At 35.4% G+C, this 71,785-nt stretch overlaps 6 protein-coding genes across 6 annotated transcripts in view; 2 read left to right on the top strand and 4 right to left on the bottom strand.

Annotated features, from left to right (window-relative positions):
* Window positions 1-17,261: 17,261 nt before the first annotated feature.
* LOC115969997 (probable polygalacturonase) lies at window positions 17,262-22,139 on the top strand. Its single transcript, XM_031089645.1, has 6 exons — window positions 17,262-17,372; window positions 17,690-18,022; window positions 19,647-19,767; window positions 20,167-20,341; window positions 20,523-20,593; window positions 21,125-22,139. Exons 1-6 carry the CDS (start codon window positions 17,286-17,288, stop codon window positions 21,832-21,834), a joined length of 1,497 nt encoding a protein of 498 aa, XP_030945505.1. The 5' UTR covers window positions 17,262-17,285; the 3' UTR covers window positions 21,835-22,139.
* Window positions 22,140-22,377: 238 nt separating this feature from the next.
* Window positions 22,378-27,173, bottom strand: LOC115969998 (mitogen-activated protein kinase homolog MMK2-like). Its single transcript, XM_031089646.1, has 6 exons — window positions 26,746-27,173; window positions 25,135-25,264; window positions 24,617-24,754; window positions 24,163-24,495; window positions 23,073-23,256; window positions 22,378-22,965 (listed from the first exon to the last, which is right to left on the bottom strand). Exons 1-6 carry the CDS (start codon window positions 26,925-26,927, stop codon window positions 22,793-22,795), a joined length of 1,140 nt encoding a protein of 379 aa, XP_030945506.1. The 5' UTR covers window positions 26,928-27,173; the 3' UTR covers window positions 22,378-22,792.
* A 6,727-nt stretch (window positions 27,174-33,900) lies between these two features.
* LOC115969975 (CAAX prenyl protease 1 homolog) lies at window positions 33,901-39,402 on the bottom strand. Its single transcript, XM_031089617.1, has 14 exons — window positions 39,372-39,402; window positions 38,927-39,074; window positions 38,728-38,812; window positions 38,340-38,435; window positions 36,871-36,936; window positions 36,654-36,752; window positions 36,452-36,565; window positions 36,182-36,292; window positions 35,570-35,629; window positions 35,024-35,116; window positions 34,784-34,897; window positions 34,481-34,552; window positions 34,280-34,345; window positions 33,901-34,101 (listed from the first exon to the last, which is right to left on the bottom strand). The coding sequence occupies exons 1-14, from the start codon at window positions 39,400-39,402 to the stop codon at window positions 33,985-33,987; spliced, it is 1,272 nt and encodes a 423-aa protein (XP_030945477.1). The 3' UTR covers window positions 33,901-33,984.
* A 2,749-nt stretch (window positions 39,403-42,151) lies between these two features.
* LOC115969821 (heat shock protein 83-like) lies at window positions 42,152-45,697 on the top strand. The gene is made up of 4 exons (XM_031089437.1): window positions 42,152-42,568; window positions 42,825-42,966; window positions 43,084-43,364; window positions 43,872-45,697. The coding sequence occupies exons 1-4, from the start codon at window positions 42,425-42,427 to the stop codon at window positions 45,420-45,422; spliced, it is 2,118 nt and encodes a 705-aa protein (XP_030945297.1). The 5' UTR covers window positions 42,152-42,424; the 3' UTR covers window positions 45,423-45,697.
* A 759-nt stretch (window positions 45,698-46,456) lies between these two features.
* LOC115971527 (40S ribosomal protein S10-2-like) lies at window positions 46,457-49,002 on the bottom strand. Its single transcript, XM_031091503.1, has 5 exons — window positions 48,892-49,002; window positions 48,558-48,606; window positions 48,194-48,470; window positions 47,710-47,839; window positions 46,457-46,775 (listed from the first exon to the last, which is right to left on the bottom strand). The coding sequence occupies exons 1-5, from the start codon at window positions 48,892-48,894 to the stop codon at window positions 46,698-46,700; spliced, it is 537 nt and encodes a 178-aa protein (XP_030947363.1). The 5' UTR covers window positions 48,895-49,002; the 3' UTR covers window positions 46,457-46,697.
* Window positions 49,003-71,289: 22,287 nt separating this feature from the next.
* Window positions 71,290-71,785, bottom strand: part of LOC115971526 (transcription factor MYB26) — a 2,344-nt gene continuing 1,848 nt past the window's right edge. The window contains exon 3 of the mRNA XM_031091502.1: window positions 71,290-71,785. This exon is cut by the window's right edge and continues 523 nt beyond it. Within this exon, the coding sequence (XP_030947362.1) occupies window positions 71,609-71,785 (177 nt within the window). The 3' untranslated portion in view covers window positions 71,290-71,608.

Below are 71,785 nucleotides of genomic sequence, written 5' to 3'. Positions count from 1 at the left end.
ACAAGTCGAGTGGTGCACTTTGTGGGTTTTTTTCATGGTTGTTTGTAAGCTTAAGAGCTTTTGAGTTTGTGGAAGATGGGATGTAGAAAATTTGTGGAGGTATGGTCGAACTTCAAAGTCCAGTTTTGTGAGTCCCAGTCGTGATGCCTTGATAGATTTTGTGACCATTGAAACCTTTCTGTGGTAGCCACTCTTGCTTTGTCGTTTCGTGTACTGAAACCTCATTCAGGCTACTGTTTAGGCTTGAGGCTTTGGTTTTTCTCTCATGGTCATAGCCCATTGTCCCTTGATTTGGGCTTTACCAATTTGATGTGGCCTAATAGGAAAAAATCATGTTGGAACACTTAGGCCTTGTTTGGATTTTTTTTTTTTTTTTTCTGATCACTCATCACTCCTCACTCAATTTCCGCCACTCATCACTCATCACTCATTACTCATTACCCATCACCCATCACTCTCATCACTCAATTTTTCACACCCGTTTGGCATCATTACCAAATTTCCATCACTCAATATTTTTTACACTATTTATGAGCCCCACACCTGTCACTTTGTCAGATTTTTTTTTCTAGTACCCAAACTCATCGAATCCAGTAAAAAAAAAAAACTAAACCCAGAAACCGAAACCAGTGAAAGAACAACTGCACCCAAAAAAAAAAAAAAAAACCCCAAAAACCGAACCCAGTGAAAAAAAAAGAACTGAACCCAGCGAAAGAACAAAAAAAAAAAAAACCCAGAAAAAACAAAAACAAAAACAAAAAAACACAACCAATGGAGACCGGTGAAATAAGAAGAAAAAAGAAAAGAAAAAAAGAACCCAACCAACGTGAAAGAAGAAGAAAAAAAAAAGAAAAAGAAAGAAAGAAGAAAGCCAACGGAGACAGTACTGAAAGAAGAAAGAAAAGTGGAGAAGAAAGGAAAAAAAATGGTCAAAAGTTGCGGCTGTGAGTCCCTTTATGTGTGTTTATTTACGGAAATGTCATTGAGTTAAGAGTTATGGAAACTGAAAACAACCAAAATGTGTTTTCAGTTTCCATAACTCATTTGCCAAATGAATATTGAGTTATGGGTCCCACCATTTTTGAGTTATGAGTTATGAAAACTGAGAATTGAATTACCAAAATTGGAAATCCAAACAAGCAGTTACTAACCCTTGTAATTGTTCGACTGGATTCTTGCGATACAGACAAATTGCTCCCACAAACCAAATCTTCAAATTACTCTCAACTAATTTGTGCGGCAAATAGACCAAATATGAAGATATCACTTACAAACCCAACTAAATTCATAAATAAATCTAATGACCCCATTTTATAATCGGGAAAAAAAAAATTCAATTTCTACTTTCTAGTATTAAGGCTAAAATTGTCATTTCACAAAACCAAAGAAATAAAAAAGGTCATTTCATGCCACTAAAAGAGAAATCGAGAGTTTGACCTAAAAGACAACCCAAATTTCTAAGGTCAAAATGGTCACTTCTCACACAAAATTGGGGTCTTGACTTGAAAAAAAAAAAAAAAAAAAATCCCACAAACACCAAAACTCCTAATGGTGTGTTTAGATGATATGATTTGGGCATTTGAATTTAGATTTTGGTGATTAAAATTCAAATAACTTGTTTGAGAAGTTTAAAAAAGATAAAGAATTTGGATTTGACAAATCTACCAGGGATTTAAAACCTTTAAAATATTTGGATTTGAAATAACTTCTAAAATTAAAGGATTTGAAATCAATGCATTTTAAATCTATTAATTTAAAATCCAAATTCAAATCCAAATCCAAATTTAAGTTCCCAAACACAACCTAAGAGACTTTGGCAGGCTTAAAATCATCACCAAGAAAACTCACTTCACTCTTGGAAGGAAGCCACCCCTACAACCCTTAGACTCCTACGGGCTAGGTTTGAACTAAATGAGAGTTAGACTTTCTCCTCAAGAGAACAAACTGGCTACTAAGAGAGGGAAGGACTCTCGCCTGGCTAACGGAGTTCACGAGGAATCAACTTCAAATAGTGAAGCAAGGCCTCAAACATCAAACTATATCTTATTGAATAATCTAACTGAAATTCTTTCCCAAGGATATTGAGGGGGATGTCTTATCATTTTCACATCTAATTACCATCTTTTCATCACTAGAAAGAAGCTTCCAACCATTTGATGATCCTCATGAATACATGAGTCCCAAAACCCTTCAAAATTGTCTTTCACTACATATTTTTTGAAACATAAAATTCAAGTCACTAAATTTCTTCTCTCTGACCAGAATCCACATCAACAAAATCACTCCTTGAAAATGACTTTTGACTGTCATCAAGCTGAGACATCAAAGTCCTAGTTCCTCTAGGCAATTTTTTTTTTTAATGAATAATCACCCCAATTTATTAGAATTTTTGGTTTTGATAAAAACTTGATCATATATGATTTTCTTTCTCCATGTATTTTAAAGCTATTTTATTATTTTATTTATGTCATCTATTTTATCTTTGAATTTTAATTGTGTTATTAAAATAATTTCTTTGGCTTACAATTTACAAATGTTTTTTAATTATTAGCCTATGCATTGCACCGGTATACTATTACTATAATATTGTGTCTGTATATATACTAATTATATATGAGATGGGTTCAAGTTATACCTGGTATAACTTGACAAAAGTTACACCATTTGTAGACCGTAGATTTGTAATTGATCTAATAGTTAAAAAAATAGCATTAAATGCTAATTGACTTACACCTCATTCACTTAATTAATAAGAATTTTGTTTCTCTCTCCTTATTTATTATTTAAAACCTTTTACATATACTCCTTTTTTTTTCCAATAACTTTACAAATATATTTGCAATACTTTTTTTTTTTTTTGGGTTGAGTTCGTACTACACATTTTCCTGGAATATCTTAAATATTCCTATTAGATCATTTTTAAGTAAACCTTAGCTTTGGAATTGTTGTGCTTTTTTTTGCAAACTTGGATGAAGAGTGGATATAATTGTTGCTGTTAGGACACAATGGGCTTATTCTTTCGCATAAAAGAAACTCCATGGTATTACCTTCACATGTTTGTAGTTGACAAGTTGTCTCCTCTAGTGTGCTGCTCATTGTTTCAGCCCAAATAAGTGGTTGTTTTGCCAAAAACACAGGTTCATTGGTGTTACTATTTTTCCCATGAGTATTGCAATCACCCAGTAATTTTTTTATTTCTCATTCTCTTTAATCAGGTAATTTTAGTTAGTCCGATCGAAATTATATTCTTCACTTTTATCCCACAAATTTTGTAAGATGAAAAGTCTGTCAATTGTGAACTTTAAACATAGGTCTCACTCATGAGAATAGAAACCCTGTTTTGGGTATAGTTGAAAGTAGATTCACTTGAACTTGCTGACAAAGTTTATGGTTCAAGTTTATAGGAATAGAAATTTAGCTTTGATACGAAAATTGTTGTGTGCTGGCCAAAAGAGAATTTATTTTGGTGGTAAAAAAGAGCACACGGGTTGGCTGTGTAGCCTATTTGCACTAGTGTCTTTTATACTCTCATAAATCTTCAAATACATCAACAGATGGTTCAAAATATTTCCATGAGTTCCTGAGTGCACGAACAGAAAATGGATGCGAGTGTCATATTTTACTTCTCGAACTAAATCCAGGTCAGAAGCCCAATTAATTTCAGTCATGGAAGCTCTCTTCAAACTTTTGCAAGACATTAGATGGAAAGCCTAGTTAAAGGCATCCAAATAGCTCGAGGAACCTAGCCACGTCCCATTTACAATTGCGAATGATAGACACATCTTCTGAAGGGACAAAAAATCTAACAGAAATTAGATTAGCACTAGTGGCATCGGGTAAATTACAAGCTTGGTCAGTCATTAGATTAAAAACTGTTGAGGGAAATACAGAGTACCTTGGTCTCGCAATGTCTATGTGAAGATTAAATTCTATCTCAGATCAAAAAATTACAAGCTTGGTCAGTCATTAAACAACACTTAGCCATTTATTTATTTTTAAGGAGACAGGATATATATTCACAATTGATAAGACTATAAGAGTATGACCAACTTAAAAGAAGGAAAAAAAATAAAAAATAAAAAAGAGTAGTATGAACTCAACCAAAAAAAAATGTGTTGCAAATATATTTGTAAAGTCATTGGCAACAAAAGGAATATATGTAAAAGGTTTTAAATAATAAATAAGGAGAGAGAAACAAAATTGCTATTAATTAAGTGAATGAGGTGTAAGTCAATTAGCATTTAATATTATTTTTTTAACCATTAGATCAATTACAAATCTATGGTCTATAAATGGTGTAACTCTTGTCAAGTTACACCAAGTGTAACTTGAACTCATCTCTCTCTCTCTCTATATATAGAGAGATGAGTTCAAGTTACACCTGGTGTAACTCTAAAGAGTTACACCTTTTTTAAACCATTGGATTTAAGTAGATCCAACGGTCAAAAAAAGACCCTCATTAATGCTAATATTCTTACAAGTATCTCATTAATTATCTATTATTTATTGCATTCAATACGTATCTCTAAACCCAACAAAAGAATACATCTGACTCTCTCTCTCTCTCTCTACGTTTGGTGTTCAAGCCTTTTTCTCTCTATTTGTCTCCATTTGCTGCTCCTCCTCCACCATTGTTCTAGGTTGCTGCCAGGAAAAAAAAAAAAAAAAAAAAAAAAATCGCATTAACGTGTTTTGAGTGCTCTGTTTCTATTGTGAGTGCTCTCTCTCTATGTTTGGTGTTCAAGCCTTTGTTTCTCCATTTGTCTCCATTTGCTGCCCCTCCACCATTGTTCCAAGTTGCCACCACCAAAAAAAAAAAAAAAAAACCACCAATCGCATTAACATGTTGTGAATGCTCTGTTTCTATTGTGAGTACAAACACATTAAAGCTCCACCATTGTTCCACCTCCACCATTGCTCCTCCACCATTGTGAGTACTCTGTTTCTATTTTTCCTTTCTTTTATGTTGTGAGTGCTCTGGTTTTTTTTTTTTTTTTTTTTTTTCTTTTCTGGAACACAGTAAATGGTTCACAAAGAATCATGTGACAATACAGATTTGTTAAAACCATTGTATGTGTAGTAAATTTAGAGAAACTTACACTGTGGCTTACATCGTTGGTAGTTCCCTAGTTACATCCCTAAGTTGTGAGTGCTCAAAAAAAAAAACTAACACTGTGACTTACACTGTTGAATAGTTGAAGAAATTGATAAACAAAAGACATCACTGAAACTAGACATGAACATATTAATTCTTTTTTTCTTTTGCGAGAAAGAGACATGAACTTATATAGGTGGCTAATGATGATACAATAATAGACAAACAACAATTTGCCAACCAATTAATGATTTTGATGATGCAACTGCTCTGGAATGTGAAGAGTTATATGATGCCCCAGACAATTCGAGACCATCAGAACAAGAGTTACCGCATGAAGATTTTGGTGATTGTGAGTTGAAATCCAAGCCATATGTCGGAATGCAATTTGACTCCCTTGATGATGTTGAAACTTTTTACAAAGAATTTGCCAAAAAAGAAGGTTTTTGAATCTGTATCTGTACGAGTAAAAAATCACCCAGAAGTGATGATGTAACAAGTCGTATTTATGTATGTTGTAGTGAAGGGCAGCGCAAAACAAAAAATGCATTAGACAATGGTTTGAGTAGAGATGATGAAAACAAGGCCCGTAGAAGTTGCTTAAGTCTTAGAACTGGATGTGAAGCAATGCTTAGGGTCATGAAGAATAAGAAATTGCAGAAATGGGTTGTGAAGGGATTTGACAACAACCACAATCATGGTATTATTAGTCCAAAGAGTGTGTCATACCTCCGATGCCACAAAAAAATGCCTACCGCTGCTAAGAGTCTAGTTGAAAATTTTGGTAAAGAAGGTCTTCCAACAGGAAAAGTTGCCATGATGTTCAATGTAGGTGACCAAACATTTACAAGTAGAGATTGTTGGAATCACTTGAGAGATGTTAGGGGAAAAAATTTAGATGTTGGAGATGCCTCAATTGTCCTTAATTATTGCCAAAACCAACAAGCTCAAAACTCCAATTTCTTTTATGCAATTCAATGTGATGATGTTGGCCATATAATTTTTTTTGGGTGGATGCGCGATCAAGAATGGCTTATCAATACTTTGGGGATGTAGTGACATTTGACACAACTTACAAAACAAACAAGTATGATATGCCATTTGCTCCTTTTATGGGGTTAAACCATCATTGTCAATCAATTTTATTTGTTGTGCATTGTTGCAAGATGAGACAGAACAAACTTTTGTGTGGCTATTTGAAACTTGGCTTCAAGCAATGTGGGGGAAGGAACCAAAATCTATTATTACAGATCAAGATTTAGCCATGGGTGCAGCTATTGCAAAGGTATTCCCAAGAACTAGTCATCCTCTTTGTCTTTGGCATATTAAGAAGAAATTTCCAGAGAAACTTTCCCATATATATCATAAGAATTCAATATTCAAACATGAGTTTAAGAGATGCATACGTGAGTCACCTAGTGTGGAAAAATTTGAGGAGGCTTGGAAGAGCCTAATATTGACTTATGGCTTGGAGAGAAATGAATGGCTTGAAGGATTATATAATATTCGAGAGTCATGGGTACTGGTTTACAATAGAAATACTTTCTTTGCAGGATGAACACTACCCAGAGAAGTGAAAGCATCAATGTGTTCTCTGACTCCTTTGTTAACTCAAGAACTACACTAAAGGATTTTGTGGTCAAATTTGCAAAGGCGGTGGACAGTCGTTATAAGAAAGAAAAGAAGGAAGACTTTGATTCAAGACATAAAACACCTTCTTTGGTAATTGGCTCAAAAATAGAGCATCAAGCTACTTCTATATACACGAGAACCATATTTAACAAGTTCCAAAAAGAATTGGTGAGTAGTAATCACTTTACAAAGGAAAAGGTTGAGAAAAATGGAACTTTTTATAGGTACAAAGTAACAAGTTCCTTTGATCCAGATGATGCATTTATTGTGAAGCTGAACATGGAATCAAATTTAAGGATGAGCATCATATGTCAAGAGCCTTACGAAGCATCCATGTTTGTCAATGTGTAAGTTAATTGTCTTACCTTGTTGAAAAATCTGAAGATATATATAAAATGATAATCTCAGACTTTTAGACCATACCCTTAAGAAAGCTTTTGGAATGGAAAATGAACTGCTTGAAGATAAGGAAGATGATGAAATGGATATGCATCACAAGAGTGGTGAATCAGCTGACATTGTTGAAGTAGAAGACTGCTCTGTCATTGTTCCTTTAAATATAAAATATCCACATGTATCACAAACCAAAGGTCGAAAGAAAAGTACCGAAAAACAAGGTCCTGGTGGGAGAACTAAAGGTGGGCTTGAAATATCCTTAGGTCGTGCAACGACAAAAAGACGATGTTGTCAACTTTGTGGGGGTTATGGTCATAATCGTCGTACTTGTAAACAATTTAATGGCGAAGGAAGTGATTACCAAGATGAAGAAAACATTACAGAGGTTGATGACAATGATATTGATGATTTAGCATAAAGTGAGTTCTTTCATTACATTTTTCAAGTCTTTTTTTTTTTTTAAGAATTTTTTATTGTAATAATATATATCTCATGTTTCAAATTTACTTATACCTTTTTTTGTTCTACTGTAGGTACATGTGGCTAAAGAGAATCACAAAATGATCATTCCATGGTGGAATTTATATATATATTGAGTCCAAGTAGCTGAAGGAACTATGTTTAAGGAGCTATGTTGTTAATCATGATGAAATAGTTTTATTTGGTTTTTTGTTTTGTTTTTTTAAGGACCTATGTTGGAATACTGTTTTTGCTTCAATTTAATGTCATTAACAGTGTGTTTTTAAGGACCTATGTTGGAATACTGTTATTTAAGGACATATGCCTCATTTTTTCGGATTTTCTACTGTTAACCTCTTGTTTTGAGGGGGTACTTGCAGCTTGGTGTTTGCCTTTTTAATAACAGTTTCTTAGAATTGATCTATCTTTATTTGTGGTTCTAAATAATAGGTAGTATAGTTGCTTTAAGTTACTGCATTAGTGGTTCTGCACTGTTTACAACACTCACTACACTTTATTGCACTTACTGCATTGCATTAGTATAGTTGTTTGTCTACTACATTGCATTGTTTGTTTACTGCACTGCATAAGTTACTGCATTAGTGGTTTTTTTTACTACACTTATTGCACTGTATTAGCATAGTTGTTTGTTTACTGCACTGCACTGTTTATTTACTGCACTGCATAAGTTACTGCATTAGTGGCTTTTTTTACTGCACTGCATTAGCATAGTTGTTTGTTTACTGCACTGCACTGTTTGTTTACTGCACTGCATAAGTTACTGCATAAGTTCTGCACTGTTTACTGCATTGTTTACAGCACTTACTGCTCTTTACTGCACTGCATTAGTATAGTTGTTTGTTTACTGCACTGCACTGTTTGTTTACTGCACTGCATAAGTTACTGCATTAGCATAGCTGTTTGTTTACTACACTGCACTGTTTGTACCTATATCAATGGCACTGTGACTGTCATTTAGTCTCCATCAATCCTGGGAATTCAATTGGGATGACTATAAAACCAAACCAAACCAATAAATTTGATGCATTTAACTATAAACAAGTGTGTTTATACAAAACTTAGACATATAATTACAGATAGTTCAAGAAGTGCTGTAAACCCATGTTTGAATGACTATAGACTAGTTCAAAAGTGAATTAATGTGGAACTAGTCTTTACAAACAATCAGATCATTACACGTGTATATAAATCACAACTAACAATTAAAAACTAATCCTAAACTACAGGTAGTATAGCTACTTTAAATTACTGCACTGTCTACTTTGTTTACTACACTTTTAACTGCACTGTCTGCACTGTCGCTTAGGTAGTCTTGGCTTGAACTCTTCCAATGCACTGTTATGGCATTTTGCCTCTCTACTTGAGTCTTTGTCTTGATATACTCCAATACTAGGAGTAGAAAGCCTTTCCATACAAGACCTTGCACAATTCGCACTTGTAAAAGAGGCAAAGGAACTCCATCATTTTCATAATACATATAAAAAAAAACTCCATGAAATACTGTCTAGAAAAGTATAAGGAATTCAATAGAAGCATTACACAAAATTGACTATTATCGTCATTGGAAGATTAGTTCCAGAACCATATATTTCTTTTATGCTAGAAAGAGTTGAGTTCTCCTCAACCCATTCAAGAACTATGCATCCAAGATTGTAGTGTGGGCAGGGCTCTTCATTTTACGTTGCTCCATTGCTGAATATGTATGGTTGAGCACAAACCAAAAATACACTATTGAATCCAATTCCTATAAAGTATAAAATAAGCTAATTAGAGCCACACCATCACATATCCTACCCAACCAATAGCTTAAAGGAAAAATAAAAAATCAGTTTTATCTAAATTCTAATAGGTTCATACTTCCAACAGCTTACTTGAGTATTATTAACTAGTAATCATCATTAAAATTGTGCATATAACCATAGTAAGGTTGGCATAGAAGTGATTTGAGTAGAAACGTAGTAAAATTGAAGCTAAGACATAAGAGAGGTTAACTGCTGCAAAATCAAATTCCAAGCAACATAAGAGAGGTTAACTAAGTGGCCCTCATGTCCAAGTAGCAATAATTGTGGATGGGCGAAAATACTACATCCATAAATATAAAGAACACTTCAAAATACAATAATAAACAGCCACCAATCACACATTTACCACCTCTTTAACATCAAAATAAGCCTAAAAAACAAACACAAAATCATCTAACCAAATGTTGTCCTCACCACATATATCTCAGATTCACTTTGCACATTGTAGTGCATGTATATGCAGGTGCCAAAATGATCATACCACAAATCTTGATCATATCTAAGCAAAAAATATAACTTCTAGCATGATCTAGAAACTAAAATGACTTACGAATCAAAGTTACATGTTTATGCCTTGTTCCTGATACTTAAGAATTTACATGATAACAATGGCATGTCCAAGAATGAGTCTTGATGATTAAAGTAAGCTTTTCTTAGGGAAATAGACAAGTTTCATGAAAAGACCATACCCAAATTTTTTAAAATGGAAAAAAAAATTCCATTGGGGCATTTTATCAAATAGTTGGAGTACAAAAGGAATGAGCTTGAATTCCTAATTACCCAGTACAAAAATCACTCAAGATACACCATTTTATCAAGGACTTAATTGTAATTATCAAATAGATCAACATGATTACCAAAAGGGAATCAAAGAAAAGCAAATAATTAAAAAATCAACACCTATGGCAGAACATTTTATTTTATAGGGCATGAAAATCCTAGAATTTCATCTGGCCAAAAAGAAAGGGAAATTGGACTCACCTCGTGCTGCGATGAGTATGTAGTGCCCAAGTCTCCATTGTTGCCGAGTGGGAAGTCGGAGATGATAACCCAACTTCGGCAGGAAAACGTCTTGTTTGGCATTGGGGGAAAATGACCCACAACCCATCGAAGACAATTGTGAATTTTCTCTCATCATTGTTCGGCTTGGTTTTTTTATCTTCTTTCTTCTTTTTCTGCCGGCAACCTGTGGAGGTGGAAGTGGAGGAGCAATGGAGGAGGAGATAGAGAAAGAGAAACGCAAGTTTAGAAAAGAGAGAGAGAGAGACTAACGGAGACAAACGGCTTAAACCAAACGTAGAGAGAGAGAGAGAGAGAGAGAGAGAGAGAGACGTGTTTTTTTTTTTCTTGGGGTTTAGAGATAGGTTTAAAGGAAATTAATGAGAGTAATTAATGAGATTTTATTAAAAATATTTGTAATAATGAGGGTATTTTTTTAACCGTTGGATCTATTTTAATCCAATAGTTTAAAAAATGTGTAACTCTTTAGAGTTACATCAGGTGTAACTTGAATCCATCTCATATATATATATATATATATATAGAGAGAGAGAGAGAGAGAGAGAGAGAGAGATGGGTTCAAGTGTAATTACAAAAGTTACACTCCTTATTAAATTCTTTCCATACCTTTTTTTTCCCCTTTTTCTTTCTATCTGTAGAGCATAATATCATTTCTTTTTCTTTCCAACCGTTAAAGAGCACTAAATAATTTTGGTGTGGCCGTGTGGGTAGAAACTTCAGTACAAATCTATTTGCAAGAAATTCAAATGATCTAATCATGGCTATCCCTGAACTCAGAACTTGATTTTATTATTATTATTATTATTATTTTATTTTTTGGAGAAATTGTTAGGAATTCAGATACTGAATAGTACTTGCTCCTTTAAAATTTTATTTTGTTCTTTTCATTAATTTGCTTTATCCAAACGAACATGCAGCTCTCAGTTAACAACTAACCAAGACGCTAAACAATAATAAACATGAACTCATAATAGCCACACCACTGTAAACAAGTAAACCTGTAACAACAAAACCACTTCTAAGTTCTAACGTTAACTTGTAGGAGAAAATAATAAAAAATGGACACCAACTTGTTGGAGAAAATAATAAAAAAATGGACCCTACTTGAAACTAACTTCTCCATAGCACTTTCTCACCAAAAAAAAAAAAAAATTCTCCATAGCATCAGGTAGCTGCACTGATTTTCAAATTGAGTAGAAACCTATGAGGAATTGTAAAGAAAAAGTTTCTCAAAAAAAAAAAAATTCAAAGAAAAAGGAAAGAATGAATTAATAAAGGGAGAAAGAGAGATAAGAAAAATATTTAATGAGGAGAGAGATAACGTGGAAACTATTAATTAGGTAAGTATTTAATGATATAATAGATAAATATGTCTTTTTTTTTTAACCGTTTAATCTTTGGGAAATTTATAGCTTAAAAAATGTGTAACTTTTGTGGAATTACACCATGTGTAACTTGAACCCACATATACACACAATTCAACCTCTATTAGATTTTACTCTTAAAAAATTGGCGAAATTACACTTTGCTCACTTGTGGTTTACTCGAAAAACACTCTGCTTACTTGTAATTTAAAAATTGACATTTTACCCACCTGAGGTAAACTCTATTTGTCTCTAATTATCCACCTCTATTAAAAACATGGGTAAATTTGTATTTTTGCTACCCTTTTATGTCTCTCTCCTCTCAAAACATAAAAAACTAAAAAATCAAAAAACTAGGTTTTGTAAAAATTAAACACATTCAACCAAAACAATCATTTCTGATTTCTGTATTCCATTTTTTATTTTTATTCTGTCTTTCTTTTATTCTGTCAGTGTTGTTTTGGAAGGTTTTTTTTTATTTTTTTTTATTTTTTTTTTTTTATGTTATATTAATAAGAAGTTGGCTTTGACAGCAAGAGATATTCGGTCATGGGAATATGTACCTCTCGGTCCTTTCTGGGAAAGAGCTTTGGTAAATTTTGGAATTTGACTACTTCAATTTTTCAAATTCTATTTCTCAAAGTTGAAGTCAGGATGCGTGCACTTCACTCACTGATAATTGCCCATACACTTTGCCTGCAAGTGATTCTTTTGAATAGAAGATATAGAAACTTGCAAGTGATTCTTTATCCTACACAAAACTGAAGGCTTTTTTTTTTTTTTTAGGACTACAGTATCCCCATGGATTGTAACACTAGATGCTCTTGAATCTTTTGCTTGTGATGCTTCCAAACAGGTAGCTTATCATCTTAGTCACACATAACATGACAGTTTTTACTTTTTAGGTTCATTATGTCGTTCCCAAATTTCTTGTCTGGAACTATTTCTGACGTGACAAGATGCTATACAATGTGTAGTTAAATTGCAGAACCCTCCTCCATTGCCATATCTTGCTGAAAGGATATCCAAGAACTATGACATTTCATTGGAGGTAGTATCTTAATGCTGTATATATGTACAGTTAAATTGTTTTTTATACTTTGTAAATTGCATCATTGAAAGATAGAATACAAGAATATAATAGAAAAGAGCAGAAAGAATAAAAGAAAGACAAAAAAAAAAAAAGGAATACAAAAATCAGAAATGATTGTTTTGGTTAAATGTTTTTACAAAACCTAACTTTTAGATCTTCATTTCTTTTGATTTTTTATTTTTTTATGTTTTGAAAGGAGAGACATAAAAGGGTAGTAAAAATACAAATTTACTCATATTTTTAATAGAGGTGGATAGTTGGAGACAAACAGAGCTTACCTCAGGTGGATAAAGTATCTATTTTTAAACTACAGGTAGATAAAATGTTTTTCAGGCAAATCACAGGTAGACAAAGTGTAGTTTCTCCTAAAAAATTTCATGGGTACAAACTTAGACAAATGCATAATATGACTTTGAGATTCAACTCCAAGGTTTTATGAGATCTATAAGGTTCTGAGTTCAAAACTCTTAACTAACATAATAGGGTTACCTAAGGGATAATTTATTGCAATTATTTGGTGTGTGTAGGAAGGAAAACTATAACATCTTTGAGATTCAAGATCTAAAGATAGGTCTAGAACTAGAAGTCTCGATATTATAGAAATTAAAATTTGGATGACTCCTTGTCATATGATACGAACCATTTACAAATTACCCTGAGGGAAATCTAAAAAAAGCTGCTATGGAGTGTACTTTAGAGACAATATTCGAGTCCAACAATTAAACGTCACTACGAAACAAAAAAGAGATATGATAATCATATAGTAGTCGGTTCACCTTATATTTTACTCGTGGTTCTTGTCTTCCGAGTTAATTTGTGCCAATTATTTGAAATTGGTCATTGGATAGACCTATTTTTATTTCTTATACTTATGTTTTTAAGTCTCTCTTTTTATGATGATTTTGAACCAGGCACGTGAACTCCAATCCAATGTGCTATTCAGCGACATAGACTAGTTGATGCGTGTAATATATGCGCGCATCTTGTGATAGAACTGTGTCTGGGCTTTCCCTTCACAACCAAGGTTTGCCCGTGAATGGTGTGAGTGTGAGATAAGAATTTATTCACGGGATGCCAATGGAGTGCAAGTTCTGACAACGTACCGTGACCACATGGAAACCCACCATTTTTGTTCCTACATCATTCCCTGTTGAATTTAGCTAGGGCCCATCATATGATATAATATGGAAGTAATTTTTTATTTCGTATTTTTTTTTTAATTTATAAATATAATAGTATTTTAATTTATAGGGTCTACTTTATAATAATTGTTCTTTATTATTAAGTCAAGAGATCAATTGACAAAAAAAAAAAAGGCTAAATTACAAATTATACCCTCTAAAATTTATGAGCGTTTGGATTTTACCCCCTAAAATTTGAGGGTATTTGGATTTTACATCCTAAAGTTTCAAAATTTTGATTTTACCTTCTAAAGTTCTATTCTATTTATATCAACAGCCCCTTTGTCTACATTCTCCTTTAAATATCACATAAACTTATCTTGCATGTTTAGTTTATCCAATAAAATGATGGCACGTCATTTTTATAACCTTAAAAAAAATTAAATTATTAAAAATTACATAGCATAATAAAAATGACGTGACATCATTTTATTAGATAAATTTAACACATGTGACAAGTGGATAAACTTATCACGAAGGAGTTGCTGATGCAAACAGAATAAAATTTTAGGAAGTAAAATCCAAATTTTGAAACTTCAGAAAATAAAATCTAAATTCTGAAACGTGAGGATGTAAAATCTAAATACCCTCAAACTTTAAGGGTAAAATCCAAATTTCGAAACTTTAAGGTGTAAAATTCAAATACCCTTAAACTTTAAAGGTATAGTTTATAATTTAATCAAAAGTATAAGTATTGGCATAGTGTGGAAGAGGGTAAAGGCCGGAATCAAGTTTTCAAGGAGAAATTTCATATACCTAGATTAATATACAGTAAATTAAACAATTAGGGACCTCAAAACAACTTGTTAATATTTTTCTGACAAGTCTGCTATTTGTATAAAGTTAGTGCAAAAACCTCGTACATTCATATTGGATTCCAAGTCATTCATCCGTATCAGCACTCAAGTGTATGCACCGGCCTTATTCATTAAAATAAATAAATAAATACGCACTGGCCTTTGTGTGTAAGTGGAATTTCCTTTTTCTTTTTCTTTTTTTTTTTTTGATAAAATGTAAGTGGAATTTCTGAAACTATACCGAACGATTTTTGTGATGGGGAACAGTAGAGAAAGAATGAAGAAAGCATGAAAAATTGTGGGGCCACTCCCAGTGGTAGGTGCCAAAAACAGGTATGAACCATGTGTTCTTCGCACATGAAATTTCGTGTGGCGTTTGAATTTTTAAAATTTTGCGCCTGCCTAAAAATGGAGTTAGGCATAGATAATGTTAGAAACACGAAAGATGGTTCAATTTTGTGTCACGTGCATGTGATAAGTTGTGAGTGATAGAAGCATATACTTTACATAAATTTATCACACTTTTATTACTTGTAATTCATTACGTAACGAATTGTAACACAAAATTATGATATTTTATGTGACCTTGGTATTTTTTATTATATAAAAGAGATTGGTTCAGAGAGCCGAAAGTACGGGATAGGGGTAATTGACACTAGTTGGGTAGTGGGGGATGCTTTCTATAGTGGGTCTATATTTCTATTTGCTGTTCCATATCTTCAAATTAGTTCATCATATCATATCCATAGCTCCTCGATTTGGGAAAATCATCATTAGTGCATCACTGCTACTCACTACTTACACTAATCAACTTGGATTAATTAAGAAGCAACGCAAAGTAAATTGAGATCAGGTGCAATAACTATAAATGACTAAGATTTAAATTTGAAAAAAAATAACTTTAAATCTCAACCATTAAACAAAAAAGTTCAAAAATTAAAAAAAAAAAAAATTTTGACAAGAGAGAGGAGTTAATTGCACCAAATCTTGGTGCAAAGAAGATTATCAATTTGGGAAAATCATCATTAGCGCGTCACTACTACTCACTACTCACACTAATCAACTCAGATTAATTAAGAAGCAACAAAGTAAATTGAGATTAGGTGCAATAGTTATAAATGACTAAGATTTAAAGTTGAAAAGAGTAATTTTAAATCTCAACTATGGAATAAAAAAAGTTTAAAAAGTTAAAAAAAGTTTAGAAAGTTAAAAAAATTAAAAAGTTTAAAAAGTTCTCTCTCTTTTTTTTTTTTACAAGAGAGAGAGGAGTTAATTGCACCAGACCCTAGTGCAAAGTAGATTATCAATCAAAATTTTAAAGTATAGTCAAATTTAAGTCTTTTTATAAATTGTAATACAAGAAATAAATATCATACAAGATAGGGTTAACACAATGATATATATATATATATATATATATATTCAATAGTTAAAGGAGAGAACATTTAAATCTTGAATGTCGTGATTTATTCTTTTAAATATAAAATATATATATATACTTTGCAAATATTTTTATTTTTTTAATAAATAAGTGGGGTTTTTAATTTAAAAAAAAAAATGAATATGTGTAACATACGGAATAGTATGTGCATCTAATTAATTAAGCTTGAGGCGAAATGTTTTTTTACAACTTAGTGAATATATATATATATATATATATATGTATATAAAAGTTGGACTGCCTCTTAATTTATCCGACTTTGCTATAAGAACAATAATACAGTGATGTTATTCTGGAAATTTTATGCTACTGCTGCCAAGGGGTTGTTCAATGTACAATTTAATTAGATGCAAAATAATCATTAAATCTTTTAAACCTAGAGGCCTTGTTTGTTTTATACATGGCTCATAACATTAAATAAGAAAAAAAAATGACAATTGCAGTCATACTTTATCACAATCAACAAGATTGAAATTAGCTTACAAGTTACAACATTTTTCTCCTATGATGGTCATTTTTTTCAAACATCTTCTCTATAATTTTCAAGACACAAGTCAATTACATGATTAAATATGTATTGACTTTTTTTTCACATAAAAGAAATAAATAAATAAATGAAATCTTTTATTAAATTGTAACTTTCCTTTCTATTTACAGTTACATCCTTATTCAAGAGAGATTATTAGATCCATCGGGAGAATTGTTGAAATTGTCATCCCAACCAATGAAATAATGTCACCTATACAAGTGTGTGAGTCAACTTCCTAATCCGCATAAGAAAATATAAAATAATAAATTATCAAATGATATCAAGTTTATATAAATAATAACATTTTATTTGTTAGGAGGGCTAAGGAGGACCATTTTAGTAGTCCTCTGGTAAACCTAATAATTTCCCCTTAATCAACGCCAAAACTGGTAAAAAAATATAAATTAATTTATTCACTTACGTATGGTGCACAAACTCACTGTCTATATATAGTTATGTACTCACTGTCTCTGCTACAAACCAAAAGCCCCACTGCCTCTTCTTGTACAATGGAGTTCTGGACAATTCCGAGAACAACTCAGGTTCCAATTATATCTTTCCTATTTACACCGTAAACTCTTGAAAATGTCATCATTATAAGCATCTTTTTGGTTGTATGCCAAACATGCATTAGGCAACAGCCGATTAGCCCACTCTTCTTTCTTCCAAATATGTTTTATGTATATATATTTACATTTATTTCTGGCTTTGATGCCAGAATTCTTTCACTTCAATGCATTCTAAACCCCAAAAAAATGAACTTTTATCTTCTCTTACTCTCATCTACACTATTAATTGGTTCTCTTTTGTGTCACATAAAAATTAACCCATTAAAATTCTCTCTTTGGTATTCTTACAGGTAACTGAGGTTGTAGTAGTGCTGACTCTCCTAGTTTTACTTAGCACAAATGTTGTTGAAAGTCGAAAAGCTCGGGCTAATGACTACTTTCACTACTCAGCTATAAGTTGTAGAACTCATAGTGCTTCATTGACAGACTTTGGAGGAGTTGGTGATGGAACTACATCAAACACCAAGGCCTTTCAGGCAGCTATCAATCAGTTAAGCCAGTATGCATCTGATGGTGGGTCACAACTCTTTGTTCCAGCAGGAAAATGGTTAACTGGAAGCTTCAATCTCACTAGCCATTTCACACTCTTTCTCCATAAAGATGCAGTTCTTCTTGCTTCTCAGGTTAGCAAAACTCCCAAGACTTAAACTAGCTATAGTTCTCAACTATTAATAAATCTGTCTTATTCTTTTTACCTTTGCTTTATTTTGCATTTAAGGGAAGAAAAAATTGTCTTGACTGTAAAATTTATAAAGTTAAGAGCTATTTGGCATAAAAGAAACATAGATACCTCCGAAAGCCTCATTGCTTTGATGATTTCTATATATTTTTATAATAATATTGGTCTAAAAGTTTCAGTATTTTCTAGACCCAAAAAGTTCATAGGATGGATGTAACGTCATTCATTCCCTAAATTCAATGGTGCTTTGAATAATTGAGCTAACTTTCGGCCAGAATTCAATTTTAGGTGGTTAACCACTCAAATTGATGTGACGGTTGCTAATAGTAACTTTGAATTGCAGAACTAATTAGACTATACACAAATGAAAGGAATCAGTAAATTACGGAAGCAAAGAAATGTTTCACAATTTCACTAAGCTAGTCTTCAATTCCATGATTCTCATAGCAGGGTAGCTATAAGCCAAGTGAAGAAGTCATTTTGGTTCTGAATTTGGACGGTCCACAGTAAAAGCGACCCCATATTTGATATAGATGACCCTATTAATCTAGGCCATCCCATCCAAGTCACTTTAGCCATGAAGCTTGTGGGCCTAGCTCGAAATGTGCATCTTCAAGTTTTGTTAAGCTAGATAGGCCTAACCCAGAAAACGACTTGATTCACGAGCATAACACTTCCACCACCCGATCCGAAAGGGGCCCACCACCCAAAAAATAAAAAAAATTTAGTACTTTACTAAAGAGAAAAGGAGAGACTAGAATTAAAGATGAAGATGCTAAAGTAATATATGGAAAATTAAAATTTGCTGCTATACCTAATTACCTATGAGCTTAAAGGGATTGGATTTTACCAAAATTAAGTGTTCTTTTTTACTAAGAGAATTAAGGTCTAAATTCCCTCCAATCTATAAAAACTATATAGACTATTTGTCTATATCTATATAATATTCACATCAGCGTAGTATTTCAATCTATTTTAGTTCATTTCGATCTATTTCAGTTCAATTCAATGCATTTACTTAAAATTAAGAAAAGATATGTTTGGATTGAGAATGCCTATTCTAAACCCGAATTTATTAAAAAATATAGATCTTAAACTCATTCCAAATTCAATTAAATTTTATGCAATTTAATCTCAAATTTGTTTCACATATATTTAATGAAAATAAGCAAAGAATTATTCTTAAGGATGTAGGATTTGAATTTTATATATTTTGTCTTTTTTTCTTAATAATTCAATAGTTATAATAGAAAAGAAATAATTTAAATCCTAGATGTTTCTATTGAACACAACAAACCGCAAGGACCCACTAGCCTAGTCGTAGTTGTCTTACTAGCCAATGTTCTCAAGGTCGACCTTCATGTTCCCTCATTTTCATTTTCTTAAAAAACATACAAACAAACCGAAGGACCCACTAGCCTAGTGATTGTCATGAAAGGGGGGGGGGGAGTATATATATTAATTATACACTGATGCAAAAATGTAAAATTTAAAGATTTGTAATTTGTTTATTTCAAAAGGGCAGGGTTTTTAATTTTATTAATCCTAAATTTTGACAATTGGATTAGGAGGAGAGTGAATGGGCTGTAATTGATCCACTGCCATCCTATGGTCGAGGAAGGGATACCGATGGTGGAAGGTTCATTAGTCTTATTTTTGGAACCAACCTCACTGATGTTGTAATAACAGGTATATCAAGCATACTTTTTTTTGCAACTGAATACTCAACTGCTAGGAAAAAGTTTATAGACTAAATGATTCATTCTTTGGTCCCTTGAAATTTAAAATTTGTTTTCATTTTAGTTCCTTAAATTTGAGAATTTTCATTTTGATTCCGTTAAAAAAAATGGTCTTTCCATCAAGGTCCCCGGGGGGAGGGAAGACATCATTTTGTTGGCACTTACTAACAAGACGAAAAGACCATTTTGAATATGGAGTCAAACTTGATTGATCAAAATGAAAATTCTCAAACTTAAAATATCAAAATGAAAACAATCCAAAATTGCGTAATTTATTAGTCAAAATTATAATACCTTCTTGATTGTGAGTGAACGAGGTCTCTTTTTCTTATTCTTTTTTTAAATTCAGGGGACAATGGCACTATTGATGGTCAAGGTGCTCTCTGGTGGGAAAAATTCCACAAAAAAAAGCTGAAGTACACCCGTCCTTACCTGATTGAAATAATGTACTCTGATAAAGTTCAAATATCCAATCTCACTTTGCTCAATTCTCCATCATGGAACGTCCATCCTGTTTACAGCAGGTGAGATTCTCAACAATTTTGCATTTGCTTGGTTTTGCTTTGCATTTCATACTTCTACTTGGAATAAATAAAATAAAATGTTTTAGAAAATACTTCCACATTTAGCATGTCATTGTGGTAGACAAAATTTCATCATCCTTGTTTTAAGATTGTTGATCTGATAAAAGCTAATGAAATGCAGCAATGTCCTTGTTCAAGGCATTACAATTCTTGCACCAGTGAATTCTCCAAATACTGATGGGATCAACCCAGGTAGGCATGTGGATAAATATCAAAGGCTAAATATATTGAAGGAGAATAGTGCATAAGACCCATTTAAACATAATCCAGAGCATGTGCATATACAAATTGCTCGAAGAAAGCATGAATGAATAATGTTGGGTAAAACTTAGATACAATTTCTCACAAGTTAAGTTGTACCTTATGTTTCTCAATTAACTTCAACCATGTGGTTACATTAGCCAATAATTCTCATGGTTGAATTTAATTGTCTTTGGAGGAAGATAACACAGTTTGTGTGGGATTGGTCAATATAGGCATGTGGTTGAATTTAGTTGGGAACCTTAGGTATAACACCTGAGGAACTATACCTAAGTTCTACATGATAATTTTTGTATTCTTAGGTTCATGTAGATAGTGAACTTTTAAGTCTATCCAAATGGTGCTAAAAGAGAGTTTTCACTAACTGATATGAGGATTAATAGACAAACTAAAGTACTACTGCATAATATCAATATACAATCATCATGATAACAACTTGATTTGGCTTTTTGCCTTGTACAGACTCTTGCACAAATACCAGGATTGAGGACTGTTACATTGTGTCTGGGGATGATTGTGTAGCTGTTAAGAGTGGTTGGGATGAGTATGGTATTGCTTATGGAATGCCTACCAAGCAACTGGTAATCAGACGGCTTACATGCATTTCTCCAACCAGTGCAGTGATTGCATTGGGCAGTGAAATGTCTGGTGGGATCCAAGATGTAAGGGCTGAAGACATTGTAGCCATCAATTCAGAATCAGGAGTGAGGATCAAAACTGCAGTAGGAAGAGGAGGTTTTGTAAAAGACATATATGTCAGAGGGATGACCATGAACACCATGAAATGGGCCTTTTGGATGACAGGGAATTATGGCTCTCATGCGGATAACAACTATGATCCTAATGCACTTCCTGTAATCCAGAATGTTAATTATCGTGATGTGATTGCCGAGAATGTAACAATGGCAGCAAGATTGGAGGGAATTTCCGGTGCTCCATTTACGGGAATTTGCATGTCTAATGTCACAATTAAACTGGCTAAGAAGGCAAAGAAAGTTCTATGGAACTGTACTGATATTGCTGGGATTTCAAGTGCTGTGGTTCCTCAGCCATGTGATTTGTTGCCAGACCAAGGAGTAGGGAAGATAACATCATGTGATTTCCCAGAAGAGAGCCTGCCAATCGATAATGTTCAACTTCAGATGTGTGGTTACCAGAGGAAGTATTTTTGAGTCTACTGCACTGAACTAAAGCTTCTATATATCGGAACTTATTTTCTGTTTGTAATGATTGTTGTACTGGTAAAACACACATTTTCTGGAAGGAGAAAACCTGTCACACACATTTTTTTGAATTGAACTTGTGAGTTGAAGACACAATTTCAGTTTTGAAATCATGTCTTCAACTCATGATTTCAATTCAAAGAATAGGTGTGTAACAATATGTGTATAATAAGATGTGTGTAACAAACACTACCCTTTTTTGGAAATGCTCATAACATTTATAAATTAAAATAATAGTATCATGGATTATGTCACAACCCAAGAAAAATGTTAGTCATATTTGCGTTATACCTAAAAAAAACTAGTTGCTTTCAATTATAAAGTCCAATTTGACCTAGTACACATTTAGGTGGAACTCAGTACACGCCCAGGTAATAGTAATACACAATCATACAATAATGTAATACAATACACACAATCCAGGGTATCACAGATTATGTAGTTCTAAAATTTCTGAGATTTAAACAACAGACAGAGACACAGACAGAGATCTTCATATTAATATAGCATTGATTTTTATTCAATAGGTAAAATATCTTCAGATCCATGCAATACAACATCCATAATCTTTCTAGCAATCTTTACTCCTAGTTATCATGAGAAGATCTACACCATCGTTTTTTTTACCAAACTCGCTTCAACTTGGCTTTGAAGTCCATCAGCTCATATAGGAACTAGAGTGACTGTCCTCTTGGGGCTTTTGCTGAAATTTGGGGGACCTAAAATCCCTTACAAGTAAATGAGAAGAGGTGTTTCAGCTCCACGCATGTTAGTTGACTTCAAGTAACAAGTAAATGAACTCTGATGCTATTCTATCTATTCTAGAAGATGTGATGAAATTATACATGTATTCAGGGGAACAAAGTTTTTCCCATTACATCTCCGCTGCATACGCAAACTATTTCTCCTAATAGGTCGGGTCCGGATTAAACTTCACTGACTCCCTCCAGATGAGCTCTTTGATTTGTTCTTCATTACATGTTGGATGCTCAAAATCAAAACTGAACGGCCTGGCAGAGACAGGCTCATCACTCGTATCATGGAGAGATGACAAGTATGGGTGACAAAGTGCCTCTTCAACTGCAAGTGACTCAAAGTTATAAATACAAAAGAGAGAGGGGGACAAAAGATTTGAAACAATAGCCAGTTAAGAGTTTCACGTAAAAATTTGAACTCTTTTCTTGTACCTGTAATCCGTTTGGTGGGATCAAAGACAAGCATTTTCTCTAGAAGATCTAAAGCCCCAGGAGACATACTAGGGAATCTAGCAGAAAGTTGTTGCTTCCGGCATTGTGGAAGCTGTCTAACATATCTTCGAGCATTATCACTTCGGAGAAATCCAAGGCTAGCATCATCAGGTGAACCTAGTAACTTCGGGAGAAAAAAGAAAAAGTTCAGAACATGTATGAGTCACATCTTACAAGAATGAATATAAAGAGAAATTTGCTTTCTAGGATGAGTTGTCCTTCATTCTCATTATAAGATTCACATAATTCAAGCATATTGTACAACCTTTTCTTTTGGCTGAAGGGATATTTTAAGGCCTTTTACTAAAGAGGAAGAATGAGAATTAAGAGAATCCCACACAGTATGCAAGATGATACGTATACACAACCCTCAAAACCAAAGTTGGGTCCAATAAGATGCTAAAGATCTATAGCAGTGGTGCCAACAGTTGGGCCCTAGATATTATAAATTTTTTAGTGTCAATAACCCACGCGTACCACAATTTAATTATTTATGTATGTCAACATTTAAAACATCATGACATTTTGAGCACCAAGGTACATTCTGTCTGCCTAGGATATAATGAGAGATATGTAGTTGCTTTATTGTTCTAGTATATAATGGTATCTGTGAGCACCCATTATATTAGATATATGGAAATCAAATCTGACTGGGCACCTCCACCTCACCAGGGTGGTTACGCCATCCAACAAAATCAAGTAGACTGAGTGTTTTTAAGGGTGAAAGGAAAGATATGTGCATGATTACAACCTTGCTTAAGCTATAATCAGAGTGAAAATTTCCATGCGCAAACACACAGACAGACCAAAATCAGGATAACTCAAAGAAAAAGGAAGAGGGGAGGGGAGGGGTTTAGACAAAATATGTACCACATTGGCCTAGACTCTCTCTCTCTCTCTCTCTCTCTCTCTCTGTATTAATTTATCAACAACGATAGGCAATATTATAATAAATCAATTAAAATGGTAGAAAACAACTAATGATGCTTTAGCAGATATTAACTACTATAAAATCCCAAAAAACCCATACCTCCGTGATAAGCCTCAGCTGATGAACATAATCTTTCCCAGGGAACAGAGGTTCTCTAGTCATAATTTCACCAAGTATGCAACCTACGGACCATACATCAATTGCAGCAGTGTACTCTGAACAATTAAGAAGCAACTCTGGTGCTCGGTACCAACGAGTGACAACATATTCAGTCATAAAATCTGTCTCAGAAGTCGTCCTTGCCAATCCAAAGTCTCCAATTTTAAGGTCACAATTAGCATTCAGAAGCAAATTACTGGGCTTAAGATCACGGTGCAGAACATTGGCTGAGTGTACATATTTCAGTCCTCGTAACAGCTGATACAAGAAGTACTGCAAAATTTTCATGATATATCAATTCCATGCACAGTTATTCAATATTAAGCAATGTGCTGAAACCAAAGAGTTGAACTGTATTCTTAAAATGACAAAGTATAAAGCCTTGGTATCGAACCTGACAATGATCATCTGTCAGTGGTTGGTCAGAACGAATAATATGATGAAGATCAGTGTCCATCAGTTCATAAACAATGTACACATCATTGAAGGTCTCCTTCTTTGGTGGTCGTATGAGATCCTTCATGGAAATAACCTGCAGAAAAGGAAAAATCTGAAAAATAATTCCAAGTACTCCCTAGTAAAATGAGAGATTATGTAGAGCCACTACCAAACAAGTACATCAGCCTACAAACTAATCCAAGGGAAAGTAAACTGATAAAAGCATATGAATTAATTGGTCCTGACAAAATAATATAGTAATCCACCCATGAACAAAACAAACACAATAAAAATATACTAAGAGAAATAGGAAAGAAAGGGATAAATGCTGAATCAGATTAGAGATATTATGAATTAGAACATTCAACAAATTTTCACTGTGCAAATCCAGGGGAAAAAAGCATCATGGAAATTTGAGAAAACCAGAAACATAAAATTTAAAATTTTAGGATTTATAAAGGTTACCATACTTACGTTTTCATGGTCCATGTGGCAGAGAAGCTTGATTTCTCTCAACGTCCTTTTGGCATCTATTATGTTGTCAAATGCATTACCAATCTTCTTTATGGCAACCTCCTCATGTGTTTCTGAATTCACAGCAGCACTGGAAAGGGAAAAAAATTGTTATCAACCACTCCCTCAATCAAACATCAAACTTATTAAGTAAATGAACAATAAAAACCCCTCTTTTGGAGTTTCTAAAGCATCCCCTTAGACATATACTGTAGAACACATGAAGGGTGTGAGCAGGGCATGGAAGCCACACTTAAACGAAGTTCCAACTTCCAAGACACAAGTAACACAAAAGAGAATATATCAAAATAGGATTTACTATGTATAGAATGCAAGAAGATTGACCAGTAAGTATTAATCAAACTAGCAACTATGACTGGCTAAATTGGTACCAACAAAATTCGAAAATATATCAAGGAATCGTCGTTTACTAAGCCCAAATGTATGCCTTCAACCTCGAGTAATACACAAATATTGACAAAATCACAAGTGACAACTACAAGAGACAGAGAGAACTAGACAGATTCATACATATTTTCTTTATAACAACACAAATTGGTCATAACATGCACTTGTCTTTGCTACTTTACAACAAGCAAAGTTCCTATCTATCATTGTTCAACTTCTACACCAGATTAATAGAAACATGCTCCCTTGACCATGTATTCACTCATTAGTCAACAAAACAAGAAATTTCATAAATCCCACTAGGGATGGCAATTTTTCCCCGCCCCGCTTAATCCGCCCCTCCCCGCTTCGCCCCGTGCGGGTTTTCCCCGCCCCGCAAAGGTGGTGGGGTGGGGATGGGGCAAGATTTTAGCCCCGCACCACGGGGCGGGGCGGGGATGGGTTTAGGCTTTTTAGACCCACCCCGCCCCGCATTACTAAAAGTTATAATTGTGAAATTTTCATACCTTAAAACCCTACTCTTTAAACAAACATATTAATATTAGCATATTTTATTCTACCCAATGTGATTTTCTGCCTTTATTTTGTTGCGTTATACTATGAGATATATATATATATATATATATTTTTTTTTAATGATTGTCTTGATAAACACTTGGATATATTATTTAATTTTTTCTAAAAATTGATTTGATTTGATGGGATAAATTTAGTTGTAATTTCAAGTATATTTTTATTAATGAAATAGGTTTTATTAAAAAAATTGTACTAGTTATAGGGCAAATTAACAAAAAGTAGAGTTTTACGGGGTGGGGCGGGGGTTCGTGGGTCCCCAAGGGGCGGGGATGGGGTGAGAAAGTATTCCCCGTCATGCGGGGCGGGACGGGGATGGGGCAAGATAAAATCATGCGGGGCGGGGACGAAGACCCCATCCTTCGGCCCCGCCCCGCCCCATTGCCATCCCTAAATCCCACCACACAGTGCCATAAACCTCCAAAACCCACATAAAATCAAAGCATATAAGTATTCCATAGAAACCTCAAATCAAGCCAGCCTTGACCCTTATCAACCAAAAACACAAACTTTACAACGCCAAAAGATTTAAAACCGAAAAAAAAGAGTAACCCAGATTAAAAAATGGAATCAAAGTTCAATCTTTCTTACCAGACAATACCATAAGCACCTCTACCAATTGGGCGAATGGGAGGCACGTACTTTGAAGAGACCTCAAACAAGTTCCCGTACACATTGTACTGCACATATCTACCACCATGAGTGAGCACCCTTTTGATTTTATTGTCCCCTGAAGAAGCAGCACCAGAGCTTGAGTCCCTGTGGGTAGCCATGATCAAAGTGTCAAATGAAGCTAAACCTCTATAACTTTCTTGTTTTTCTCCAAAAACTCACAAGTGGGTTTTGGTATTGGAGGCCTATCGATATAGTTTTTTTCTTTTTGAGAATGGCCTTTCGGTATAGTTGGTGGCTAAAATTTGGCTAAGCGTGAATGCAATGCATAAATGCAAAGTTTTTCTTTACTCAAGCTTTCCATCTGAAAAGCGTCTGAAAATCCGTGAAGTGAAAAGGAGAGACATTTTCAAATATAATATATAGTAGTTATTTATAAATAATCAAATAATAATAAATTTAAGGTACTAACTACTGAGCTAATATCCGTGAAAAAATTGTCACGCAACCAATAAGAGCATGCATTTTCTAAACCGCGTATTTCGATAACCTGTTGAATTTTCTCTCATTTTTTCTGATAATGATTTTTAGCTCTTGGTCAGGTCAGCTATGGCACGTTTGGCATGGCTTGAGTTGAATACATCACCTAGTCAACTAAAGCTTTCTAAAGGGTCCACCAGCGTCCATGGGAGTTTGAATGTGCATAATATAATATATATAATAGAAATATTAGGAAAATAAAAAATTTCACAATTTTTGTTATAACTAACCACGCATCTTTAGCAATAGTGGTGGAATTTATTATGTCTTAAACATTATCTGCATAATAAATACATTTAAACTATAGTGAAATGGGTTGAAGCAAAAAAAAAAAAAAAAACAAATACAAAAACAAACAAACAAACCAACAAAACAAACCTAGAGTGAAATGGGATTGTGTAGATTTTAATTTCAAACAATTATTTTGGAATAAAAAATAAAAAAGCATATGTAAAAAGGAGTAGATTGGATTTTGTTATGTCCTCAATATTTATATTATTATTTTTATCTTTTTTTTTTTAGGAAAGAGATAATTTTGGTATAGATTAAAAAAAAAAAAAAAAGCTAGGGTCCGTCTTAGGCTTTGACTTATTTTTAATTTTACTATTTTAAAGCCTGAACCTTTTTTTTTTTTTCTTTTTTGAGAAGGCAAACTTTATAATCTATGACAATATAAATCCTAAAAAATCACTTCCAATAACACTTTGTTGCACACTAGATTAGAGTTAGTTCAATTTATCAAAGTCTCGTCTTTTGAATAAAAAATTTGGAGTTAAATTTTGCCTTACAAAAAAACCAATTAAATTTACAAAATAATATCATGGTTGGCCTTTTTATTTATTTATTGCTAAGTAGTGGTTGGCCTTTCTTAAATACTATTTAATGAAATATTCAGTTGATTACTTAATTTAAATAAGAGGAAGTTGTGGTGTCTGTTTCACATTTCCATTGACTATCACACGCTTTCAGACGGAACTTAAGTTAGAATAACCTTTCTTTAATCTAATTTCACAGCCTTCTATGCCACAAGTTTTTATATATACCAATTTTTTTTTATAAAACAAATCTTATAAAAAAAAAAATCAGTTAAATATGAAGAAGAGGAAGGCGGTTATGGAACAATTCTTGGCTATTATATACATCCAAACACAGATTTATGGATTTTCACATTCCCTTTTGACTATTATACATTCATACAGCTTTTGCAACAACCTTTTACAGTCTTGAATGCCATAATCTATAATATATTATCAGTCTCTCTCAAACCTTATCATATTTTCCAAGCCCATGAACCACCCATGATATTATAATAGAAGCAAGTAGCTAACTATGACCAATTCTCTGATTCAAGCTCCTTCTCACCACTTTATTTCTCATGAATACAGAAGTTTGTGCCACATGCCTAAGTGTTTTCTTTGATCTCTACTTTTTATAAGTGTGCCATTCTTCATTGTTGAAAATGAGTGAGTTTGAACTAACCAAGACTGTCTAGATTATTCCACAATTATTCAAAAGAAACAGTACTATATGATGTACTCCACTTATCAACTTGATGCTTTTTGTTTACCTTTTTTTTTCTTTTAGGCAGAGACTCAAACTAATACAATTCATGTGTAATTGCTTGGCCAGCTTCATAGATAGATACAACTCATAATAAATAGGATATTCCTAGCATCACTATACAGTGCTCTAGAAGTAAACGAGCTTTATCCATGGCTCACCCCTTTTTAGAGTTGGTGGTTGCGGTCACGAGACTTTTTTTTTGGTCACTTTCTCTCACGTGTTTTGAGTCAAGCTAATTCAATGCCAGGCTTTTTTTTTTTTTGATGGGCAGGTGGTATTATTTTAGTGGTATTGTATTGCTGGATGGTAACACATACTGTAGGATGGGCTTGAACGTTCCTGATGAGCTTAATATTTTAAAACCATTTCAACTTTTAGAAGACATAGGGTACATCATACCAATAGTTTCTGGTTACACATAGATGCATGTGTGCTGAGCACAACAATTCTTGTGACACTCATTCGATGATTATTGTCTCCTTAGTCCCTATAGTTATTGGTGCTTTGGGTGGAATTGAGGTCAGTCTATGGCTGAAATCACTTTAACATTGATTTCTCAATAAGTAAAGGAGTTGTTAATATGATGACACCAGATAGGATAGTCATTAGTCAGACTGGTCTTTTTACTCTTTTTTATTCAAAGGAAAAAAGACACATGGTTTGATTATGAACCACCAAAAATTTACTAGGTATAAAAGATAGTCATTTTCATATCTGTATTAAGAGCCAAAAGTATTTTCACATGGCCATAAATTTTCTTAAGGTGTCAAAGTATGTATGACGTTAATAATGTCTCAACTATTAAGATAATCCAAATAATAATGACATCTTTTATGGTGTCTTAGGCTCTCATATATGTATTTCGTTCTCCACCTTTCTTTACACCACTTTGTGATAGATAGATATAATTTTTTTAACACATTGCTTCAAGAACATTACAGAAAAACTCTATTAAGCCGGGTTTTAATTTGTAAAGACAGACTTTTGTCGTCCTAATACTTCTCAAAAACAATTTTAATGGTCATGAGTTTGAAAAGCCTTGGTTTTAAATCTGTTTTTCCAGAGATAATTTCAGTATTTTATAAGGCAATCCAGATTGCTAAATAGCCCAAAAATTTTGTACTATCCCAGAGTTTCCAGTTTTACAATTATGTACGTGGGCTTTTTTGAGTTTGAGGTAAGCGTACATGTCTTACATAATTTGGTACCACCCGAGAATACGTAACCCATCACACCTGAAGAGAATACCACACAAGAAGGTTGTATTATCTCAATGACAATCATGAATCTGACATTGTGATTCACATACTTAGAACTTCTATTAAGTGACCTGATGAATTCACATGAACATATGCTGTGCCAAGTAAACAATACGTATGTAATGCCCAACAGTATGAAATAATATAATAAAGAAACAAATAAACAAAGTAATATTATGGCCAATAAGAAGAGTCAATTGCAGAAAAGTAATTCAATTGACTAAGCCAGAACTGAAAATTCGAGGTTTATACTCTTAAAGAGAAACTAGTAAGTTTAGTAAGCGTGCAAATAATTTTGTGATATTTTATGTAAGCAAAGATGGAGCCAGGACTTTGAGTTAAAAGAAGCGATTTTGACCTCTAGCACAGCGGCTTCTTAGCTGCTGAGTTTTTTTTTTTTTTTTTAATGAGTTTTTGATTTGTGCACTTGCTGGGTAAAGGCAAAATTATTTTATTTAAAATGTTTTAAAAGGCCAATTGTTTATTTGAGTAAAATTGGTTAATTGGACTAAATTTTTTTTAGCTTTGCTATTGGTGATTTTTGTTATTGCACAAATGTTTTTGGGCTAGTATATGTTGTTTTAAATTTTAGATCTATAAAATTTTTAATGGCCTTTAAAATGAGGAAAGTGCTAGAGGTATATTGTTGATATAGCGAGTGGTTATTGGTAAGTAAAAAAGTAATGTAAGTGATAGGTTTAGATGTGAACCAATAAGAATTTGTACCTCAACAGTATATAAAAATGTTGTAGATAAGTTTGTAACTATAACATTACTTTAAAAATAATCAAAGATATTGTTAAAGGGGCAAAATGTAATTTTATAGAACAAAATTGCTAAATTTAATGCATATATATATACTAATTTTTTTTTTTTTTAATTTTGGGGGGGCCATTGCCCCCCTGGTAAATTAATGCCTCCGTCCCTATATGTAAGACTGTTTTAGAGAATGTTGTACATATACATTTTGAGATATTAAAAATTAGTTTAGCAATTGATCATTGTACATTTGTAATGTGAAAATCAACTAATTTGTATTGTATTCGCATATTGCATACCATAAAATGAAAGTATGTTCAACTCTTTCACCATCTTCCACTCATCAATAGTGCGACAATAAGACATGGTGTGAGGAGGTGCATATGCATGTGTCTTATAGATGATTTAAAACCATTGTAGAAATGTAGAATAAGGTTTTATATTGCGCACCAAATATTTTCTCTACTTATATACCCAAAATAAAAACAATCCAACCAAATTACCCAAACATAAATCATATTTAAGCCCCTAATTTTATAAGAAAAAAGAAAAAAAAATTACTTGTAGGGGTTTTGGCCGCTTGATGGTGGTGGGAGGCTAGTTTGATGGAGGTGGAGGCCCCTTAGATTCATCTTTGATCTCTCTCTTACAAATGTTTTGCCAGTCTCAGGTATTTTATTTTGGTAATAGTGAAACAGTACATTTTATTTAACAATCCACAACATTTTTGTGTTTCTTTATCTCTCCTTAGGGACTTATTTGATTTTTTTTTTTTTTTTTTGGGCTTCAAATTAGTTATTATTATGAGTCCTTAATTATTATTATTATTATTATTATTATTTTTGTGTTTAATACCAAACCAGTGGGTATGCTAAAAGACGTGAAGAACTGAGAAATATGTGGTATAAGCTTAGGCGATTAATGAGATAACAGTAAACATAAGTTAATGTGAACTTTTGGGTAGCAGTAAAAAAAAAAACTTAATGAAAAGAGTTTTTTTTTTTTTTTTAAGCTAAATGCAAAATTAGAGCGTCACATGATAGGACCTCGTGCTCTCCCGTATAAGTTATCTGATTATATATATACACAAGAAAGGCAGACCAAACTAATATTGTATCTCATGTATGAAAAAACTAATAATGTAGAGCTATGTGTTCATTGAAGCTTTATGCTTATTCCAAAATATGAAAATTCGCCCCTCTAGGCATTACCTTTTAATCTCTTTTATTGATAATGTTGCTTTTGTTTGTAATTGTATGGCTTCTAGCAGTTCAGTTCTTAAGGCATTATAGATGTACTACCTTCACTATTACGCAGCCTTTGTTGTGCTTGTGCCCATTACATTGTGGCCCATGGAAATGCAATCTCCTAGGGTTGCCTATACGACTTTTTTGAGCAAATTTTCTCGTTATTCACAAGTTGGTTTATTTAAATGGTTATATGATTTCCATTTTAAGTCCAAACTTCAAAATAGTGCTGCATATGTTATGGCAACTAATATGATATCCAGATTGTCTAGATTGGTATTGGACTAGTAAACCAAAATGGACCAAATAAGACCGAATGGACTGAATAGAAACAAAGTAGACAAAATAGACCGAATAAGACTGAATAGGACCGATATGGACAGAATGGACTGAATATGACCAAAGTGAACAGAATGGCCTGAATAGAACCAAAGTGGACTGAATATGAATAAATTGGATCGAATAAGACCAAATTGGACCGAATAATACAAATTAGACTGAATATGAGTGAAGTGAACAGAATGGACCGAATTGGACTTATTAGGACCTAAGTAGGCCAAATAAGACCTAATTGGACCAAAGTGGACCGAATAAGACTGAATGGACTGAAAGGACCAAAGTGGACAAAATGAACCGAATAAGACCGAATGGACCAAATAGGATCAAATAGGACCAAAGTGGACTGAATAGGACCGAAGTGGACCAAATAGAACCGAAGTGGACTGAATAGAACTAATGTGGACCGAATAGCAACGAATAGAACCAAAGTGGACTGAAGTACACAATAAAAAATATAAGAGAAACACATTTGTAGTGGTAAAATTTGGTTTAAAAATCAAATAAATAAAATAATGATGTTGTGAAGCCTTCAAAGTGAGGTAGCAAATATAGATATAGAATATATATATATATATATATATGATGTTAAGTTTTATTTATTCATTCTTATTTAATCATGCAATTCATGCATCATAAATTAATATAGGACACTCCTTGTTTGGCATCTTATAGTCAATCGATGTATTTGGAATCATAAAAAAGGGTGCTCATAATTGATATTGTAATTGAATTTATGGTTTGATTGCATGGGCTCTACTCATATTTGGCATGTGAAGATTGGATGATCATATTGTACTTGGTCATGGTGTGTTTCTTCTTCTATATGTCTCGCTAATGTTTCCAGCATGGGTTTCCCATGGCTTGAAAGTTGAAATTAGTCAAATTACAACTACAATGTTGTTTAATTTTTCTACAAGAGCTTGCTTCTTATATACATATATGGGTTGAGCTTAGCCTAATTCTTTTAATCATATATTATTTATAGGAGAGTAAGTCGGCTACACATCCTTTACTGTGAAGGAATTTGCGTTGCATGCAAACATGCCTTGGAAGCAAATCAAAGACTTACATGCCACTCTAAGAAAAACAATTCCTAATGGGAATCTAAATACAAGTTACGAATTGGATATTAAAAGGAGTGGTTGAAATTTGATTAGTTTTTGTTAAATAAATAAGAAATTAAAAAAAATAAAAATCATGTGAAAAATTGTAAGGCTACCAAAGGTCCAAAACTTATGTGACATAATATGGAAGACTTCAAAAAAAATCAAACATCTTCGGCTATTATATATTAATATAGATATTGATGTGTTATACAATATGACTGGAAAAAGATTTACTGTGTTGTACAACATTAGCTAATGCTTTTGATGTGGTGTATGATCAAAATTTAAAACTTTGGAGGAAGCATTCATGGTCAAGTAATTGATGCTGGGCCATGATGAAATAAAATTCTTATTCATCAAAATAGAAATTGATGCTAGGAGAATTGAACTTGTTGCAGGTCACTCTCAACTTGACTTCTTCATTGATTCGTCAAGTGCATTCAATCTTTCAACAAGCGGGGGATGAGAATAACGATAAGCTGAGTACCATGGATCTGTGTTCACAACTGACAGGTTAAAGTCCTGAAAGCATAGTTGCAAAAACTTTCAATTAGTAGGAAGTAACTCAATAAGAATGATCACACATTCACTAAGCTAATGAAGATCAAGTGCTTTGTGTTATTGTTGGTCATAAGATACCAATCTTTGATCATTGAGTCATCCTTTGGGCCATTATGTGCATTATTAAAGTTTAACCCACCTGAAGTTTTATAAGACCTGCTCGGAGTGCTCTTCCGTAACCTAAGTTCTTGGCAAAAGCGTCAGCCTGAGTCCACAAGAAGCCAAATAGATGGTACAAGTTAGCACCAAAATAGATATGAGAAAAAGAAAAAGATTCAAGTATCAGAAATAATTGAGATATGTAAGATGCCAGAAACTCTGCAATAAAACTGTCATTTACCTTAAATTCAGATGATCTGCTTAAAAGATTCATGCAGAATTCAAGAAGGCGTTGGACAGGCATCACAATGTGCTATAAACAAGAAACAATTACATAAGATAATTAGTTCCTCAATCGACAATTGGAAATATTTCAATAATGCAATATATTTATTGCAACTAACTAAAACACCATGGCCTTTATTCTGCATATGTCTATGACTTTTCAACAGACTAACTTTCCCATGTATTTTTTCCCCATCATTTTATCCTATCCAAATAAAAACGTACAAATATTTACATCACTGCATTTCTATATTCGAACCTGATAGATGTAGAACCCAATAACTACAGGCTGTGTATCAAATCCAAACATTTGAAACAAAGCATTTGACTGCCTCACGAAGAAAAATAATCCTAATTGCAGGAGTACCGGTACCTGAATGCATGTATATGAAAAACAAAATCAGATCAACCATTATATCTCTCAGCTTCATTAGTTAAAGCATCTCAATAAAATTGAGACAAGTACTAAGACAAGTAGAGAGAAATTCCATGAGCAAACCTGCATTGCCACAAATGCATAAACTGTATGATTGAGTTTCCAGTGTCCCATTTCGTGGGCAATTATTGCAGTAATTTCATCTGTGTCCCTGCACTGCAAAAATTTTGTTTGCTTAGCCACGTGAACCATACCTTTAAGTTCCATTATAACCATCACACACTCAATTTTCCTGAAGCTTCTAAAACAAGTATCACAATGGCTACCCTTGAGTCAAAGAATGACTTTAGAAATTGTTGTGACATATGACTAGTATTAATCAACATCATAGAGCTCGAGGATGATTTAAAAGTTCCCAAGTTATTTCAAGCCATAGAACTCTTTTCACAGATGTCCTGGAATTGCAGGATGAAAAGTATGGAGAAGCACATTCTGTATTCTTAAACCCATTGTACCATATCCATAGAGAATTAAAGATATTCAACATTGAGAGAAACATGATAAAATTGGAAAACAAATTAACACAAAAGGGATGCTTTTCTTACTAGGGACAATTTAGAGGAAGGAAGAAGAGGATTTTATGTTCTCCAGTAGGCTATGCTCACAAACCTGCTTAAATAATGTGTCATTGAGGACGATGTTCTTCTTTTGAACTCCAAACATATATGCCTGCATACATTGTTTAAAAAAAAAGACTAATATCACGTCTGCAACATATGAATAAATGAAAGTGCAAAATGAAGATATTCACGACCCAAGACTATGGAATACACGTTTATGAGCTTATATGAAAGGATGAATTTTCTGTTGTTGTAGTGCCCTCGAGCCATATGACGTTACTATATACTCAAAATGACTAGTCAATTTAAAATTAGGCTTCTCATAATCAGTTATATAACCCAGCTCAACCTAGTAAACATCTGATGTGAGACTCACACATCCACACAACGCATACTTTTCCAATCCAATACGCATATTCCAGGGTATGACATTATGAGTTGCCATTCCAAAGTGCTTCATGTAAACAACTGTCAACATTTGTTATGGACTAGGTAACCAAATTAAATAATAATAATCATCCCGTTCAACCAGACATATCATATTATTTGGGCAATTATACCATATAAAAAACACATGATATTGTGATGTTTTGTCAGTCATGTTTGGAATAAAAAGCTACAGAAGAAAGTAAGAGGAATAAGTATGGAGTTGAATTCTCACATGGCTGTGTGTTGTCCTCCCGGATCCATCCTCAACAAATATCTTTTCCAATGGAAAATTTAGGGAGGCTGCCAGATTCACAATTTTCCTTCTGAGCTCCCCATTTGGAAGCTGTTTAAGGAAAATGGTTAGGAAAAGTGTAAAAGGGAAACGATAAGCAACAATTTAGAAGGAACACTTATATTGCAATGATACATTACAGATGTTAATGAATGTTAGTAGGAGTTTTTTTTTTTTTTTTTGTCACAATAGGCAGCTACAGATACTCACTGGGGTGAACTTGTTGAAAAGAGGAGCTATAAAACGAGGATACAGAGTTGTTGTTGCAACAGAACCAAGGAGTGAAAATAACCAAAAGTAGATAACCAAGTAGGAACCTCCATTCTGCAGCATGCCAAAAAAATGTGAGTAAATGCTCTATTAGAAAAATGTATTTAGTACTTAGGAGTTGCATTTATTTGAAAGAAAGTACCTGTACTATTCCTATAGCTGCAGCAACAATTGGAGCTCCAAGTAGCAAACTAGTGCATTGTCCTAGTAACCACTCCTTTAAGAATTGCCCTATTGTTCTCTGATATTTTCAGGAAAATATCTTAGGACCTTGCCCAATAAATTTGGGAAAATAATTATAATGTATGTGAAGCTTGACAATGTAATTTGAGGCTGAAACAAAAGAGAAGTATGCTTACTTCATTGGAAATATGGCGGGCTTCAATTACAAAGGTGGAGTACAGAGAAAATGGAAATTCAAAAATCTGCACGAGAAATTACAATAAATCACCATCATCAATTTCTTAAAACAAAGGTTAGAGCTAATTGAATATGCTTATATTCTAGTCTATAATCCTATACCTAATAAGAATCTGCGATTTAATCACTTAAAGCACCCTCAAAGAGAAAGTAAACAAAACATGGGCTAATTTGAAGTGTTCTTAAATTTTGTTATAGGCTTATAGCGTTATATTTCTATCAATTGTGTCACATGTATTTTCTCGCCTAGCAAAAATGGTGATTTTTTGTCACTTCTCTCTAGTATTTTATGGCATTTGGTGAGGCAAAAAACGACAGCCCAAAACCATAATGGTGATGAGTGATTTGGATCCTCTCAATTTTCAAATGAATTGGAAAGTGTTCATTTAATAGCTATGATTTAAAGTGGAGTAAATATAGGGTATAGATTGTGCCAACTCATTTAAAATTTCACTATGGTTCAATTTTAAAATTTACTCCACTTTAAATTTCACTTGGAAAATAGAGAGAATCCTTATCCATGAGTTAGGGACTTGAGAGTTGTGCAACAAGCCCTCCTCGCTCATCAACCCATGCAAGTTTATTATGTGTGGTGGTGCGGGTTGGCAGTTTTGACATCAAAATATCAAGTCGATTTGACTTATAGGTTGAGATTTTTCTAAACCATGAGAACCGACCCCCTACCTCTATGGATAAAATAAATATTGGCAATATTAGAAAAGATGAGGTATCTTTGGTGTGATAAGCTCATAGTTACATAATACATATTGTTATGGTTAAAGAATGTTGACCAAAGCGAAGCAAGATCTATTCATTTTAAGGAATGTTAAAAATATACATCATGTGCCAACTCCACACAACCCTTCTATTTGAAACTACATAGATTTTCAATCGACCAGCCAGTTGTAGAGATTGGTTGTAAATTTATATTTTTCCAACTCATGAATAGTGGTTTGGTTAAAAATATTGGCTTTTAACCCACCTAACCCAACCTGTGCCCAATCCTAAATTGATGACAAAAATACCCCATCCTAACCAATTTTGCTTGTCTTATCCCAATTGTGTGTATATTTATATAATTTGATTTTTATACATAGTTTATTATCATCCCCAAACATTAATATCTTTCATTATTCTCACTGTCACCCCTTCCTTGCCTCTCTCGTCTCTGTATCATCAATATTAGAATCACTATATTAGTGATGGCAAAATGCCTATATCTCGTCCCACACCTTGACTTGTACTGTTCCTGCCTAGATTTTTCATGCCCCAAAGCGGGTAGGGGTAAGGACGAGACACCCATGATTTGAAGTCCGGTTCATGCATTACTATCCCTAGACCATAACACTATATTTGGCCGTTTGTAAAGGAATAGAATTTACAGGCAGTAAGCAAATTTGTATCAGACCTGAGACAACAAGGTCATGGCTGCTAAGAATGAAAGGGAGTGAAGGATTTCATTCTCTGCATTAAGACCAATGCACAACACCAAACTTCCTGACCTCTGCAACAACAAAAAAACAACAATAAGGACTATTTGGATACCGTTTATTTTACTGAAACTAAAAAATTATTGTTGAAAGTATCTTAGATAAAGATAAAAATTAGTTGAAATAATACAGTAAGGTCATGAATAATGCCAAAAAGTGTAACAAGGTCCATGAATAATAGCAAAAATAAACTGAATAGTAAAATAATTTTAATTTATAATTCCTTTCCAAACGCGCGCTAAGATTCAATCAAACTGTTTTTCCCCCTTTCACTATAGCAGTGTAGCACCCACTAATAACTTATACCTTCCACAGCCAAGGCAGTATATTATGCAGCAATATCATGCAGTCCACCAGTGTGGTTGCAAATTCATGAACAAAGTAGAGACGGCTGTGTAAAGTGTAAACCAGGACAAACGTGTTAAAAAACAATATTATTCCATATGTGATTCACAAAGGCTAAAACCATACTAAGAAGAAGATGAAAGCAGAGTTGATATGCAACCTTTTATCAATACTATGAGCTCTAAACTTCCTGAACCTTTCCGGGCTTATCGCGCCTTGGGAAATCAGTTGAAGCGTTGGCAGTTTTAGTACTGCATATTGCCTCAGGTCTAGATATGTTTCAAAAAGGTACCGCAAGATCATAACGCCTATGAAAACAGGTTGTGTTAGTGAATTTGTTAGTTAAAATAATCAAATATGACTCTAAATGGTTAAGAAGTTCAGAGAGAAAGAAACAGGTTTTAAAGATAAAAAAGAAACATATATACATTGAAGAAAGAGACAGAAAATGCTCAAAAAAAAAAAAAAAATGGTGTTGAACACAGGTTTTTAACTTTAAATCAGCTATAAGGATTCAGAAAAACGAACAACAACATATAAAATAAAGGACATGCAGACGAAATTTGAGAGTGACTTAGGAACAAGATGAAAGAAAAGGACTTTACCCACTACAGCTTCGATAACCAAGAATTCCATTGCATGCAAGTTCAGAGATGAACAATTCAATGAAGGAAGGAAACGAGATTTTCAGGCACAGGCTAAAGCAAATACTGTGAATCTTTTTATAGAGAAAAATGGTGTACAACGAAGGTTTGTGAATTTGAAAATATTGTAGGAGGGAAAAGTGAGATTTGCTATATTAAGCAAGTAAGGTTGGATATAATTTGATTAATTGTATCCTGAAAAATAAATAAACAAAAATAGTTATAAAATACAGTCCGCAGGCACTTTTTTTTTTTGGCTGAATTCAGGCCATTTATGTAAAATGACTTGACTTGGGTAAAATTGACTCAGTTTTACCCACAAGGGCCTAGCCCAACTTATATGCTCTATTTCAACCTGTGATTGGCCCAATTCTCTTCACTGCTATAAACTCTTAAAAATGAATTTAGCTCTTGCTTACTTACCAAAAAGAATTTAACACTTATCAATCATTTAATTTTTCAGGAAAAAAGAAAAAGAAAAATAAGTTATCATTGAAAATAAATGATATTGTTTAAAAAAATCAAGCCGTTTGAAAGAATGTTTTCAATCTAATATGGCAAATTATGAATTGAGATATTTTGACGTAATTCATACGTTACAAAACGTTAATCTTACGTTTACGCCTACCAAAATATCAGATAAACTCAATCACCTTGATTAATTAGGTAATGTATGTGAAGAATAATGCATAATCTAGTGAAAATCTTTCTTTCTTTTTTTTAGTTTATGAGATAAAATCCGTCCGCATTTATTTTTTGGGTAAGTAAGTTGGAAATATAAATTTTAACCAAATTTCACTAACCCGCAGTCGTGGACTGTTTACCGCTTTCTTCATTTAAAATTTGATAATTGATTTTTAAGTAAATTGAAAATATTTATTTCAATGAAATTTCACACCTATGAATTTTTTACATCTCTCTTCATTTAGAATATGATAATTGCTATTTTAGTAAGTTTAGAAATATTTATTTCAACCAAATTTCACTAATCTGCACCCATTCCACTTTTCATTTAAATTTGATGATTGCTTTTTTAAGTAAGTTGAAAATATTTATTTCAACCAAATTTCACTAACCCGTGCCCATGGATTTTTACCACTTTCTGCATTTAAAATTTGATAAATTTTTTTTAGTAAGTTCGAAATGTTTATTTCAACTAAATTTCACTAACCAGCACCTAAGATTTATAATTTATTTTGCCGCTTACTTTATTTAGATTAGATAATTGTTTTTTAGTAAGTTTGGAATGTTTATTTCAACTAAATTTTACTAACGAGTGTTGTATATAAAGATATATACAAGGATAGGTTGTAATAATGAAATAAGGTTGGAGAGTATTCATTTGTAAAATGAATAATATTGTATTTCAAGATCTAGAATTTTCTTTTTGAAAATTCAAGTTTCAAGTCATTCGATCGGTCAAAACTTTTGTTCAATCGATCAAATTGATCAAGAAAATTGATCTGAAGTTTCTACCTGTTGACTCAATTGATGCTCGATACCTGTTTAACCGATCGAAAAGAACCTTCGATTGATGCTCGATTCCTCTCGATCGATCGAGCCTCATGAAAACTATTTTTTGCAAAATTGTGGAAACCATTCTAAACGTTGGGAAAGGTTGTAAATCTTGTAAACGGTTTTTTGAGACATCGTAACTCTCCATACATACCTTTTGAAGGGTTATAACCCTATGGGTATAAATAGAGGTTAATATTCACTTGAAAATAGTAAGTTACAAAGAAACACAAGAAATCTTGTGAGTATTCTCCAAAATTGTTATTTCTAGAACCCAATAAACTTGGTCGTATCCTTGGGACAAGTTTGTAAAAACCCTTTAGCAACTTGCGTATGAGAACAAATATTGTCTAAAGATAACATTCAATTGTGCCTCCAAGTCAATCATTAATTTCTATTTGCTTGATGTATTCTTTTGTTCTCTCATTGTCACTCCTTGATTTGGTAAAATCCCCAACAACCAGCTCATGATTTATAATTTATTTTACCGTTTACTTCATTTAAAATTTGATAATTGCTTTTTCAATATATAATTTAAATTTATTTCTCTAACTTATTTTTGCATTAATTAAATACTAGAAATGGATTGAGTTGGCCCATGTGGGGGGTAGGCTAGAAGTGATACGTAAGGGGTGAACCATTTTGAAAAAAACACTCGGTGAAAGCCTAGGTATTGAAAAAAAAATTGTTTTGACGGCTTAATTTTGGGATATAATTGGGGTTTTTAGTGAGGAATTTGGTAATTTTAGGTTTATACTCGTGGTTCCTAAAAATCGAGCTTTAGGCTTAAAAATCTCATGTGTTAGGGAAATGTTGGTAAAAAAAAATTCTAAAACTACCAAAAGTGATGAAAAAATCCTTTAAACCTATTATATGATCCTTTAAAAAATCCCTTAATTTGGCAAGGTAGTATGCTCCGCTCTCTTGCAATCCGAACTCTAATCAAAATACTAAATGTGACTATCAAAGATTGGCCTTGTAATTCAATGATATTATTTACTATTTAGTCTCTTTTATAAGGAAAATCAGGACTCAAAATTCCATATTCCACTTATTATAAGATTTGATTAATAATATATAATAATTAAAAAATTAAAAATCCTTACAGGCCTAATCGTGGGGCCCAAAATCAATAGGCCCAAACAATCATTTGAGGCCTTGCTGGCCCAAACAAACAGCACCCTGATGTGGCTCAAGAAAATTCATGATAATCATTTCATCCCGCGCAAAACGATGCGGTTCAACTCAATGAGGCCAAAAAGAGTGAATAAATTCCTTCATAGTTCCAAACCAATACAACATTCAAGAAAAAAGAAGAAGCCTCTGGACTACGCAATATTATTACACAGTAGATTCCAATTGTTCATTCCACTATTCCAACTCACTCTCGAATTAATATTACTTACTTTGCTGGCAAACTCAGAACCGCCGAAAACAAAATTCCTCACTCGGTTTTGTGAATTTGATTACTTGCACTTGCTGGTCGCTTTGATTAAGCAATGGCTGACGTTCAAATGGGAGACAGAGACACAGAGACCTTCGCGTTTCAGGCAGAGATCAACCAGCTTTTGAGTCTCATCATCAACACCTTCTATAGCAACAAGGAAATCTTCCTTCGTGAGCTCATCAGCAATGCTTCTGATGTACGTAAAATCACACACACAAGCACACAAAACCTTTCTTAATTTTCTCGTGTATTATCGTATAAATTTTCCTATTATGTTGTTATTTATGGTTTCTTTTGGTTGAAGTCGAAGTTAACAGGAACCCCAGAAAAGAGAGTAGGAAATTTTGATTTATACAATATAAAAAAAAATTAAAAGCTTCACAACTTTTACTTGAGATGATTTCTGTTTCGGATTGAGACTGATTTTTTTTTTTTTTTTTTTTTTTTTGTAGGCATTGGATAAGATCAGATATGAGAGCTTGAGAGACAAGAGCAAGCTTGAGAGTCAACCCGAGCTCTTCATTAGGATTGTACCAGACAAAGTCAACAAGACCCTCTCAATCATAGACAGCGGTATAGGCATGACTAAAGCAGGTACATAATTATAAGCATCCCAGTTTTCTTACTCTTCTCTGTTTTCTTTTCTTTTATTAGTTTTTGGTTTTTGGGTTCCGATTGGACAAGTCTAAAATGGGTTCTTCTTCTTGTTAGATTTGGTGAACAACTTGGGAACAATAGCAAGGTCAGGAACCAAGGAGTTCATGGAGGCGTTGCAGGCTGGGGGTGATGTGAGCATGATTGGGCAGTTTGGCGTTGGATTCTACTCGGCTTACCTTGTTGCTGACAAGGTTATTGTGACTAGTAAGCACAATGATGACGAGCAGTACATCTGGGAGTCTCAGGCTGGTGGCTCTTTCACTATCACCAGGGATGTCAATGGCGAGCCCTTGGGTAGAGGAACAAAGGTCACTCTTTTCCTCAAGGAAGACCAGGTAAGAATAAACAAGCCCCATTTAAAGATGACTGTTTTTGTTGTTGCTGTTGTTGTCCTTAAATTATGCTATGGGGGGACTTGATGCTAGTATGCAGGCTATCAATGTAGCTTTCGTGGTTTCAATCTAACAACGCTAAACTATATTGTCCGATAGTTTAGTTTTAATTTTGTAGTTATCCCTCACCTCAACTATTAATTATGTCAATTTTATCCCTCAATGCAATAATTTTTAACAATAAAATTGACTTAATTTTAGAAGTAGAGGAACAAAATTGACATAATTAATAGTTGGACCTTGCTAATGATCGAGTAAGTATTCTTGATGGTAGTTTTTGGATAGTTTTGGATACTAGGAGAAAATGAACCAAAGTTTTTGGATAGTTTTGTCAATGGTCTAATCCCAAATCTAAGAATGGCATATGTCCTATGCTTTTTTGTGCGTGATCTTGAATTTTGATTAACTGCCTTGGTATTGAAATGAATGTACTCTTAATTGATTTTGTAGTTGGAGTACTTGGAGGAGAGGAAATTGAAGGACCTTGTGAAGAAGCACTCTGAGTTCATCAGCTACCCCATATACCTCTGGACTGAGAAGACCATTGAGAAAGAGGTCAGTGATGATGAAGATGATGAAACCAAGAAGGAAGAGGAGGGTGACGTAGAGGATGTTGATGAGGAAAAGGAAAAGAAGTCTAAGAAGAAAAAGGTTAAGGAGGTGACCCATGAGTGGCAACTCGTCAACAAGCAGAAACCAATTTGGCTGCGAAAGCCTGAGGAGATCACCAAGGAAGAGTATGCCTCTTTCTACAAGAGCCTCACCAATGACTGGGAGGATCACCTTGCTGTGAAGCACTTCTCTGTTGAAGGGCAACTTGAGTTCAAAGCCATCCTTTTCGTTCCTAAGAGAGCCCCATTTGATCTTTTTGACACGAGGAAGAAGTTGAACAATATCAAGCTCTATGTGAGGAGGGTGTTTATCATGGACAACTGTGAAGAACTCATTCCTGAGTATCTCAGCTTTGTGAAGGGTGTGGTGGATTCTGATGATCTCCCACTCAATATTTCCCGTGAAACGCTACAACAAAACAAGATTCTCAAGGTCATTAGGAAGAACCTGGTGAAGAAGTGCATTGAGATGTTCAATGAGATTGCAGGGAACAAGGAGGACTATGCCAAATTCTATGAAGCTTTCTCCAAGAATATTAAGTTGGGAATCCACGAAGATAGCCAGAACAGGACTAAACTGGCTGACCTGCTTAGGTACTACTCAACTAAAAGTGGTGATGAAATGACCAGCTTGAAGGACTATGTAACAAGAATGAAGGATGGTCAGAAAGATATCTATTACATAACTGGTGAGAGCAAAAAGGCTGTTGAGAACTCACCTTTCCTTGAGAAGCTGAAGAAGAAGGGCTATGAAGTCCTCTTCATGACTGATGCCATTGATGAGTATGTTGTTGGACAGTTGAAGGAATATGATGGGAAGAAGCTTGTTGCTGCCACAAAGGAAGGGCTTAAGATAGAGGATGACTCTGAGGAAGAGAAAAGGAAAAGGGAGGAAAAGAAGAAATCATTTGAGAACCTGTGCAAGACAATTAAAGACATTCTTGGGGACAGGGTGGAGAAAGTGGTGGTCTCTGATAGGATTGTAGATTCACCTTGCTGCTTGGTCACTGGGGAATATGGATGGACAGCTAACATGGAAAGGATCATGAAAGCACAGGCTCTAAGGGACAACAGCATGAGTTCTTACATGTCAAGCAAGAAGACAATGGAAATTAACCCAGATAATGGCATTATGGAAGAGTTAAGGAAAAGGGCTGAGGTTGACAAGAATGACAAGTCTGTGAAGGACCTAGTGTTGCTGCTCTATGAGACTGCCCTCTTGACTTCTGGGTTCAGCCTCGACGAACCCAACACATTCGCCTCAAGAATTCACAGGATGCTGAAGCTGGGTCTGAGCATTGAGGAGGATGAGAGTACTGGTGAGGATGCTGAAATGCCTGCATTGGAGGAGGATGGCAATGAGGAGAGCAAGATGGAGGAAGTCGACTGAAAGAGACGAAGTGGCATCTTTTGGCGAAATAACATTAAGTCTGCTAAGAAAGGACTCAAAATCATCAGTGGGTTTCTGTTATTTGTTGTTGTGGAGTGATGGTTTTCTTTTGGTTTTCAGTTTTTGCTTTTTCTAGCCTTTTAGTTTCTAGCTTTTGTTTAGTGTATCTGTGGATGGTTGTAATTGTCGTTATCTAGTATGTTGCTCTTAGTGACTTGTAGTCTTGTAATATGTTTTCAAGATATATATATAATTCTACCGTGTTACTCTTTTAAGTTCCATAGTAATCAATCATCCAAAAGAAAAAACTAGTTCCACAATAACACTTACTTAAAATGAGAAGGTATACGAGAGAGAAAGGTAATCCCAAACTGCAGCTTAAATTTTGGTAACTTGTCATGCTCGAGAGTGACCTAGTTGTAATCATCCTCTTGTTATGCTGAGCAGAAAAGGTGGGAAACACTGCTACTGAGAATTATACAATCGATGCAAAAATTCTGCCCACAGCACCGAAGAATTTTACATAGGAGCTGTGGACTTTTACTTCCGGAAGTTCTTCGAGTAGAGAATGACTAACCTAAAAACAACATTTACCAAAATCTTCTAAAATTGCAATACACTATAGAGGATATTAATCCTTCAAATTAAAAAAACATTCACCAAATCTTTTTTGTATTGCAAGTTTTGAGAATGTCCACTTAAGAAGATTTGCAACTCTAAATACTACGTTCAATGGAATTAATTAAAACGATTTTAGTTTTTAATTTAAATAAAGTAATAAACAATAAAAATATCAACTATCTACCAATTAAATTGATAGGTTAGTCATATTATTTGAAGATTATATATTACTTAACTTCAAAACACATGGTTTTATTGGAGCAAAGTCCAATTCAAGAATTTATACCAAACAATTTGTGACAAAAAAATTACTTTAAAAAATATGCTCTAAGATTTTCAAATAAGTTAATTAATCGTTTAAAGTCACTTTCTGAGTCGCCTTTAAGCAAAGAAAGCATGGATACCTAAAGCAATGAAAACACGACAGCCAAAAACTGAATATAATATGATGACGAATTGAGAAAATGTAGTTATTAAAAGAACAGGAAAAATAAATAGTAACTATTTCAAATCCGTCAGCTAATATTCTCAAACACTAGAGCAATGAAAACAAACTGCTATTTAACTCCCATGTGCAGCCAGTCAAATTCACTCTTTACTCGGCTAGAAAACTTTTAATGTCAAAACCATTCAAAATAGTAGGAATAATCACACTCAAGGATGATTTGAGCTAGCTGCGCCCCCACCAAAACCACCAGCACCACGACCAAAGCCTGGCCTTCCACCAGGACCCTGCAAGTCAGTAGCAAAAAAGAGTGAATCGCTGTATAAAAGAAACCCAAACTATAATCCCACATGTTCTTGATACACAATCACATTAAAATACAAAAAGTGCCTTAATAGGCAAGCAAATCACCCCCAACTGTCTGACAGCATAGAACACCAGTAATGCAACCCTTAGCGAAATAAAAATATTGCAGTTGTTGATCCATAGTATTATATTCATCTCATATAATCACTCATTTCCATTTAGAATAATTCTATATAAGTATTTAAACAGAAGCATAGAACATTTGAAAGCCAGAGTTGAAGACATCAAAACGAATAGAGAGTCACACATAGCACTAATGCATTTTTCAGAGATTCTAACTCCCATAGCACTAATGCATTTTTCAGAGATTCTAACTCCACAATTAAACTAGAACTTCCAACATTTCCACGATTCAAATTTATTAAGTTTATACATTTCGCACCATCAGTTTTTAGCTCAAATAAATCTTTTAGCAAATAACCATAATCGTTTAAAACATCAACATCCAAATCCCTCCTTTCCCACAAGACAAGTCCAGAAGCTTCCCATTGTAATGGAAAGAGTTATGACTCAGCTCTACTCATGAAAAGCAACAAAAACTTGTCAAAACCATGTAAATAGCCATGAAGGTCAGAAGCAACCCCACTAATGAAAAGAACATTTACTGGCATCCCTCTCAACAGACTGACCAACCTCATCCAACCTAAGCGATATAAAGCATATAAGAAGAAAAGGAACAATGCTAGAAACTATTTAGAAGAAACATTTTGCTATCAAATAGATTTGTATGTTCCCCCACAGCCCTCTGACCATTACCATAAAAAATAAAGAATGATATAAAAACAGGAAAAAAATCATTTAAACATAACATAATATACTGAAAGAAAGCACCAAAAGAAGATAAAGTAATATTACCCCAAAGCTAGGTTTGTAGTCAGCAGGAGCTCCACCTTTGTCACCAAAGTCACCACCAGGTGCACGGGGACCAGCACGGTACCCATCTCGGTCACCAAATCTCCGCTCTCCATCAAAACGAGGTGGGCCACTAATTCAAAGCCATCAACAATAAAACCCAATCAAAAACACAATCCCAACAACAACAAATGCAACAACAATCTCATATCACATTACAATCTATTGAGAAACCACAATATAACACCACCAACCCAATAACCTAAATTAACAGCAACAACCCCATTCACATTGCATTCAATTGAAGAACCCCAATAACATAAATTAAATTTAAAACAATGGTAAAAGAATCAACAACCAATTAATAATAGCAAATTCTACAACAAACCCATATCAAATTACAATCTATTAAAAACCCACAATATATCAACAACCCAGTAGCATAAAAAACAACAGCAAAAAATGTAAACAAATCAATGAGAATTACCGGGAGCGATCGCCGGATGGGCCGAAGGGGCGGCCAGCAGGCTTGGCCTGTTTCTTCAAAGTGGCAGGGACGATTTCGGAAGGGAGGTTGAGGTAAGTTCTGAGGAACTCAATGCCATCGTTTGTGAGGTACCAGTAGTAGTGCATCCAAGCAAAGGTCTCACGCACATAAGCCTTTGACTTGAAGCTCTGCATTAGCTTAATCACCTGCAAGTTCGGCACATCGATCTCTGGATGCTTTGCCAGATTATAGTCCTTCTTGGCATAGCAAACTCCCTCTGAAACCCCAGAAAATTCGAAATCTAAATCCGACAAATAAAGCATCTAAATACATATATACATAATGTGTGTGAATTTGGATGTACCTTGGAAGAGGTACTTGGAGATTTCACGACGGTTCTTCTCGGAAATGATCTGGGTAGGAAATTAAATAGACGAGTTCAGAAATTAAATGATAAAAAAAAAAACAGCTTGGATGCCGAGAAAATGTGGGAAAGGAAAAAGACAAAAGAAATTAATTTCTTGCAGCTGTGTAGATCCATTAGAAGCCTAAAACCCTAGTTAACAGTTGTAACAGATACAACATCTAGATTATAAAACATGCCTAAGAGTTTCAGTTTCTATTATTTTCCTATGGTTTCTCAGCAACCAAACAGAGCAAAAGAAAGAAAATTAAATATGAGAGAGAGAGAATAGTACCATGGTTGCGAGAGAGATTGAGGCAGCGACGGCGAGAGGGGGCGGCAACAAGCTGATTGTTCTTGTAAGAGCTCTCTCTCTCTAATCGCTTGCAGCAGTAAACCCTAGATTTATGTAGCCTGGGTTTTATAGCCCATTGTTGCTGCGGGGTTAGCGTAGTTTCATTTGGGCTTCATTTTGGGCCTCTGTGGTTTACTCTATAAGGCCTAATTGATTACAATGATCCGGAGTATAATGGCCTTCGCATGCGATAAGGCCTTTGTTTTTTTTTTCTTTTTTTTCTTTTAAGTGTCATGAGATTAGTTAAAAAATGACAATAATTACACGTTTATTTTATAGCAAAAAAAAAAAAAAAACTGTGTTTTTATATTTTATACATAGTTGTCAAATCGTGAATCGTATCGTGAATCGATTTTTGATTTTTTTGTATCGTGTATCGTATCGAATCGTGTATCGTAAGATACACAAACACCTAATAAAATTATAAAATAATTATAAATATACATATATAAAATGTATATTCATTATAAATTCAAAATATATTCAACTAATAACCAATTTAATCATTACTTATGTAATAAAATTTAACAAAGCTAACAAAATAAATCAAATTAACTTATATTTATAACATGCACATTCAAATTAATTAAACTCAGAAGTAATACATGATATATGAACCAAAATTATAATATCTTTTCATCATCTTGATTAATCAACTCCATCTAAGTCAATGTTATCATCATGTTTAGCACTTTGCAAAATTATTTTTTCATAGACATTTTCTTTATTATTATCAACATTTACTTCTTCTTTTTTTGGTTTTTTTATTCTAATAATTTTTTCTTTATATTTTTTCTTGGCATTCTAGCTTTTTAGATTCAAAATAATAATAACAAAATAAAAAATAATTATATTTTCATTTAATATATTATTAATAGCATAGAAAATAAATTTGCACATATGAAAGTGAGTGTTATGAGTATAGTCTAAATTTTGTAGGAGAAAGAGAAGAGAGGAAAAAACTCTAGGACTTGCTATTTCATTAGACTTAATTAAGTTTCCCAATAATTTTATGTTAACAAAGTCTAACAACTTGTTTAAATCAAATAAAATCACAAATTTTAACAAAAAAACCCATTTTAAACCCACATGTCTATGTATCGTACGATACGTACGATTCACCGAGACGCACTTATGTATCGGACGATTCATGAGCACTTACGATACACCCTTACGATACGAAACTTTTTGTACACGATACGATACGTATCGTACGATACATATCGCGTATCGTACGATACTGACAACTATGATTTTATATATAATTTTTATTTTGAAAATCTAATTTATAAATGGATAAAACAATTTGAAAATCAACAAGTGAGTGGCCTTATTTTTTAGGCAATATTTTAGTAAGAGTTAGAGTTTTATTTTACCAGATTGTCCTTTAGTTTTGTCTCTACTTAAACATAGAGGAGTAGAGGCATTTTTGAACAAAAAAAATGAGGATCTCAAATAAGAGAAGTCACTCAAATAGTAGTATAGATAATATCTGTTTATTAATAAAGGCCCAAAGACTAACATTCTCTATTTGGTATCCCATAGTTTTGATTTTTTTTTTTTTTTTTTTTTTTAATAATGAGTTAAGTAGAACCTACAATATCTTGTAGACTTACTTGCTAAACATGAGACCAAAAATATAGTTTTTACTTTTTAGTGGCTTTAATGCTAAATATGTGATAAAAAGATAACATCTAACTTTAAAAATAAAATAAAAGTATAACTAAAACTATTGTAGTGCTTTGATCTCGCCCCTATAATGCTCTGATTCTTTGTTTGATTCATCTCACCCTTACTGTGCTTTGATCTCTAATTGCAAGTCTCTCATCTAGTTTTTTGAAAAAAAAAAAAAAAAAAAACCCAAATCCACACCTTCCACGAAAGGAATCAATGCACGAACCTTTAGGCTAAAGAAAGGTTTTCTCCTAGTAATAACCTTGTTTTGTATTTGCATACCCCTTCCTTTATTTTGAACTAGTTGATGCTTGAGGTGTTTCTTATTACAGACTTTGTAATATTTTTTTTTGTTTAATTTAAGCTCATTTTCACCCAAAAATAATAAGAATTAATACATATATATAATAAAAGATTACAATAAAAACTTAAAGTAAATAAGCTTAAAATAAAACACTTACAAGATATAATAGTAGAAACAAGATTGAGCAGGAAATGGACCTGCCTTTCAAATGAAGATAATTGGAAAATTCAAAGCTAGTAACATTTAAGTTCTAGGTTCAAGTTCTGCCTTTCAAATGAAGAGTAGCAAGCCTTTTTAGGCAAAATAGACACTATTTGCATAGTGGATAGCAGCAAAAATCAACCTTCTTAGGGAGCAGCAAGAATTATTACTATTTGCATTGATGAGGATAAAATTAGTTAGACAAGAGTGATGGGCCAAGCTTGACAAGGGTGACGAGATGAAACTGTACCGTCAGCATTTCTTCGAGACTGACGGAGTAATGAAGGAATAGCACACATGAAACTGGGCATCCTGAAGCTGACGGAAGTAAAATTGGACAGACGGTGGTAAACTTGGGCAGACGGGGTTAACCTAAACTGACGGCGTCGGTCTACGGATTGATTGATCTGCACGTTTACGTATATAAGTAAAATAACTTGCTCCCCACGTTTCAAGGAACCTAAAGACTCCTATATGGAAAGAATCCCGTAAAATACGCCCAAGAAGACTCCTATAAGGAAAAGACTTCTACTCCAAGGAAGAGAGGTCAACCATCTACTACTATAAAAACCCAAGCACCCTCACAAACCAAGGTGCGCATAATTTACCCTCTCTAGCACTCTAGAGCAGTGAGAATAGTTCTAACTTGACCTTCGGAGGGTGTTTGGCCGGTACCACACCGGTACTCTCTGCTAGGTTATTCCCTTTTGTTGTGCAGGTGCCATTGGCGATCGTACGAGGAACGTGTGACTCACTGGTGGTATTATTTTCGGCATCATCAGTTGGCGCCGTCTGTGGGAAACGTTGTAGCACATCCTCGCTTCCTAGACACAAGAGTTACATGGTACTCACTCGCTCAATGGCGACCATCAACGACGTTCAAGAAGAAGAAACCCCTATGACTGCTCTTGAGCGACAGGTCAGGACGCTCGCCACAGCCGTGGAGCGCCTCACCAAACAAAACCACGACCTAGAAGAGCAGCTGCGCCAGAAAAATGCGGCGGTCAATAACCAAGGAGCGGATCAAGAAGGAACCAGCGCTGAAAGGAGGAATCACGAAGGACCACAGGAGAGCAACGCCCCGAGCAGACCAGTGCGACGGGACACTATCATCCCTTCCCTGACAGATACGGCTCCACCACCCGTCATCGCAGAGATGCAGGCGATTAAGGAACAAATGGAAGTGATGATGAACGCTCTCAAGGGGCGAGTATCCAGTGATCTTGACGACCTTGTCAACCGGACTGACTCGCCATTTACGACAACTGTCAACTCCTTCCCCCTGCCGAGTAAGTTCCGCATGCCAAATATGGATAGTTACGACAGAGTCAAGGACCCTCTGGATCACCTAGAGACCTTCAAGACCCTGATGCACCTTCAGGGAGTAGCAGACGCAATTATGTGCAGGGCCTTTCCTACAACCTTAAAGGGCGCAGCACGGATTTGGTTTAGTCGGCTAGCACCCAACTCCATCAGCACCTTCAAGGAGCTAAGCGCTCAATTCACTACGCATTTTATTGGGGGACATCGGTATAAGAAGTCCACGACTTGTTTAATGAATATCAAGTAGCGAGAGGAGGAGACGTTAAGGGCCTACATATCACGCTTCAACAAGGAAGCGCTCTCGATTGACGAAGCCGACGACAAGATACTGGTAGCAGCATTCACAAATGGGCTCAAGGGAGGCAAGTTTTTGTTCTCCCTATACAAAAACGACCCAAAGACCATGTCGGAGGTACTTTACAGGGCCACCAAGTACATGAACGCTGAAGACGCGCTATTAGCCCGAGAAGATAGACCCAAGAAAAGAGAGAGACAAGAAGAACCCCGACAGGACCAAGGGCGGAAGAAAGGCAGGATGGGAGACCGAACGGAAGAGAGACGTCCAAAACCCATGAGCGGAAGATTCACAAGTTTCACCCCGTTAACCACTCCGATAGACCAAGTCCTAATGCAGATTAAGGACGAAGGGGCCTAACGTTTCCGGGAAAGCTGAAGAGTGATCCCAACAAAAGATCCAGATAGAAATATTGCCGCTTCCACTGTGACCAAGGTCACGACACGGCCGATTGCTACGACTTGAAGCAGCAAATCGAAGCCCTTATCCGACAAGGAAAGCTGTAGAAGTTCGTCAGCAAGGAGAAAGCGGATTCCCCCGCACAAGACCAACACCCCCGCCGGGACAATGAGCGACCAAGGCCTCCGATTAGAGATATAAGGATGATCGTAGGAGGAACGGCTGCCGCCGGGTCATCCAAAAAAGCCCGCAAGACCTATCTTCGGATGGTATAAAATGTTCAGCTGACGGGAGTCGTGCCGAAGATAGCGCGGAAAGAAGGTCCCGTAATCGGATTCTCAGAAGAAGACGCGCGACGCCTTCACCATCCACATGACGATGCGCTCGTCGTCAGCCTGCGTGTGGGAGACTACAACATGCACCGGGTGCTGGTCGATAATGGCAGTTCAGCAGATATTTTATACTACACGGCGTTCTAGCAGATGAGGATCGACAGGGAGATTGATCCCAAAAAACGCCCCGCTTGTTGGCTTCGGCGGGAGCCGGGTATTCCCATTGGGCGCAGTCACATTATCCGTCATCGTAGGCGATTACCCTCAACAGATAGCCAGGGACGTGACATTCTTGGTAGTCGATTGCTCATCAGCCTACAATGCTATCCTCGGGCGACCCACGCTCAACTCATGGAAGGCAGTAACTTCCACCTACCACCTAATGATAAAGTTCCCTACTGATTACGGAGTAGGCAAACTGCGCGGGAGTCAGATGGCCGCACGCGAATGCTACATAGCCATGATGGAAATGGAGGATCAGGTTCAGGCTTTAAGCATAGAAGAGCGCCGGACGGTAACAGAGCCGATCGAGAAGTTGGAAGAGATACCCCTTGACAGTTCCGATCCTAGCCGAACGACTAAAATTGGAACGTTCGCTAACACCACGATTCGTCAGGAGCTCATAACCTTCCTCAGACGCAATCGAGACGTATTTGCGTGGGATCATGAAGATATGCCGGGAATAGATCCTTCAGTCATGGTGCATAGGTTGAACGTATCGCCCGCCTTTCCACCTATCAGACAGAAGAAGAGAGTGTTTGCCCCCGAGCGAGACCGAGCCATAGCAGAAGAAGTCAGAAAGCTACGGGAAGCAAGTTTTATTAGAGAAGTATACTATCCCGACTGGTTAGCAAATGTGGTGATGGTCAAGAAGGCGAGCGGGAAATGGCGGATGTGCGTGGACTTCACCGATCTCAATAAGGCCTGCCCTAAGGATAGCTACCCCCTCCCGAGGGTCGATATCCTAGTAGACTCTACGGCTCGACATCAGCTGCTGAGCTTCATGGACGCCTTCTCTGGGTACAACCAAATCCGAATGCATGAAGCCGATCAAGAGAAAACGTCATTCGTAACCAGCCAAGGCCTCTTCTGTTACAAGGTGATGCCATTTGGCCTGAAGAACGCAGGCGCAACGTACCAGAGACTCATGAACAAAATGTTCGCGCAGCAGATTGGGAGGAATGTCCAAGTCTATGCGGACGACATGTTGGTAAAGAGCCGAAGGGAGGAAGATCATCTAGGAGATCTCAAAGAAACATTCGACACACTTCGCTCCTACAATATGAAGCTCAATCCAGGAAAGTGTGCCTTTGGAGTAACGACAGGAAAATTCTTAGGATTCATGGTGTCTCAGAGGGGCATCGAAGCAAATCCGAACAAGATCCAGGCCATCCTGGATATGGCACCACCAAGAAATGTGAAGGAGGTGCAAAGCCTCAACGGAAAGATAGCGGCACTAAACAGGTTCGTGTCAAGGGCCACGGACAAGTGTTTACCCTTCTTCCGAACATTGAAGAAATCTTTCGAGTGGACTGACGAATGCCAGCAAGCGTTCGAAGAATTGAAGGCTTACCTTTCCTCCCCACCATTACTAAGCCCGTCGCAGCCAGGAGAAGAGCTTTTTCTCTATCTAGCCGTCTCCCCAGCGGCAGTTAGCGCGGCCTTGATCAGAGAAGAAGAGAAAGTACAAAAGCCCGTGTACTACGCAAGCCGAGCGCTTCATGGGGCCGAAGAAAGATACCCGCCCATGGAAAAACTTGCCTTTGCATTGATTACGGCAGCCCGCAAGCTCAAACCGTACTTCCAAGCCCATACAGTGAACGTCCTGATTGACAAGCCTTTAAGGCGAGCAATGAGCAGTCCCGAGGCCGCGGGACGATTAGCATTATCGGCTATAGAACTGAGCGAATTTGATATTCAGTACCGCCCACGGACTGCCATCAAGGGACAGGTCATCGCTGACTTTATAGCTGAGTTCACTCATGATGAAGACAAGGGGGCAGCAGAGTCCCCTCAATGGAGTATATATACGGATGGGTCATCCAACAGACAAGCCGCAGGGGCCGGCATTGTGCTATTATCGCCCGAAGGAGACACCATTGAATGCATGGTCCATCTCGACTTCCCTGCCACCAACAATGAATTAGAGTATGAGGCTCTGATAGCAGGGCTCGACCTCGCCAAAGCGGCAGGAGCCGCGAGGGTAGTCATCTACTGCGATTCACAGGTCGTCACTAATCAAATAAATGGAGACTATGAGTGCAAGGGCGAAAAGATGAAGAAGTACCTTGCTGAAGTAAAGGCGAGAGTGGATGACCTAGAAGCTAAAGTTGTCCAAATTCCTAGAGAAGAAAATGAGCGAGTCGACCGCCTCGCGAAAGCTGCCTCAGCAGAACAAATGATCATCCCTGGTAATGTACTTTCCTTCATACAGCTTTCTCCGCTAATAGACCTCAGCAACATGCAGGAAATATGTTCCGACAGAAGCTGGACGACGCCGTTAGTTTCATACTTGAGAGACGGGGTCTTACCAGACGAAAAGGAAGCCGCAAGAAGACTTAAGGTCCAGGCAGCGAGGTTCGTCCTGATAAAAGACGTCCTTTACAAAAGAGGTTTCTCCCGACCATATTTAAGATGCTTGGGTATGGAAGAGGCAGACTACGTCATGAGAGAGGTGCATGAAGGAATCTGCGGAAACCACTCAGGGTCCAAATCGTTGGTACACAAGCTTGTGCGAGCAGGGTACTATTGGCCCACCATGCAGAAGGACGCCGAAGCCTATGTCAGGGCCTGCGACAAGTGCCAAAGGTTCAGCAACATTATTAGGCAACCAACCGAAGAGCTGACCCCAATGATGGCCCCATGGCCGTTCGCACAGTGGGGCTTAGATATTATGAGACCCTTCCCTACAGCAGCACGACAGCTAAAGTTCCTGGTGGTAGGCATCGACTATTTCACAAAATGGGTGGAAGCTGAAGCTTTGGCCACAATCACGGAGAAAAACGTACGAAACTTTGTTTGGAGATGTATCATATGCAGGTTTGGCATTCCTAGAGTCTTCGTCTCGGACAACGGATGGCAATTCGACAACGACCCCTTTCGAGATTTCTGCTCACAACTAGGAATAAAGAACCACTATTCCTCCCCCGCCCACCCTCAGGCTAATGGCCAAGTCGAAGTAACGAACCGATCCTTGCTCAAGATTATCAAGACTCGGCTCGAGGGGGCAAAGGGTATATGGCCCGATGAATTGCCAAGCATATTATGGGCTTACAGGACGACAGTAAGGACACCCACAGGAGAAACACCATTCCGACTGACGTATGGAGGCGAAGCGGTCATTCCAGCAGAAGTTGGGCTCACAAGCTACAGGGTGCACAACCACAACGAAAACAAAAATGACGAGGCTATGCGACTACAGCTGGACCTAATAGACGAGATCAGGGCAATAGCAGAACAAAGGCTCGCTCGGTACCAGGACCGTATGGCTAAACATTACAACTCCCGGGTTCGACACAGGGACTTCCAAGTTGGAGACCTTGTTCTTAAAAAGGTCATGGGCGCCGCTAGGGAACCTACCCAAGGGAAACTCGGCCCCAATTGGGAAGGACCCTACAAAGTCACGTCGTGGCAAAGGAAAGGCACATACCATCTAGAGACGTTGGAAGGAAAGAAACTGTCGCACCCGTGGAACACCGAACACCTACGAAAATACTACCAGTAGGAGCGACAGCACGAAGTTCAATTTTTTCTTATTTTATTTTACATTCCAGCAAGACTTTAGTCTCACTCCTCAAAACTATCATTTACTTTAATCTTTTGCAACAATTCTTCTTTTTAGCCCAAGGGGCAGGATTTGGTTTTAATTACTTTTATTTGAATGCATGGCAATAAGAGGAGTTTTTCAGAAATTACTGAAGTGTATTTTTTCTACGGTCTACTAAGTCCATAACATACGGACCAAAAAGATGTCAAAGACATCAAGGCTTAAAAAACTGACGGGCCAAAAAAGATGTCAAAGACATCAAGGCTAAGGCCGACGGTCTGAAAAATCTAAAAAGCCGACGGTCCAAAAGATGAAACAATCATCATATGGACGAGGTCCTAAAAAACTAAGGACTAATGAAGGTGTTAAATACATCAGGGCTTAAAAAGCTGACGGGCCAAAAAAGATGTCAAAGACATCAAGGCTAAGGCCGACGGTCCAAAAAATCTAAAAAGCCGACGGTCCAAAAGATGAAACAATCATCATATGGACAAGGTCCTAAAAAACTAAGGACTAATGAAGGTGTTAAATACATCAAGGCTTAAAAAGCTGACGGGCCAAAAAAGATGTCAAAGACATCAAGGCTAAGGGACTAATGAAGGCTTAAAAAGCTGACGGGCCAAAAAGGGATGTTAAAAACATCAAAGCCTAAAAAAACTGACGGGCCAAAAAGATGTCAAAAACATCGAAGCTAAGGTCGTGAAAATAACGGCTAAAAAGCTGACGACCATTAGATGAAGCAATCATCATATAGACGTAGCCCTCAAACCAAGACATACAATAATGAGTCATCAAAGTGACGGATTTAAGAGATTGACGACCTTAAAACAGTAACCAGCAGCAAGAGCTGTAAACCAACGGTCACCAAGCCGACGGAGCTTGGAGCCTAGGCACGACATCATGCCAACAGGGGCTTCCAACAGTACAAAATAGCTGACGCGATCCAAGTAGACGGGAATAATTACCAAAATTTCGTCTAAGGCCACCATCAACAAAGGGATATAAAAGCTACGGAAATTAAACACAACAGTACACAAACAAAAGCCCGAAGGAAACAAAGGGAGCACTTAAAAATTGTTTGAAATTACAACTGTTCTCCAATACAACTATTTTATACATGGCCAAAAAACAAAATAAAAGCTAAGGGGCAGGAACGTCAGCATCCTTGCCGTCAGTTCGGTGGTCTTCAACATCCATAATCACGGCAGGAGAATCAGAAGCAGCAGGATTGGCAGCAGGCTGGGCTAGGACCACACTGTCGTCACGCCTCGGAGTAGGCTAACGGAGGCTGTCGTCTCCGTCATCCATGGTGATCCCGGATAAATCCAACTCTGGGTAGGCCGACACGACTTGCTGAAGGAAATCTTCAAACCCGGTGCCATAATATTCACCACACAAGTTAAAGAAGGACTGCGACACTTTGAAATCTCTAATCGCGTCAGCCCCCGCCGTCTGCAGCTTTTCACCTAGAGCCGTCACCTCTTCCTGGAGTTTATCATTCTGACTGCTGACCTCCGTCAGCTTCTCCTTAACTTCCTGCAGCTCCTTGTTGAGGGAACGGACGGCATCCTTGTACTGAGCTTGCTGGTTCATCAGGTTCGTATTATGATTGCGAACTCGAGTGACGACCCCCTCCTTCGCCGCACAACGATCTTGAAGGGCCTTGACACGCACCAAGGCCTAAGAAAACATATCCGTCAGTTGAAAAGTATACCAAAGTAAAGCAAAGCTTCCCCAAACAAAATTTTAGTAAACATACCCTGGTAAGGTTAAAAAGGGCTGACGCCCCTAGGTCCTCCGTCCCCACCTGGTCATAAAGTTCAATATCCGTCGGTTTTATCAGGGACCCAACCTCCCCGACGGCATAATCCTTGTGAGTCAGGAGACGGCAGGGGCCCTCGCTGACGGGACCAGTAGAGGTCATCACCCCCTTGCCCGCGCCATGACTAGGCTTAGGAAGGGACTTCTCCTTCAGTGGTTCGTCCCTAGGAGTGACGGCAGCTTTCTTTGAAAGACGGCTGTCATCACCGTCAGGCTTCCTCTTCGTCACCTTAGTAACGACCTTTGGAGTTGACGAGGCCTCCCCTGCTACCTCCTTATTTTTTCTCTCCTCCTTCTGACGGGCTACGGCAGCCCTTATCCTTTGCTTCGCGGAGTCCATTTCTACAACACAAAGAACACCGTTGAGGCAGGTAACGGAGGAATAAAACTGACGAGATAAATAAAAGCTTACTCACGTCGGCGTGCAAATTCTTCCAACCTTCGAGCTTCCGCTGACGGATCTGGACCCCCACAGTATAAGTGAAGGGCGTCAAGGGTGATCAGATCCCTGCACTTACGTTCTTCCAAAGGAATTTCCAGAATCCGTTAGATGAACTCCTCCTGCTCGTCAGTTATGTGCGGACGGGTATAAGCTGAAAGAAATAAAAAGTGTTGTTAGCGTCGCCTCAAAAAACACACGAGCCTCATAGTTGACGGGATTAACCTGAATCCCTGACGAAGGCCCAGGTGTTGTCAAAGTAACCACGAGGCATCGTCGCCCACTCCTCCTGACGGCAAACCCAATCCGTCCCCTCAACAAAAAAATACCGACTCTTCCATTTCCTATTTGAGTCTGGCATATCCGACACTAGCCTTAGCCCTTTCTCCCAGGCATTAAAGTGATACGTCCCCTTAGACGAGGCGATGTGGTGAGGCCTATAACAATAAAAGAATTCTCCTAATGTGAGCTGACGGTGTCCTCCACTAAGACTGCCCCAAAGGATTTCAGCTCCTATAAAAGTCCTCCAGGCATTTGGGGCGATCTGGGTGACGGATATTCCGAGGAAGTCAGCAAGTTGACGGTGTAGAGCCGTCAACGGTAACCTCAGACCCGCAGCAAACATGGCATCATACATGCCAACGTCAGCTGTCCTCCCGGAGTAACACCTCTCATTCTCTGTAGGGAGACGGAGGGGGATGTGGTCTGGGATTTGATAACGAACCCGTAACTCCCTAAAAACTTTACCACTCATCCCAGGCGAAAATTTGTTGACGGCCCAATCCTCAGGAAGGATGAAGGGACGACTATCTCCGGGATCCTCCGAGGTTCCTTCACTGGATCTCTCATCCCCGTCACTATCCTCTCCGTCAACATCCACTCCATCCCCGTCATTTCCATCCCCTCTTCCCTCATCCTCATCTCCCTCGGCAAAACTCTCATTGTTGTCAGGAGATTGGGCTGACGACCCTCTCTCTGACAGAAGGGAGAAGTCTGACTCATCTCCAAAACCAAAGGTTTCGTCGTAACCCGCTCCTTCGCGGACTGATGACTCCTCACAAGACGCGTTACTTGACGTCTGACTACCTACAAGTGACGGGTTTAAGCTAAGTACCTAGGCTGACGACCATACTAATGAGGCAAAATAAAAAAGGGAAAAGAAGAAGGAAGGGAAGAGAAGATGAAAACTTACCGGTATGGAGGCCTTCTGGACGACTCTAACAAACAGCGACAGATAAGTCGACGGAAGTGAAGCTGACGAAAGAAGGGCGACGGTCTTTCTCTCCACAAGATCAGCAAGGATGAAATAGTGAAAAATGAGGGGAGGTGCTGTTTATATATGAAAAAAAAATGGCGCGGAAGACGAGGCGACGTCTCGTCGAATGCAGAGCCAATAGGAGCAAGCCACCTGTCCAAGGCATTAAATGCACAAGATCCACGCGAACGATATCCCTATAAAACAAACTCCATAACCCGTCAGTATAAAGTCTGACGGAGGTATGGAGTAGGGGGCAAGTGATGAGGATAAAATTAGTTAGACAAGAGTGACGGGCCAAGCTTGACAAGGGTGACGAGATGAAACTGTACCGTCAGCATTTCTTCGAGACTGACGGAGTAATGAAGGAAGAGCACACATGAAACTGGGCATCCTGAAGCTGACGGAAGTAAAATTGGACAGACGGTGGTAAACTTGGGCAGACGGGGTTAACCTAAACTGACGGCATCAGTCTACGGATTGATTGATCTGCACGTTTACGTATATAAGTAAAATAACTTGCTCCCCACGTTTCAAGGAACCTAAAGACTCCTATATGGAAAGAATCCTGTAAAATACGCCCAAGAAGACTCCTATAAGGAAAAGACTTCTACTCCAAGGAAGAGAGGTCAACCATCTACTACTATAAAAACTCAAGCACCCTCACAAACCAAGGTACGCATAATTTACCCTCTCTAGCACTCTAAAGCAGTGAGAATAGTTCTAACTTGACCTTCGGAGGGTGTTTGGCCGGTACCACACCGGTACTCTCTGCTAGGTTATTCCCTTTTGTTGTGCAGGTGCCATTGGCGATCGTACGAGGAACGTGTGACTCACTGGTGGTATTATTTCCGACATCATCATGCATAATAACAAGAATTAACTTTTACCATTCATTTGTCATCCAAAAGTAGTCAAAAGCATAAAAGCAACTTGACATTACTTGCCCAGTAGAGAGCATTAGGAAAGTTTATTTCACATAAACCAAACTTTTATATATATATATATATATATATATATATATATATAAAAGGCAAAAAGCAAATTAATTTTCCTACAAGTGCATCTGTACCACAATTGACTTCCCTAAATGCATGGTTAATTGTTGCTTGTGGCATATATATATATATATATATATTCATTTGTACTGTTTGTTTATTGTTGATTGTTTAATAAAAAAACAAGTAATTTAGCATCTAATTCCCATCCACAACATTTAGACCAAGTATGGCCATCGAGTACTACATGAGGCTACTAATAATTTAAATGCCAAGCTATCCACTATTATAGATCATCAAAGCTGGTCCAGAGTCCTGACTGCCCGCTAGATCTGAAAATCATGTTATTATACTGAGTTAAGCTTCCTAATGTGGTTTTAGATGAGTCTGATTAGGAGATGTCAGATGTGTGTGCCTGGAAAATCTTGATGTTACTCTTATGCATCAGCTTGGGATATAGCCAGAAACAAAGCTGAAAGCTCCGTGGTGACTCGGTGAAAACTAATTTGGAATCCACCAATGGTTTCCAAACATTATATGCCTTAATATCAGGCCGGCCCAAGACCTAGGCCACTTAGGCCTAGGCCTAAAGCCCGCACTACATAAAGCTCTATCCCTTCATAAAAAAAGGCCCGTTATAAAATAAATTATAAAATAGAAACCCAAATAATAAATCATTTTTTTAAAGTGGTTGTGCACTTTCTTCACGCGAGTGATAGTAGTTATACTACAAATTTTACTATAGGCTTACAAATGATATATCACCAATAACAAAAAAAATTAATTTAAACATTTGTTAGTTATAAGTTGTTAAAGCTCATCAATTACAATCTTTACCAAATCAATTTGTAAACAATTTATGGTAAAATTTGTAGTAATTTAACATTTTGCTTTTCTCGTCTCTAATAAGGCTTCCAAAATAGAAGACCAATTAAAACCCTAAACTGTTTGAAAAAATATATATTTTGAATTTGTTTGATTGTCAAGGATGATTAATTTCCCTTAATAGATTGTCATGTCAACATTAATCACCTGATCTTCCACGTAGCCACATACCAAGAAAAACTTCTCTTTTTCACTCTTAATACTAAGTTATAAAATTTAAAAAAAAAAAATATATATATATATATATATATATAGTTTACAACTTTAAAGTAAGCCTATGCATCACTTTATATCCAAGATAAAGTAAGCCTTTTTTTATAACAACAACAACAACAACAACAACAACAACAATAATAATAATAATTGTAAGGACGCAATTTGGGTCCTAAGACAACAACAACAACAACAATAATAATAATTATAAGGACGCAATTTGGGTCCTAAGCCCAAAAGGTAGAAAGGATCTAGGCCCAAAGAGCACAATACAATGAATTTGTAGAAAGTGGATTTAAAAACTAGGCTCTAATGAGTTTGGTAACAATTATAATGGATCTAAATCACAATAAAACAAAGATAGAATGGTTTTATTTACAAAAAATCATCCTCGACACAATCCGAGGAGATCAATTCTAGTATATATTTCTTGAATTTGGTTACAAGTACAGTTTTTGTTACTACAGTATTTTTCTCTCAATTTCCTGATTCCTTTCCCTTAGGGCCCTCTTTCTATTTTATACTATCTTCCTTCTTTCATCTCTACCCTTCACGTGTAAATTAGATTGTTGGTGTTGATCTTTGTCCTATCAACACCTTCCTGAAGTTTTTGAAGAGTAGTTGTAAGGCTGAAAATTACAGTTCAGGTATCACTTCCTCGTTAATGATGCCAGAGAGTTAACTACAAAGCATTCAATATGGTGGTAGCAGTTTTCTTTTAGATATTATATGGCTTCCCTCTGTCCTGTGCTTCTAGGATACTTGTCCTTATCAACAGAACCTCCTAAAACGTTGCCCTAGATGGCAGACCACACTGTCAGACCTCGACTTTTCTCAGTCGAGGAGGCATCCATCCTCGGACCACCTTCTTGGACTCTTATGACCAAACCTCACCTCTTCATTCACTAACATGGACTCTCATAACAGTGTTTTACCCGTCCTTAGACTACTTAATATCCTCGGATTGAGCCCCTGGCCCAATAAATATATAGATACATACTATTGGGCCTATCACCCCTACAACAACAACAACAACAACAATAATAATAATAAATTTTCATATTTTTTTGTTGAATTTTATGTTTTTTTTTAGAACCAAATTATATGCTTCAACTGAGACATTCAATTCTCTATATAAAATTAACCTTAGTTTAGTTAATATTATTTCATCAAATTATGCATTTAATTAATGCATCAATTTAACCTTGATTTGGTTAATTTTTAATAGATTTATTAATTAATTAATATTTAATTATAAAAGGTGCCCCTTAAATTTATTGCCTTAAGCCCCAAATTATCTCCACCTGGCCTTGTTTCATATGTTGGTTAGTAATGAAAAATAGATTGCCTACAAAAGATAGCTTGGTTCAATGGGAGTGTTTGCAGTGATGCGTTGTGTCTATCATGCATAGAAAAGTCTGAGAACAGAGATCACCAATTTTTTAGGTGCCCTACTGCCAAAAGAATTTGGCAACTGACTGCGGGATTCAGCTTACAGAAGAACCCAAAGATAGTAATTTGGGCTGAAAATTATTGGAAAGGGAAGGGTATAAAAGCTGTGGTATGTAAACTTGGCCTTGCTGCTTCAGATTATCAGATTTGGTAACAAAGAAACGTTGTCATGCATAATGGCAACATAAATACTGAAGAGCAAATCATTGCCTCCATTAGGAAGCAATGAAGGCTACAATTGAGTTTAAGAGCACATTTCCCTACTCTTGAGTTGAGAATGAGGAGATATGTTGCAAGTGGAGATTTTTTGTAAATTTGCTTAAATCTTGTAGCTCCTAACTTGTGACTTGTGAGTTTCTTTGTCTGATATAGGTTTCAATTTTGTGATGTAATAGTTGTGGCTGGCTTCTCAACTTGTTGTATTGTGTTGGTTTTCCGGCTTCTTTTCAATGAAATTCATGCTCTTAAATAAATAAATAAAGACCAACTGTTGAATATGTTGGATTGAGTTTTTGGTAGGTTCACGTACTTATTGAGCAAGCAAAGTAATTCTAAATTTCTAATCATACTTGTGGTGCATCTACTACAACCTTAGTTTTAGCGTCTATATATACCCTACTTAGAGTTAGTTGTGACATATAATTTATATAGTAAAGATGTAGCTGCTTAAGGAATTTCTAATGTGGACATAAGCTGGCATATCAAACCCCATTAATCTTTTCATTTTTTCTTTTTCTCTTGCTTCCGTTTTGTGTTTATACACTATTTTTATTTCTTTTTAAATTAAAGTGCAAACTACACCCCTAAAGTTTGGAGGTCTTTAAATTTTACACTCTAAAGTTTCAAAATTTGAATTTACTCCTTAAAATTGTAATTTGTTTGCATTAGCAATTCCTCCGTCTATAGTTTTTGCTAAGTGTCATATTAGTTTGTCATACGTATTTAGTTTGTTTAATAAAATGATAACACATCATTTTTATTTTAATCATTAAAAGTTGTTTAGGTTACCAAAATGATGTGGTATTATTTTATTGGATGAAATAAATATGCATAGTAAGCTTATGTGGCACTTAACAAGCTGAGCCCAAGTAAAAAATATTGTTCATGAATAAGCTCATAATCTATAAGGCTCAATACAAAACAAGTCGAGCATAGGCTTATTTATAGGCTTGATATGTGTTTGCCAAATGAACTCATTATGCATATTTTAACAACAACATGGCCCACATAGGACCACTACTCATTACTTTAATTTTTCTTTGGACAAAATTTAGCTATAAAAATTGGTTGTAACCTAAACCTACAAACTTAATATCTTTTTATTGAAAGTGAATTTTGAGAAATCCACCATTGGATTACATCTTCCTCTTATATCCTCCATGCTTGCAAAATTTCTAAAAAATTAAAGATCAATAGTTACGTCATCATTAAATTGTTTAAATTGTAAGTTTTTGTAGTTTAAAATTATGCATAATATATAAACTTATAGATTATATAGTAAATAATATCCGATTGACACAAAATTCGACATGTGTAATAAGAGCATGTAGGACATGTAATTCAACCGTACGTTAGATTTTTAGAACATGTAGTAATATATATTTTATTGAGTAAAGTTGTAACCTTAGGTTACAACAAGTTTTGTAACTAAATTTTGTCATTTTTTCTCTCTCTCTAAACTGAATAAGCACCACTTTAGATTTTAGTTACATTTAAAAAAATTAATTAATTAAATGGGCCATGTATGGTCTTTCTCCATCCACCATCTAATGTAAAGTTATGAAACATGTTAGTTATTTCCCATTGACAATAGTTACAAACAAGTCTTATTCTAGTTTTTCATCATCTAACATGGATGTAAAAATTATATTTTAAACAACTTTTGAAGCTATAGATAAGGAAGGATGAATGGATGGATTTAATTATGTAAAATTGTAATTTGAACAATGGCTAATCATAGGTGGGACTAGAAGCATATTAAAATGAGTGTGCTATTTTCTTATTTTTGTTTACTTGATTTTGAAGATTTAAGCATTTGATTATATAATTTTGTTAGATCTCAAACTCAAAAACTTGACTTGAGCTCAAGTTTTAGCTTGATATTAAGCTCGAGCTTAGCTTGACTAATTAATCAAGCCAAGCCAAGCTAAGCTCAAGCCTTTTGGCTTTTCCACGAGCTCAAACTCAAACATTATTTTAGGCTCGTCTCAAGCTCAAGCCAAACTTTAATTTTTTACTTTTATTGACGAGCCAAGTTCAAACATGTACTACTCCACAAATCTCAATTCGTTTGCAACTTTAGATGTAAAATTCAAAGGCTTCCAAACTTTAAAAACATAGTTTACACTTTAGCCTTCTTTTTACCTTGACATAATATCAAAGCTATGTTTCAACAACTTAAAAATAAAAAAAGAAGACTATCAAAAAAAAAAAAAAATATATATATATATATATATATATAAAAGAAGACCGTCTCTCAAGGCCCATATTTTAGTGATAACACTACTCTCAAGTACCCACATACATTTTGCTTGATAAAAAAAAAAAAAAAAAAAAAAGTACCCATTGACCTTGATAGTTTATAAATTGAATGCATTTCTTCTTAGAGATTCGGACCGTTAGTGTTCATAAGATTATGTTAACTATTTTCTTTAGACCTATTTTCCAAAAAAAAAAACTATGTTGAGATAATTAGATCCAAGAAAAATCCTTTAATATCAAACTTCCCTTGAAATATAAATATGACAGAAACATCCAGAGTTTCACAAAGGTAAAAATATTCTCTGATTAGTGGATGAATGAAATCATGAAATTACGTCTTCTTGTCAATGATTGGGGAAGAGGGTCACCTCATGCTTCTTAGTCATTGAATTAATGGTCCTCCATTTGGCTAACAAAAGTAAACTGTTAATCATTTTCCATGGTACATAGTAAAACTTTAAATGTTGGAAAATAATTAATCATTTTCCATATGTTACATGATAACAATTGAAATGTTGGATCAAGATTGGTTAGTATCAGACACGAAATCATGGAAATCATTTACCAATGAAAAAAGCTGAGGAAAAGTTGGAAATCAAGATGAGTGGAAGATTTTTTCTTTTTTTTTTTATAGGAAGATGAGTGGAAGATATTGATATGCACTTATGCAGAAGAGTAGTTGGACAGTTGTCACAATTCAAATAGACGAAATTTGCGGGCCCAATCTTTGCTATTTACGTTTTTTACGTATAACTTAAGTTTAAACATTTGCAATTACTTCATTGATTTCGAGTTGATAGGTTAACATGACATGAGCATGAGATTTGTCAAACTAGGAATAGTTTGTTTAAGTTTTTCAAAAAAAAAAAAAAAAAGAGTTTATCAAAAAGGAATAATTTGTTTAAACTTTAAACATGAGAATATGAGTTAGAGTCCGTTTGGATAGCGCTTATTTTACTAAAAACTGAAAATACTATAACAAAATAATTTTTAAACATGTGAATAGTGTTGTGAGACACATTTTTAATGAAAAAGTTGCTGAAAAAAAAAATTTGTGAGGAAGTGTGTTTCAGCGCCGAAATGCGCTTCAAAAAAAAAAAGAAAAAAACACAGATGCACGAATAGCGCTTTTCAGCACTATCCAAATGCACACTTAGTGTTAAATTGTCAATTGTCCTAAAAGTTTAAGCTACTGAGATATGATACATTTAATCATTTATCCAATACTTCTAACACTCTCTCTTGCGTGTGGGTCAAAAGTATCTTTTAATAGATGAGGCCCAACATGTGGGAATTTAAATGGAAGGTAGAGTAAAAGAGATAATGATTGGATTTAGGACCTCATGCTCTGATACCATGTTAAATTACTAATTGTCCCAAAAGTTTAAACTATTGGAATATAGTAAATTTAATCATTTAACTAATTCTTCTAATAGTTAGAGTCGGGATTAGCTAGTATTAGTGCATTTCCATATGGACACCGTTCCAGAAATGCAAACATTCAACACTTGAATATTTTTACATTGTGTTTATATAAGTAAGATGTTAGTTAGGAAGTACGGACAAAGATACGGGTATGACACAATGATACAAACAATTTTTGAAAAATTATAATATAAAACGACCGGTATGACACAGGTACAACACAAGTACAATACTCTAAATGAAATATCCGAACTTCCTAAGACGTCAGATAAGGAGGTGAATAAACTTCATGCATCTGATAGCAGCCGAAATTTTACATGGCTATTTGATTTAAGATTGAATTTCAAGCTTGACACAAGCAACACTTGAAGTTCAATTGACATAGTTACACTCTCAAATCTCAATGTAGACATGAAGTGCGTATATAAACTACAATTATTATTTGTTTAAACGTTCTCAAACAATAATCTGTTCATAAAATTGACTATAAGATAGATAACACTTGCTTGCCATGTGAAACCTCAAGGCAGAGTGGTCAATTTTATCCTAACCATTTACTTTTCTCTTTTTATATTTATTTTATAATTGGGAACAAATTTTATACGATAGGTCTATTTATTGCTTCTTCCCGACCCCACTTCCAAAACTAACAAAAGAGAAAAAATATATATCATTTCATTTCATTCACACAACAAAATGGGGGAAAAAACAATCATTCGGGGATAAAATTTAGGAGTTCCCTAATTTGGGAAATGTATCCATTATTCCATTTTCAATAAATCCTTGTCTCTTTCATTTGTATCTAAATGACTATGCCCTTCCATGTTATAAATCCATTTGCAGAGAACCTCCCAGTCATACATGATTTGGCTATTGTACCTATTGAGAAAAGTTATATTCCATTTTCAATAAATCCTTGTCTCTTTCATTTGTATCTATATGACTATGCCCTTCCATGTTATAAATCCATTTGCAGAGAACCTCTCAGTCATATATGATTTGGCTATTGTACCTATTGGGAAAAGTTATCATGACGTATATATGAAGGGTACAAATGGATAGGCCCAAAAAACAACAGGTCGAATAAACAGCTAGCAGATTTTTTTTTTTTTAATAAAAAAAAAAAGGTGTTTGTGGTTGAAATTTTAAGAGAAAATTTAGGAACACAAAGAACCTAGATGTTTAAAGTTAATTCCCTTTGGTGAGCAGAACATAACCCTGATGTAATGTTCATCTGTTTGCATTGATCTGATGTATCATATTGCTTAAAACACAGGGAAAGTTTAGTGCACATAACAGAGACTCTTCCTCTCTTTTCCAAAACACTTTTTTCGAATTACAGAACTAACTGATCAAATTAGATAAATCCCCAAATAATTGAATTGCAGTTTGAGTTAGATGATACTAGATACATAGCCATCATTGAAAGATTGATTAAAGCATTACAAACCTGTCTTAGGTGGGAACATGCATTGCAGTCATATTAAGATGTGATTTTAGATTGGTGGCCGACCAATGGTACATTGTTTCATCGAAATCAGCCTTAGTGGACTTTCATAAGGACGAAGCGTTTTTTTCCGTGGCTGTCAAACCTTTTGGGTTCTTGTCTTCTTAGAATTGGGCCCGTTTCGAATGTAGGAAGGTTTTTGTTTGACATGCCCCACTTAATATTATTATTGTTATCAATTTATCATGGAAAATTTAGGTACATTTTCATAATTAACATTTCCATAATTATTACGGTAGGTTTTATATTTCTTAATTAAATTTAATCATATTGTTGTATTACCTATGTAGCCCAAAAGTGTTATCTTCCTCCTCATTGGTCAATATAGTCACATATATGGTTGAATTAAATTAGAAAAGTTAAGATACAATGCATAAGGAATTGTATTTAGCTAGTGGAGTCGAGTTAACTAATCAACTAGTAAAGTTTCTTATCATCGAATAAAATATTTTAAATTCAAACCCTACTTAGCTACACCATAAACCATTTAGTGTCTTGGTTTCATGATGAAGAACAATCATCATGTATAGATTGACCAAAAAGTTAAAATTCTATCTTATTTATGAAAAAAAAAATTGAATTGTATCTAAAAAAATTTCATTATTATCTTATGCAACACAGTCTCAAAGAGGTAGATAGATGAAGGAAATATTAATTCAAGCAACCAATTAAGGACAAGTCCATGAAATTATCGTACAGGTACAGCTCGGGAAGATATTGTTTTTCCTTTAAGAGTTAGTTCATGATCAATTACAATAATGATGAAGACCAATCATCATGTATAGATGGAATGCCAAAAAGTTAAAATTCTTTCTAATCTATGAAAAAAAAAATTGAATTGTATCTAAAAATTTTCATTAATTATTATCTAATACAACACGGTCTTATAGAAAGGTATATAGATGAAGGAAATATTAATTCAAGCAACCAATAAAGGACAAGTCCATGAAATTGTCGTACAGGTCCAGCTAGCGAAGAAATTGTTTTTCCTTTAAGACTTAGTTCATGATCAATTACAATAATTTTCAATGATGCTGACACACTGTGCAAGACATCATCATCATCAGTTTTAGAAACTTTAAATGCCATTAGATTGAATTTGGCCTCCTTCAACAAGATTCTACTTCGAACTTCAATACAATTAATCTTCAAAATACCATCTATGTGTTTAAAAAGTCATCATTTTTGGGTGTTACTGATATTGGCAGTCATGATCAATGAGATGGCAGTGGCAACCTGCTTGGCCAATTGTAAAGCAAGTTTTCGAAAGCTTCCGACCATATAATTTTCCATGTGGGAATTGTTTGATAGAATTGACAAATTACCGTACGGCAAAAAAAAAAAAACCAAAATATTCCTTTGATCCCACACAATATTTGCTATATTTTTCCTTTTTCAAAGTTTGTTGTTTTTATTGTTTGTTTTGTTCCTTTTCTAAAGCATGTATGAAGAAGTGAGAGCTAGCTGGGGAGTAATCTAGGTGTTTTATTCAAAAGATAAAATGAAAAAAAAAGCAACCAAGACTATCATTCAAATTTCAAGTCCATGTCATAGCCAAGAAACAAAGGGAATCTCATCATAGTCATCAAACTTTGCAGCTTGTTGCATTGCCTTTTATTCTTTTCTCTTTCATTTCCAAACACCAAATAAACATTAGTGGCATGCATTCTTATGTTGCATTTTTACTCACAAGTCACAATTCACAATCTCACCCAAAAAAAAAATTAAAAATTAAAAAAAAAACCCCCAAAAAAAAAAAAAAACCAAAACAAACTGTTTCAAAAGCCTGGATCATTTGAAAGCTCTTCCTAGAGAGAGAGACATTAGGGGTACGGTCGAGAAGGCAAATATGCAAAGTGGGGTTCAGTGATCACAATTATTGTTATCTCATAGAGATGAAGGAAAAGCAGTCAGTGTATTAGCTCCCACATTTGATGAAGCTGGTGCAATTTCTTCCCCACCGAGTGGTCCTTGATCATCAACATTGTCCCAGAAAAGAAAATTTGAACATTGTTGCTGGGATTCAACCCATTCATTCAACTCTTGCCTCTGCAAGCACTCCAA

This window comes from Quercus lobata, chromosome 12 (genome assembly GCF_001633185.2).
Source record: "Quercus lobata isolate SW786 chromosome 12, ValleyOak3.0 Primary Assembly, whole genome shotgun sequence".
In the NCBI taxonomy this organism is placed as follows: domain Eukaryota; kingdom Viridiplantae; phylum Streptophyta; class Magnoliopsida; order Fagales; family Fagaceae; genus Quercus; species Quercus lobata.
The sequence above is the reverse complement of the archived record's forward strand: the minus strand, read 5'-3'. Positions and strand labels throughout refer to the sequence as shown.

What these genes read in the sequence shown, in the direction of transcription:
- LOC115969997 (XM_031089645.1), top strand. Translation starts at nt 17,286, where the DNA reads ATGTACTCACTGTCTCTGCTACAAACCAAAAGCCCCACTGCCTCTTCT. An exon ending in CAATTCCGAGAACAACTCAG is followed by an intron (nt 17,373 to 17,689) that starts GTTCCAATTATA and finishes GTATTCTTACAG; the next exon opens with GTAACTGAGGTTGTAGTAGT. An exon ending in CAGTTCTTCTTGCTTCTCAG is followed by an intron (nt 18,023 to 19,646) that starts GTTAGCAAAACT and finishes CAATTGGATTAG; the next exon opens with GAGGAGAGTGAATGGGCTGT.
- LOC115969998 (XM_031089646.1), bottom strand. Translation starts at nt 26,927, where the DNA reads ATGGCTACCCACAGGGACTCAAGCTCTGGTGCTGCTTCTTCAGGGGAC. An exon ending in GCCACATGGACCATGAAAAC is followed by an intron (nt 24,755 to 25,134) that starts GTAAGTATGGTA and finishes CCTTTTCTGCAG; the next exon opens with GTTATTTCCATGAAGGATCT. An exon ending in AGCTGAGGCTTATCACGGAG is followed by an intron (nt 23,257 to 24,162) that starts GTATGGGTTTTT and finishes TTTCTCCCGAAG; the next exon opens with TTACTAGGTTCACCTGATGA.
- LOC115969975 (XM_031089617.1), bottom strand. Translation starts at nt 39,402, where the DNA reads ATGGAATTCTTGGTTATCGAAGCTGTAGTGG. An exon ending in GGAGGACAACACACAGCCAT is followed by an intron (nt 35,630 to 36,181) that starts GTGAGAATTCAA and finishes CAATGTATGCAG; the next exon opens with GCATATATGTTTGGAGTTCA. An exon ending in GCAGATCATCTGAATTTAAG is followed by an intron (nt 34,346 to 34,480) that starts GTAAATGACAGT and finishes TTGTGGACTCAG; the next exon opens with GCTGACGCTTTTGCCAAGAA.
- LOC115969821 (XM_031089437.1), top strand. Translation starts at nt 42,425, where the DNA reads ATGGCTGACGTTCAAATGGGAGACAGAGACACAGAGACCTTCGCGTTT. An exon ending in TCATCAGCAATGCTTCTGAT is followed by an intron (nt 42,569 to 42,824) that starts GTACGTAAAATC and finishes TTTTTTTTGTAG; the next exon opens with GCATTGGATAAGATCAGATA. An exon ending in TTTTCCTCAAGGAAGACCAG is followed by an intron (nt 43,365 to 43,871) that starts GTAAGAATAAAC and finishes TTGATTTTGTAG; the next exon opens with TTGGAGTACTTGGAGGAGAG.
- LOC115971527 (XM_031091503.1), bottom strand. An exon ending in CTCCAAGTACCTCTTCCAAG is followed by an intron (nt 48,471 to 48,557) that starts GTACATCCAAAT and finishes CTGGGGTTTCAG; the next exon opens with AGGGAGTTTGCTATGCCAAG. An exon ending in CCATCCGGCGATCGCTCCCG is followed by an intron (nt 47,840 to 48,193) that starts GTAATTCTCATT and finishes GCTTTGAATTAG; the next exon opens with TGGCCCACCTCGTTTTGATG.